Here is a 64,730-nt window from a genome sequence, read left to right on the forward strand (position 1 = left end):
AGTGAACTATCCTGATCTAAGCCCACGATCAAGTCCGGTAAAGATGTCCAATAATGGTATATTGCCCAACACTGTTTTTTTGGCCCAATAAATTGATCAACAATCCACAATACACTTTTGGCCCATAATCTGTTATACTTTTGCAGGTTATATAAATTTCCATTGTGAATACTTAACACTCTCTAGTGGCTTGTGGTTTTCATTTGTTCATTTGGACTTCCATTTGTTCGTTTGATAAGTTTTGCCTCTGGTTTTCACTGGACATGGCCAGCTACGATTGGTGGGCTTTTGTTTTCACTAAAAAGGGATATATGGGATTCGTGGGATGATTAAGGATAAGATCCCTCTAATTAGTCTTCTTTTCCATTTGTTCGTTTGGACTTCTATTTGTTCGTTTGATAAGTGTCGCATCTGATTTTCACTGGACAGGGCTAGCAACTATTAGTAGGCTTTTGTTTCTATCTGGGACTCGTGGGATGACTAAGGAGGTGATCCCTCTAACTAGTCTTTTTTTACTCATTGTGGTTTCCATATGTTCGTTTGGACTTCCATTTATTCGTCTGATAAGTATCGCCTCTGATTTTCATTGGACGGAGCTAGCAACGATTGGTAGGCTTTTGTTTTTACTAAACAGGGCTATCTGGGACTCGTGGGATGATTAAGGAGGTGATCCCTCTAACTAGTCTTCTTTTACTCATTGGACTTCCATTTGTTCGTTTGGACTTCCATTTGTTCGTTGATAAGTGTCGCATTTGGTTTTCACTGGACGGGGTTAGCAATGACTGGTGGGCATTTGTTTTCGCTAAACAGTGCTATCTGGGACTCGTGGGATGATTAAGGAGGCGATCCCTCTAACTAGTCTTCTTTTACTCATTGTGGTTTCCATTTGTTCGTTTGGACTTTTATTTGTTCGTTGATAAGTGTCGCCTTTGGTTTTCACTGGACGGGGCTAGCAATGACTGGTGGGCTTTTGTTTTCACTAAGCAGGGCTATCTGGGACTCATGGGATGATTAAGGATGTGATTCATATAACTAGTCTTCTTCTACTCATTGTGGTAATGAGTGTGAAAGATGAAATCCTATTTACCCCTTATTGCTTACGCGTCGTAACTTGCCTCTTTCATCTTACCCATTTTACCCCTCTCATAACGCATAGTCTTAGGATTGTAAACAAACTAAATATTCTACGAACTATTTGTGAAAAGGTTGTTGACACTTATTCAAAACACTGATATGCCGGTATTCACCGCATAAATAAGTGGGGAAGTCGTTGCGTGTGGACGGCGGCAAAACCCGCATAAACACAAAAAACGGCAAACCTTCACGCAGGTCAGTTATAGGTGAAGATTGGTCATCCCACTAAATGAAAGTAAGTCCTACCCGCACAATCATGATAGAGGAAACTGAACATTAACCTATTGACAACCGCGCGTCGACAGGTTTAACTTATTCAAAACACTGATATGCCGGTATTCACCGCATAAATAAGTGGGGAAGTCGTTGCGTGTGGACGGCGGCAAAACCCTCATAAACACAAAAAACGGCAAACCTTCACCCAAGTCAGTTATAGGTGAAGATTGGTCATCCCACTAAATGAAAGTAAGTCCTACCCGCACAATCATGATAGAGGAAACTGAACACTAACCTATTGACAACCGCGCGTCGAACGGTTAACTTATTCAAAACACTTGGAAAATTGCTAAGTTAAACTAAAGTATGCACGAGCGAATCATATATTGTTTATGCATCAAAACAAGTGCCAAATTAAGCTATAATATGCATGAGCAAGTCATATAACGTTTATAAAGCAAGTCATCCAGTGAAAGTGGCGGTCCTACCCGCACAAACATTTATATTTCATAAAAAATTCAAACATTACAAGAATGGCCGGGTATCTACCCGCCTACAGAAATATAAATCTATCCTAACGGTGGGAAGGGATCTCAAGGTTCAAACTTCAAGACCACTCCCTCCAAACCCACTTGTACCCGCACCATCAGTTGGCTGTGGCGGTTCAAGGAAGGTCTTGAGAATGGTTAGCCCATCATCAGCAGCAGCAACTTCGTTCACCTTCTCTACCACCGGATGCGGGAAGGCAGCATACTGGTTCACTGCTTGGTCATAGGCAGCTTCAGTGTCCACGTCATAAAGAGGGAAGTTGGAAGGCGGGATGCCCTTCTCAACAAACCCCAGACCAAGCAAGAAACCAGCCTTTTCCCCATCCTCATGAGAAGCGTTGAGGGCTGCGCTCATGGCATCGTCATAAGACGTGTCAGTGAAGATTCGATGCACAATCTACAACAAGAAAAAATATATCAAACTTTTCTAAGTATAAAGAAAAACGTAAAAACATTATGAAGCTACGCATACCTGCGACAACGCTTCTCGTAGAAGCCACTCCTTGGTGACCAGAGCCTCCTGGAGGGCAGCTTGAGCTTCATCACGGGCGCGTTCGGCTTCGTTCTTAGTGAGGTTGGCAAGCAACACATCTTTAGCTGCAGCCTCTTCAACGCCCTTTAGCTTACGCTCAGTGTGGTCAAGCATGCCCCTCTGGTCCAAGATCTCTTGGAGCTTCTTAGCGTCTTCCATGGCCAAGGCATCATGAGCCTGCTGGAGCATCTCTAGTTTGGCTTTAAGCTCCTCATTCTCGGTGCGTAGAGGCTCAGCAACAGCTTCAGCCTTGGTGGCCTTCTCAGTTGCGTTCCGTGCAGTTTCCTTTGCCAACCGAAGTTGTTCGTTAACAGCTTGGGTAGCCTTGGAACGGGCCTCAAGCCGGGCCTGAACTTCAACCTCGAGGGCCTTGAAGGCCTTCTCCTTTTCCGCAGCAACGGCGGCAAGCTTCTTATTCTCCTCCCGGATAGCCCGCGCCTGAGCCACTTCCAGGCTACGCGCCGTCTTTAACTTGTCGTTTTCACGACAAAGTAGCTCGACGCGCGGCTGCATCCGGGCAAGGTGGATTCGGAGCTCGTTGGACAGCCTACCCTCCTGGTAGCTGGCCATGGCTTCCCCCAGCGCACCACTTGGGGCGGCGTGACGGGCCCACTCGACGCAGTCCACAGCCGTCCGAAGGGTTGTTCCTCGGCGAATGTTCCACCGTGGAACATACACCTCATTGGAATCCGACACTGCAAAGACAAAAAGCGGTTAGGAAAAGATGATACAAAAAAAAAGGCCAAAATAACCCTACACACCTGTAGGGTCGACAACAGGCCGGTAGCCGCCAAACCCATCACCCGAACCTAAGGGATATCCATCCAAGAGGTCAGGCAGATGGGAAGGAGGCAGAGATTGGCTAGAAGCCCCAACCCTGAACATACCTGCTGAACCGGATGGGGACGAGATAGTCGCCGGTGCCGGAGGCACGGTTGAAGCCGCCGTGGTAGAGACCATCGGAGGTGAACTCACTGGAGGTAAACTCACAACCGTGGCCGCCGCTGCGGAGGAGCCCGCAGAAACAATCACCGCCGGCTCAGTGAAGGATGCAGTGAATATGGCACTGACAGCCGGCGGAGAAGACATTACAGTTGGAACAGTTGCCTCAACGGGATGAGCAACTGAACCAATGCTGCAAATAGGCGCAGCCGCCTGGGTCATCGCCTCGGGTAGATTGACCAAACCTACCGTCATGGGTCCAGAAACGCTCCTCCCCGCTCCACTCTGGAATGCGGTAGCATCCACGCCTGCATGAAGACAAGATATTAAAAACAATGGCGGAAATAATTGCGGGTAAGATTAATTTATACTTACGAGTTTTCTTGAGCTTGAAGGTTCTGACAAGCGGGGACGAACCCGATGGAGCCGGCCTCTTCACGCCGGTCACCGTCGTCGCACTGGGCTGCCCGGAGGTGACAGCTGTCTCAACCTCCGGAATAGTGGTCTCACCACCAACAGGGTTCCCCGCCGCCTCTTCACTCTCGGTCTCCGAGTCAGACCGGTTCCCCTGATCGGCGGTGGAGGCAACCTTCTCCTTGCCCTTCCCGCCAGCAGCCTTCTTCCTCGCGAAGAAAGGACCATCTGCGGATTCCTCATCAGAAGATGACAAAATTAGAGGAATTCCGTCAGAGGTTTGAGCATTGAGAGGGCGAGGGTTAAATAATCCCTTACCTGGCCGCGTGGCGCTCAGAATCTCGTGGCCCGGCGGGTAGACCTCCACAAACAGATCCGCCGTTTGCTCAAGTATGGGCAACTCGTTCTCATCAAGAGCACGAGTACCCAGCCGAGCGGTACCACCGCTCTCACGCGGTTGCAGAAGCGACTGCAAGTTGTTCCCCTCTGAAAATAAACAGAAACAATTAGAAGAAAAACCCTAAATCAGTAAAAAGATATGAAGCATACCGTAAGGGATAGAGTTCAAACCGTATTCGAGGACGATTGGAATCTGTGGCGCCTCTGCCCCAGCATCCTTCCACACCCGGCTCATCCCGAGCATCACCATCCCAGACTCCGCAAAGCGGTAAATCGGAGTCTGGATCCGGAAGCTCTTGGAAAACCATTCCGCCTCCTGGTAGTTGGAGGCGTGAAGGTTCGGGAGTGCTCTCCCGTTCTTGAATGTCATCGCTATAAGGACAACACGGGCAGAGATATAGAAGAACTCCCGCTTCCAAGACCGAAGACTGCGCTCGGTAGCACAGATCTTCAAACCCTTGATCCGGGTGACCAAGGTGTACCAGCCTTGGATGCACCTCCAGGAGTAGAAGGTCATCAGGCGGTCGACATGGGGCTCCACACCCAGAATGAGGCACACCCATTCAAAATGGCGGATCTTGGCGATCGCCATTGGGTGTACCTCCGTCAGGTGCACACCGTGTCTCTCCAAAACACGGTATACAAACTTCGTCAATGGGAACCTGAGATTCCCATAGATGAAGAATGCAGCATACACCCCTATCTTGCCCTTGGGGGCATCGTACACCGTCTGGTGAGGCTCAGGAAACTCAGGCTCGAAAGGCTCGAGCATGAACTTCCTGACGATGTACTGATACTGGTCGACGGGAAGAGCACACTGGCACTCGCCAGCAGTACTCTTATCGTCCTTGTCAGAAGTGGACATCGGATTCTCGGTGTATACCTCGGACTCCTCGGCAGTAGCCTCAGGATCACGAATGGAAGACATATTTTGGAGGTATGATAGAGAACGATTTCAGGAGAATGCTCGACGGAAAAGTTAGAATATTCGCTGGAAATCGCTTAGAAGAAGAAGTGAAACTGTGAGTTGAGATGCATCCTCTCCTCCCTTTATATACTCATCGCAATGAATGCGATGAATTTAATGCGGAAGAGAGAGGAAAACGCAGGTGCAATGAAACTATGACACGTGGAAAAAGCAAGCTGGCAACAGCTGTCGACAGGACGCGCACCGTAAACTTCGCGGCCACGCGCCCGAAAACTCGCGCCCACGCGCCTGAAAAAGCGTCTGGAATGACCATATACTGTCACGTCGCCATAACTTCCTGCACGTCCTGAAACTGTCAGAAGAAACCGTCGGACGACGCAACCGTCCCTTCAACAGTTTGGACTGTTCTTATCCTTTCACCAACTCTTAGAATTTCAAAAAGATTCAAAAAGATTCAAAAGTAAGCGGGACTATACCCCCTTACCTTGGTAACCAAGTAACTATAAGACAGGTGCGGGTACAGTGTCAAGGCAAAACCCTTCGCATACTTAGCACATGCAGGGAATTGAAGCCAAGAATACCTTGGAAGTAAAGTAACTATAAGACGAGTGCGGGTACGGTGTCAAGGCGAAACCCTTCACATACTTAGCACTCACAGGGAATTGAAACCAAGAAGGATCTTCTGGGCCATGCTTGCGGAAAGGGAAATAACATCCCCGCATAGCGGGAACGTTGAGAACTAGATTGTTGGAAACTCCAAGATGGAATTGTTTGTTTAACATAATTGATCACTATGTTTAAAACTACCAAAACCCCGTGGAGAATCTACACAAGTGAAACTCAACTCTCCCGACTTGCGAGGAGGTTACACACCTACCCGCATCATACCCAAAGATCAAGCTAAACAGTGGGAAATTCTGCACGTGACATTAGGAAACCCGCGGGAAGAATCCCCGCGGAGACCTTAAAACTAAACCCTTTTCAAAACCCCTTGCTTAAGTCCAAAAGTTCACCTCACTTATTATCAATTCATGAGAAGAACATTGGACTGGGGGACTTGAAGAGGTAGGTCCCAGCAGAGCCCAGTTGGACCCGCAAGACTCACCTCGAAGAGGGACGTTTGCGCAGTTGGACATGCAAGACTCACCTTAAAGAGGAACGTCTGCGCAAAGACCAACTGGATCTGCAGGACCCACCACGCTCAGAGAGATGACGTCCTTACGCGCAGTACGCAAGCAGTTCCCGCAGGAAAAGCCTCCCAATGGTGACGTACTCCGCCTGTTCCCGCAACTACGGATACTAACCATCAGGGAAGGCTACCCGCACAGCAAGGCTACACGCACAAGGCACTAACTCTCAAATAATTCAGTAATGTCACCTTAAGAAGAAATGAGCAAGCCGGGAATACTCCCGCCCAAAGCCGGGAATACTCCCGCCCAAATGAGCCAGTCCGTACGCTACTGGAGGATCTTTTGTACTATACCTGCCAAGGTATGGACAAAAGATCTGACCAAAGCTGCGACAGCTCACTGACAAACAGTACGACGAGCAGCACGCTCTAGTACTTAATGTCACTATCAGCCGCTGCCTACTCACCAACCCCTGTCGTGGCACGTACATAGCCTGCAGTTGGTGGAAAAGGAATAGTATACAGCCGGCCTGGTCACTATCAGCCGCTGCCTACCCACCAACCACCAGCATGGCACGTGCGTAGCCCACAGTTGGTAGAAAAGGAATATTATACAGCTGGCTGTACCTGCTTGGAAACCTACCTTCGGCTATAAATACTCCAACACCTTGGAACGATATCATTATCTTATATTTTCATATATTATCTGATATCTGCTCTAGTTATTTCTCTTAATATACACTTATATTCAAGAGCAATCTAGTCTGATTCTCACGCCGGAGGGTGGTCACAAGGAGGTACCCCCCCTTCTCAGTGACGAGCTCACGGTGTCTGTTTTGCAGGTTATCAGAAGAATAACCATCTTGCCGGACCTAACCCTCGTGGGAAATATCTATTTAACCCCCAGATTATCCGTAATCTGCCCGGGGTCAATTAGTGTTTCTTCATCATCCTATGCTCGGGCACATGCCCGATCACCTCAAACGTGTTATGTGACCTTCCGGCTCTAGAACTAATTGTTTCGGCTGCCACGGGTGTTAATCATATTGACATGGTCGAATGTGGCCGTCGTGGGATTATTGTTACGATGTGTATTCAGATGATGTAGCTGATGGCGCCGTAGCGCTGTTGATCGACGTCATGAGAAGAGTTACTAGTGGTGATAGGTTTGTTCGAGGTGGGTGTTGGCCCGCTCTCGGGGAGTATACTCTTGGTTCCAAGGTAAGAAACTATCATTTTTAAAACATGTAAATAACTGGAGTAATTATTATTACTTTACAGCTTAAAATAAATTACACTATAAAATAAAGTATGGTGATAATAAGCTATGCAATTAATGCGGTAAAAAATCGGATAATAGTCAGTGGACGCTATTTGAGATATAGGTTATCGCGGTGAGAAAGCAATAATTTTAATATCTAGAAATATTTATATTAATAGTAATATCAAAAGAAAAAACCACAAAAGTATCAATAACTGAAACACGATTCAATCATAAGCAATGAAATCTTCCTCCGAGTCCACATCAACCGAGGAATCTTTGGTAGACGAAAGAGTGAGAACGTGATTTTTCTAGGGTTTGGATAAAAAAGCCGGCTATAAACATATAATAGATCAAATTTGAAGTTTGGGCTATTATGGAATTTTCAAAATTTAGTCCAGATATACCAACGTTGAAAATCGATGCTATAACCGCTATCTAGAAACAAAAAGTCAGTAAAATAGTGACTAATAGCGCCGCTAATAGCGGTTCTGCTATTTTGGACCGCTATTGGCATCACTATTTTGCAAAGGTCCGCTATTGACTAATAGATAATAAAAAACTCTTATTCCAAAGCTATAAAATAATAATATTTACTTTAGTATTAACATAACTAGTTAGCATAATACTTTAATTATTTGTACGTTTTTTATACGCTACTAGTCGTTTGCATTTGTTTCATACAGTAGTACTAGTATATCTAAATAGTTAATGGATGATGATAAGTATTAAGTATATGATTATGATCTTTGATATGACAATTTCTCCTAAATCTAAAGCAACTCATAAAATACGCCATTGGACAGAAAACAAAATGACAAATCAATTCAATCGTTGTTTGTAATTAATGTAAACATATACAAGTAAAAAAGAATCTCTTTAAAATGATATACTTTGATTAGTTATTAATTAAAGAAATTAGTTTATTTTGTCACTGAAAATTAGTTATTACATCGCAACAGAAGGTAAGTGGAATCAACTCAATTGATACGAGCCATTAGTTTTGTCATGACATATACTTATCAACACACTCTCGTTCAGTGAAAATTAATAAGTGCAAACACTTAATGGGGTAAAGTCTTAGTTACCATTATCGTAGTCTTTAAAGATACGATTTTAAACATTTGGCATGCCGCATTCTCCCACCACAAAAACATCGGCGTCCTCTCATATTCATTAGTCCTAGCGTACAGCAACCATCATCTATTCATTAATCTTTTGATGTTACGGTTTTCAAGTTAGGAGGCAAACGAGTTGGAATCGTTGGGCTGGGAAACATTGGATCTAGAGTTGCCACAAGACTAGAGGCCATGGGTTGCATAGTCTCATACACTTCAAGGCGGAAAAAACCATCTAGCCCCTTCACGTTCTACACGAATATCCTCCAACTCGCTTTTGACTCTGATGCTCTTGTTCTCTGTTATGCATTGACCGACAACACACACCACATGATCAACAACAAAGTCATGATGGCCTTAGGAAGAAAGGGTATCATCGTGAACGTGGGCCGTGGGGCCATAATTGATGAGGTGAAGTTAGTGAAGTGTTTAGTGGAAGGTGAAATTGGTGGTGTTGGTTTGGATGCTTTTGAAAACGAACCAAATGTACCTAAAGAGTTGTTTGAGTTGGATAACATTGTTCTTTTGCCTCATAGCACGGCTTTTACAAAGGAATCGTTCTATGACACCGCTCATGTTTTAATAGGTAACTTGGAGGCGTTTTTCACGAATAAACCCTTGCTTAATGTTGTTTATAACAAAATCTAGTCAACTAAGTTCTGGTTTATGACTGAATTTCCCTATAGTTTATTATGTTAATAATATCCATTGTAATCTATTTTACTTATGCAAACTTTTGTTTTGTTTATAAATGTAATTCATCTCAATTCTTTTTCTAGAAAAAGTAGAAGTAACTTTGAAAAATATACTAAAGGCGTTCAATATATAACACGAATTTGCATAAAAATTATACATAACAAGTAACTTTTTTTTGGGGTTATATTTTTTGCAACCCAGTTTTTTGAATTCTTTAGAGTCTCCGAGTCTACTGAATATTGATGAACCCCTGTGTATGTTACTTCAAACTCAAGTAATAAAGCTTTGACTCCCGTATCCAAACCCTCGGGCCATGTTGAGTTCTTTTTAACGATTGATTAATGTTATAGATCTCATACGAGTTACATTAATTTTTAGAATGGCAACTCACATAATTTCCAGCTCTACTCCTAAGTCACATTTTTTGTTGTCATAAACGGGACGTGAACCCTCACTGCTTGGTGTAGGCAAAACCGTATCCAACACTTTGGTTACAACTTACAACAGGTCAAAGGCCCTTTGACCCGATCTTCTTGACTCCATCCTGATCCAACCCCACATACAATTCGAATATTGGCCCATATTTAATTTAAACATATCTCACTTAATAATGTTTCTTAGCCTTGTTCTTACTCCAAAAGTTTTTTCCACAATACATTTTTGGCCTATAATCTGCTACCAAGATTCTAATGTACAACTATAGGTGAACAAACAAACCACACTATAAACATAACAAGTGTTGCATCTCTGAAGCTTCCACGTGGGGAATTACGTGACTTTCAGAGCTATAGACGTCGGCTTAGCCTGTAGTCTAGAGAAATTATAAAATGAAAAATCATGCATATTTTAAGAAAAATTGGCCAACATTGTCTATATTATAATTTACCATTATTTTTTATTTTGGTGTTAGGCTATGTGTAGTGGATGGGCTAAAAAATAGGGCGTTTTGTGTCATATGGTGCCCAGTCAACAAAGGGTGGGGTCACCAAAAAGACAACATGAAATGCCTTGTTTTTTTCTTAGGTAGACGAACATGTGCTGCACGGTCTCCGCTTAAACCCCACATACCATACACATTATCGAATTGATACTGATATTCCTCCTATCAAGAGCCTCCAGTAACAGAAGTCTCTCGAATTCCGCTCGCCAAGACAAAAAACAAAACATCCAATTCCGCTCGCCTATAAAGAAAAGTTTTTAATACCGGGAAAAATCAGTTGCTTCTCCAGAAGTAAATAAGGCAATCCCTAAACATCTGCTGGGTTCCAGCCGACAAGGCAACCCCTAAACTTGTCTTTAGCCTTTTTTAGAATTTTGTCTTTATCTTTATCGTCCACGCATGTTATTATAGCATGCCTACAACATGAAGTTAATGTAATTGCCAAATGGACAAGACAAAAATGTTTAATAAATAATAATGATGTACAAACCCGGTGTTAAAAGAAGTTCCTCCATGATGAATACAGATTTGGGCGTATTTAAATTTATGAAAAACTCTCTCTATCCTCTTGTAGGCCTATGATATTCGATAGTCAATATTTTTCAAATAAAAACATATAAAATTTAAATAAAATAAAAATGAGAGTGCTTACATTCTCTGCTAGTGCGTCACTCGCACTATGGTAGTAATCCTGCAGAACCGGAACCGGAGAGGGTGTGAACACCTTTTCCAATTATACATAGGATTCGCCTTCAACAACTCCTTAATGCTTTTCCATCCTGTTAAAAATAATGGTAACCCCGGTCAATATATTCTATGTAAAAGTGGCTGATTATTTAAAATATAAAATAGTTGGCTTACCCACGAAAACTTTCAATATTAACGTGTGTCGTGTCAAGAATATGAGTTTTCTTTTTGATCAAAGTAAGAAGGAAAAATAACATAGACATTAGATATAAGTATGTATATAACATGACTTGATCAAATAAGAGGATTTAAAAGACGAAGCAAACCTTTTTGATCGATTTTAGCGATCTCATTTTAACTAGAGCGGATCTCGAATAATAACCATTTTTATGTATCAAATCCATTCTTTTAATTTTGCCAAAATAACGAAAATGCATTTTCATGTGAAGATTATAAAGCACAATTAAACTTTACTAAAAAAAACTAAAAACAAGACCTTATTTGTAAGAATAATTCATAAAACTTACAAATAAGGTTTCAACACATGGTATGGTAAATCTTTAACAATTACATACTTCTTCAACTACTTCTGCTGCAGCAGCAACAACATATAGAATTTCAGCAAAAGGTAACACTAAAAAGAGTTAAAACCACAAAACAACAGGATCATCATTTAGGATCCGCAGGCTGATGAGAACAAACCCATTTTCTCACAAAGCTGAACTAAAGGCTGACGAGAATCCCAGAAGTCATGCCATGTTTATTACTGGGATTTACATTCAATTCGTTCAGCCACTAAAGATACATGTCCAAGTCAAGAACGCACAAGGTCTAGATTGGGGAACCAGAGGCTACGCATGGGTCGTTAGCGACTTTTTCTGGCGTATCGTGATAGTGGAAAACGTCATATGTGATAGCGAGGATAATACAAATCCACTTAATGAAGCAGGATCATCTGTGGAGGTGTGTTTTTTTATTGATTTTTAATCAGCTTGTTAATTAATAAATTAAAAAAAATAAAATCATGAAGTTAGTATGAGTAACAAGTTCATGAGATTACTATTATAATGCTTAAGATAACATTTCATGGCATAATTTTATAGGCTTCCGGAGGAGGTTCTTCTAGAAGGTCACCAGCACGGTTTAAATTTACATAACCCAAATTCCAAACCGAACCGTGAAAACCCCAACATGTTCATGGTATAGCCAGCGTCTAAAAATGTATATTGTCAACAGATAAAAGTCTATCCAAATCCATTATCATAGAAATGAAACTTACATTTTAAAGCTTAAGAAAAACGTTATCATTGTAACTTTCCCTTAGATAGATCATGCTGAAGAGGAAGCCATTCGTAGTTAGCTAGTGAAATTATCTTAAACCTCATGCTTGTGATGAATCAATCTACAAAATAAACGTAAAGTAATTATGTGTTCATATTTTTAACCAACATCCTTTCATAAACATATCCGAAATCGTTATTAACCTTGTATAGAAAAATTAACTAAATCATGTATTCATGTCTCAACCTAAAAAAAATACAACCCATTCCAATCCCTTCTCCTATACATCATAAGCATATTATTTTTCAAAAAATGAAAAGGCTAACAGTATGTATAGAGATGAATAATATACAAGTAAATTAAAGCTTAAGAAAAACGTTAGTCGGATTGGGTTTGCTATCCAAAAGGGGGTTGCGGCGCAGCTTGTTGCCCGCTTACCTGCCACTTCATTGTAAATCGTTTGGATGTTTCTATAAAATATAAAAGGATTCATTAAAAAAAAAATTAAATAAAAAACATATTTAACTCTCAGTAAAGATATCAAGCTTTTTTCTTTATCTTTTAAGTCAAAACTTTTTTTTTAGCAGTGAGGCTACTCAAATATATGTTTTTACTTTTTAACAACAAAAAAACCAGTTAGTTACACTTAGAATCAAATATAAAAATCAAAGCCTTTTTAACTAGCCATACATTCCCTACCTACTTCACTTCTCAAATCTCAACATAACATGTGTTCAAAGTAGCCTAAATAGTTAACACAAATCTTGAAGTTAAAACCAAAGAGCTATAAAGATGAATAGTATACATTGTATATTAAATAAAAATCATATTTTTCTTTAATTATATTTTATTGAAGCTTTTGTGAATGTTCTTGTATCAATGTAAACTTGGTTTTAAGTCAGAGATTAGAAAGTAGTGAGGGCTACCTGTGGTATTCGGAGGTGTTGAGGTGATAGCCGGAGATGCTTTCGGTTTGCCGGAAAATATGAACTAGAGGACTTGAGTAAATAAAATGAGATAGAATGATTGGTAGGGGGGGGTGGTGGAGGGATTTATAAGTCTTTGTTTTATGGTTGAAAAGTTAAAAAGCTATTGAGCACTTATACTGTTTAGCCTATTCTAGTGGAGATGCCATAAGACTGAGGGGGTGTGGGGGCTTCAAAGAGGGCGCTAGAGCACCTCCGCTCGCGCCCCCAGGCGCTAACACCACACCACCAGAGGCGCTAGAGAGAGCCGTGAGCATGGTAGCGGGAGAAGAGAGAGAGGAGGGCACAATTTTTGAGGGTTTTTCACCCGTTGGGCCTTTTGACCGGCCGAAAAAAACAAAATAAAAATATTTTCTATATAAACTATACTCCATTTCACCCATTTTTATACCAAAACTTGAAACCTTTACCCAAAATCAATTCATCTTCTCAACTTTTTTTAAAAAAAATGGCTGGAAATTGGTTCCCAAACATTGATTCAGATTATCTTGACGACGATTCATTGAACACGTTTATGGGTTTCTCACCGCACCAACCGATGTTTTATTCGGAGCCGCAAGAATCATCCGGCTTTCAACCATCCAACACACAACCGTCTCCTAACTTTGTTGTTCCGGAGACACAAGAATCACAAGGTGAAGCTTCGGAACCAAAAAGACGCGTCCACCGGAAAAAACCAGTTGCAACGGACGGGTCGGAACCGGCTCCGACTCCGACGACGAAACGGAAAACCACTCCGTGGTCATTGGATGAGAAGGAAGCCTTGTGTCGTGCTTGGATAGTCATTTCTGAGGATCGGCATTGCGGTAATTGTTTTAACGTTTTTATTTTAGATTTTTAATAAAAAAGTTAAATGGAAATCTAATTTATTTATTCATTTTGCAGCCGACTACCAACACATAAAGATTTTTTGGACAAAGGTTAGGGAGACGTTCCACATGCTCGTTGGGAGTATAGAGCGGAACACCGATATGATTTCGGGTCGGTGGTCCGAAATCAGAAAATTTGTCGGCTTGTTTACTAATCTTTTCAACAGGAACAGCGGTCGTATGAGACCAAGTGGCAGTGATGATTTGGCGGTTTACAATTTCACGGTCAAAGAGTGGAAGCAGGAGTGTTTGCGGAGGTATGGGGTAGTGAAGACGTGGGACGATTTAAAGTTGTGGGACAGGTTGAAAAAGTGTTCCAAGTGGATTGAGCTGGTGGCGCCGGACTTTGATGCGGAAGTAGGGCCGAAACGGACTAAAACTAGTTCGTCTGGAGCGTATAGCACTTCAACCGGGTCGGATTGCCGCGTTAGATTCGACCTAAACATTGCGGAGGAGGAAACGTCTTCACCACCGAGGAGGCGGCCATTGGGAAGGGACGCCAAGGGGAAAAAACCGGCTGAGGGGGAAGCCGTAAACATCGCCAATCTTGTTGAATCCCTCAATAAATTCAACAAAACCATGGAGGTGGTCTCTTATGACAAAAAGGAAAAAACTCGAATGAGATATTTGGACTTTCTTACTAGAGACTTCAGTAACCTCCATCCGGTCGATCAAATGCTAATGGAAAAGCAAAAGGAACGTATCTGAAAGAGGTTGATCGAAGAAGTCCAAGCCGAAGAATAAGAAGAATGTTTCTTTTTAATACTTTAATTTTTATTTTATTTATAGATATTAATGTGTTTTTTTATTAATGTGTGTTTTTTTTAATAATTTATGTGTTTTTTTAATAATATGTTGTTTGAATATATTTATAAAAAAAATATAAAAAAAATCGCTGGAGCCCCTCCACACCAGGGGCTCCAACACCCCCCTTATCCAGTTTCTCTCTCTGCCACACGTCATAATATTATTTGTTCTTGGCTTTGCTGGAGCCCCCACTGGAGCCCTTACACCCCTTAGTCTAATATGAGTAAATTTGTGTTATGTCCAATCAGCTAATTGAGTTTTTATTTTATGAGTGTAGTGATGCTGTATCCAATATACACACATATATATATACATATATACATAGGGGAGGATATTTTGATAACCTTGAGGAGGAGTTGTAAGAACTTTAAGAACTTAATATGGACCACATATTTAATTAAATGAGTATGGAATATATGACTAAGAATAAATTAAATATGATTAAACAATGAATCAGGAGAGAGAATAAATATTTTTGATGATTACACAAGTTTAAATGTTACTTACACATATGTAATAAGTCGATTCGGTGTGTAAAAAAATACTGTAATTTTTTTTACGTTACTTACACTTACGTATTACATATATGTAAAAAAAATTGTTACGTTGAATTATTTCGAGTTCTTAAAACTCAAAGTGGTTCTCAAAAGAATATATATATACACTCACACAACACAATATAATAATAATGATAATGTTCTTCAAAAGATCCGACGACAACCCCCCCCCCCCCCCACCTGTGAGCAATGTTCAAACACAAAATCGCCTAATTTATGGAAATTGTCGTCTCACTACGGATACCCTTTATTGAACTAGTAAAAAAACACAAACTATAACACTTTTATGGTGTATTTCTACTCCTTTTATATGTAAAATTTGTTTATTTAAACGAATTTTTTTTAATCTATGACAATAACACATCGTTAAATATACTTATCATTGATAATTAATAAATTAACAGTCACGTGCATTGTTATTAGGCATTTTGAAACCTGAACTCAATAGGAAAAAACGCGAAACTTAAAATATTTGGGATGAGTTGGGATTGTTTTTGAAATTTTTCGCGCGTTTGTGATTTCTAATATGTTTAATTATCCGACCTAATTACCCAATAACATAACCCTTTTTACATACCCGAAAAATTACAATATTTTGTGATTTATTTTCCGTTTAGACCTACAATTTTTGTGTCTAAATTTTCTCCTGTGTGAATTACAATAACTTAATGATATAACTCTAAATCGAACAAGAAGAAAACCAAAACAATATTTTGTGACTTAAGTTTCTCTCAAGTCTGTGACTTAGACCCTGGTTATCGGTTGAAATTGGTTTGGTTTTGTCAGTTATGGTTAGATTAATAATTATGATGGCTAAGTTGCTCACCCCTATCTTATGCTGTAAATTTTAGACTTCAGGTTACAAGTTGATGCACTTGAGGGACCGGTATTAACAAGTAGATTATATATGGTTATGTTTTCAAATTGTATTGTAATTAAAACTGGTAATGTCATAGCTAACAAGTTATGGTTGATCTATATAATATTATAAACTGAGTTATGATTGGACACTATTAAAAATATTAGATGTGAAGCAACCGACTTAGGTATCAGGAGACATGAGAAACGAGTACTGTCTATTTTTTGAGTTATGTAACTTAACGGTATAAATGTGTTGAAATAGTGTCACAAGTAGTGATATTTCAAGTTTTATTGTGGCCAAAAGGAAGTAAGGTTAGAGGGGTGAGTTTACGTTATAAAGCCAATTTTACTATAATCGTAATAACAATAACTCAAGTAATTTATAGTAGTTTGTTATAAATCATACAGTTTAAATTCGAATTTGAATTTAACTGGGTTTTATAGTTGTACGTATTTGTTTCTTTTTCCTGGAACAAGAGATAATGTACCGATGTATGAAAGTTGTTAAAATATGTTTGACAAGGACAAAATCAATTATTTTTTATTCATATATTTTTTTGCTAAGCTTTGTAGCTATCCATCTAGCTTGTACTCCCTAAAACCAAAAAGGTGCTACACTTCAATGAACATTTATTTTACAATTTATTATTTTACAACGGTTTCATCTTTTGATTTTTTTCAGTATAATTTATTATTCGATTTATTAATGTTATCTTCTTAAAAAAAAACATGATTTTATGAATAACAAAGGCCAACTTGATAGTTGCATGTAGAGGTGGGCATACAAACCGGTTAACCAAACCGATCTGAAAATCGTATCAAAATCGAACCGATCATAAACTGGTTATGACTTTTGTTAACCAAACCCAGGGCCGGCTCTAGGATAGGGCGAGCCGGACAACCGGCCGAGGCACTTAATTTTTAGGGGGCTGAAACTTTTTATATATTTTTAATTTTTTTTTACAGTGGTAGAAGTTTTGTTGATGTGAGTTACAGATACAAAGAAATGAATAAGAAGAAGGTTGGTTAGAAAGAAAATTGTTATTTTATTATTAATCGAAAGTTGATTGGTTTCTGACAAAAGTTGTCAATAGTCACCTTTATACACATCACTTTTTTAAAGGTGTTAATATATTATTAGTTTGTTTTTCGTACTAAAGGTTTAATTTACTTTAGTTTATTTATTAATAAATGATTTAATATGACAAATGACTTTTTTTTTTCTAATTCTATCTGATCAATTTATTTTCTATATCAATCTACTAATTTTACAGGCTATAAATTTATATGACTTACTCTATATTTTAATAAACAAAACATATTTACTTTTTTAAAAATATTTTTCTAAAAGAATATATTTGTAATAAAAATCTTAAACAATACTCGAGTTTCATTCTATCATTTAAAAATACATGTGAAATCAATATATATATATAGAGAGAGAGAGAGAGAGCTAGAAAGTTTTAACTTTTTTGAAAAGTTAAATTATTGGTGATCCTATTTGACGTAAACCGGTTAATGATTATTTATCTAATAAAAGAGAGAAAGTAAAGAAGTAATACTTAATCATATGCCTTTGATATTAACATGTGGATGCAAAAAACAACAATTTGTGACACTCTAGTTAAAATGTTTTAGTTCTGTCACTAATCTAGATTTTAGCTCATTTAGTTTAAGTAATATTATGTGTATTTAGTTGGTCAATTATGCTCTAAAAAATTTTAACAGTGAACATCCCAAATTAATTATATATTCTTTCATAGCCCAAACCAAATTATTAACCATGTAAGAGCTGGGTTTTTTTTAGTTTTTTTATTTATTTATGTTCTTTGTTTGCCTTTTGTAATATTTTCGGCCTCTCAATTAAAATGTTCAAGTTGCGTGACTTTAGGTACGAATCTAGCATTTAAAAACATTTTTTTATCCATAGTCTGTTTAAATTATACGGACCTTTTTATTTCAGCTCGGCCGAGGTATTTAAATCCTCGGAGCCGGCCCTGACCAAACCGAACCGGTTTTAACCCAAACCGGTTTTGAGTTTTAAATCTATTTGTACACCTCTAGTCGCATGACTTTACTTATAAAAGATTGCCAATTTGAGTTTGATCTAGAGCAATTTGCTCTAGGTGAGCATGGGGATTACCATGTTGTCGATTTCTTCTTACATGATAAGTGCCAATTTGAGTTTGATATGATGCTTCACATAAAGTAAAACAAGATGCGTATTTTTAGGCTTTTGGCTAATACGAATTGTAACATCCTAAATTTTATGTATATCCATACTATGTGGTATTTGCAAACCTAAGTAAATGCAAGATACGAGACCACTTAATTCTATGAGGAGGTTGTTGAGACGTTAAACATAGGATATGATGAGAAATCAACTACCACCATAGTTTGATTTTAAAGATATTAAGAACGCACATAACTTTTATATAAATATTATTATTATTTTTTAAATAAGTGATTTTGTCTTTTAGACATTTTTAGAAGGTACCATTTTATTCATGTACAACTGTACACACCTTTTAATTTTCATATTTTTAACTAAACAGGCGAAATAATTTCTAAACCCATTGGGTTGTAAAATAAAATTCTTTAAAATACGGGTGAATTTTGCCTCATGTTGAGGCGACTCGGATTTAAATATAACTTATAACAAAATATAAATAAATATATATATTTTGAATATTACTTTGGAATCGGTAATGTGTTGTAATACCAAAACTGGAAATGAGTAAAAACACAAACTGATAATAACAGCTTTAGAATATTGGTTCAGTATTGGTTTTGCAAGAGTACCAAAATCAACTTGTGTCACCCTTATAACAATAAAAATAAATACCGGTATTAGAATCTTGTTCAGTCGTTATCGATACGATACCTATATTCAGTAAAAAAAATTTAAAAATACAAAATGTACCCTTCACTTGCCATGTCACTTGACCAAAGTCCAAACGTTCCCAACCAATTACCTTCGAGTTGGCTTTAAATACATATATTTTTTTGTTTACTTTAATTATACTATTATTTCAATTAAAAAAAAACTTACTCAACCATATAACTTTTATACATTGTTTCGAAAGTAACAAAATAATAATAATAATAATAAAGAACGAAATGATATAACGAAAATAATATTGAATAAATCTGAATATATTATAGAGAATATATAATTTTAAAACTACATATAACTTGTCTCTTTTAATAACCCTAACTCTATTGCTTCACATATGGTGTGTTCTATAAGATTCAATCGTAACTCGGTTTATATAAACTAATTAGCGTTAACTTACTTGCCCTCAACCCCTTAAAATATGAAATTAACAAATAATAATAATAATAATAAAAGAGAAACAATCCTCACATGCCTTTATAAGCTGGTTCCAGCCTTTACATTTACATTTATGCTTTGTAGTTTGTACAATGCACTCACTTTTAGTTTTATGTATTAATTCTCAACTCTTCATTAGGTTATGTGTAATGGGCGAGAAAAGAGGGCGAATTTGGGCGATTTTGGTGGAGCACACCGCCCCCCTGGGCGATATTGGGCGGGGGCGAGATGTATTTGTCGCTTGTTCTTCATTTCTTTTTATTATTATTATATTCTAATGTGTGTGGGTGATATATATACATATATATGTATATATTATTATTATATTACTATTGTAGCCCCTACACCATTACACCCCAAAAACAAATTCTCACCCCTTACTGACTGGGCTCCACACGACGCAAAACGCCCCAATTTGTAGCCCCTCCACTACACATAGCCTTATTTGTACATAGTTTTTTTTTGCCAGCTATAAGCTATGTGCCATCATCATCCAATCGTATACTATTTCTTTGTTTGATTTTATTTGATTTTACCTTTTACCTTTCTGCTATTTCTTTATCTAAAGAGTAAAGGCAGTCAAACACACAACATAGTGGAAAGATGAATCAATGGCTAACAATGGCATACACATGAAACTAAAAACTTACCAACAAGGATGAATCGATGCCTAGGTGGGTAACGAGTTCACAAAACCCTTTCTTTCTTAACTTTCTACTGCACAAAGCCATTATTGATGAACTTACGGGCAACGATGAAGTGAAGGTTGCATATGTGTTAGGTCGTTAAGGAATTAAGCTTGTACATTCGTTAATTTTGTAAATGGACACAAACAAGTATAATTGGACACTAACATACAAATATGAACATAAATAGAACCAAAAGAACATATATTAAATTGGATACCATATAATATCCAAATAAATAATAATAATAACATAGTAATTAATCATAAATATAATTATATCAATAATAACATAAATAACTAAATACAAAATGGTAAAAGCAAAAGGCTAATAAACGAAGGTAACCGGACGGAGGTCAATGATTGTAATGAGGCGAACGTTAACAAACAAACATAAACTAACACATTAGCGAACACTAACGAACACACTTGAATGAGTGCGGCCTTAGTTCGTGTTCGCTCGTTGAGCTTCAAAATTCTTTGTCCGTTTATTAAACGAACGAACTAACTACCAAACATTCGTTTCATTTCCTAACCAGACAAACTTGTTTGTATAAAGTTTTTACTTTTAAAAAATATGAAAACTAAAAAGTAAAAATAATCCAAATATAAATAAATAAGTAAATTTTTTGTTTTTGTTTTTATTAGAATGATAGTTTTGATCAGCTTTTGATCGACAAGTACTAATGGTGATAATTCACGATGTTCGATTCCTGTCTCTCTTGTACGTATAACTACCCTCCATCTCTCTTTCAAATAAACTTCCAACAACCTTTATCTTTTCCTGACCACCATTGTTGGACCACCATAGTTGATGGTAATAGTGACAGAACTAACTGAGGAGTCGCAATAAAAAAGGGTGTTGCTAAACATACCACCCCTTACACCATTTTTACTAAATATACACCCCCCTTAACTTATTAGATAAATTACTATTACCTTTTAACATTATTTATATACATATTAGTCCCTACAACATATTTTTCACTTAATAATCTTCACTACATATATCAAATTAAAAACTATCAAGTATTACTATTTTCACTTAATTTATTTTTTTAGTATTAATATTGTAAATATTTATAACATATATATTTTTATTTTAAATAGTATATATATTTATAATATCCTTATTTTACCTCTTTATCTTTTACAAAATAAACCCGAAACTCGAAAACCTAAAACCCTAAACCCGAACCCTAAACCCTAAACTCTAAACCCTAAACCCTAAACCCGAAACCCGAAAACCTAAACCGGAAACCAAAAACCTAAACCCTAAATGTGAAACCTAAACCCTAAACCCGAAACTCGAAATCATAAAAAAAACGCAACTTATAAAAAAAATATGAAATCCTTGTTTTTGTGCTAATTTGGTAATTATATAATTTCAAGGGGTAATATCAAAGTTGGTTTTTCTAAGAGGGTATAACAAGCAACCAGAGGGGGTATATTTAGCCTGACCCTTTTGAAACAAATAAAAAAAAACGTACCATGGTCCACCATTTATTGTTCTTGGTTGATCAAAGAGGTGATACATAAAATGCTACCAAGTGGGCTAGTAGCCTAGTACCAACCTGCCACTGCATACATGCTACATAGTCATGACCGAACCATAAATCTTAGGCTGAGGGGTGTGGGGGCTCTAACGGGGGCGCGAGTGGGGCTCCAGCCAATAATATTGTGACGTGTGGCAGAGAGAGAAACTGGATAAGATGGGTGTTGGAGCCCCCGCTGGAGCCCCTGGCCCTGGTGTGGAGGGGCTCCAGCAGGGGCTCCAGCGGATTTTTTTTTTATTTTTTTATAAATGTATTAAAAAAACGTATTATTAAAAAAACTCATAAATTATTTAAAAAAACACACATTTTTTTTAAAATTCAAATTACAAAAAAAAACATACTAAAAATTAAACAAACAATAATACTTAATAATAACACTAATCTAATACAAGATCATCGGGTCGCCCCGCCCACAAATGTTCAACCAACTCATGTCGAAGATCCCTGTGTATCTCACGGCTCTTGATATTTGCTATGTTATGAAGTTTTTGTTGATCACTGATTGTGGACGGTTGTGGCGGAATGTCACCTTGGTAGTTTTGGCAGATAGCTTTGCCCTCGTCTTCTAACGTCATGTTGTGTAGGATCAGACACGTGTAGACGACGTCCGTTATCCTCTCCCGAGTCCAATAACGTATCGGGTTCGCCAGAACATAATATTGTTTTTTTATAGCTCCAAAAGCTCTTTCAATATCTTTTCTAGCAGACTCTTGCTTCTTCGTAAAATACTTCCGTTTGTCGGCGATTGGATCTGTAAAAGCTTGAACTAACAAAGCCCATTCGTTGTAAATACCATCGACCAGATAGTACCCGTACTTGAAGAGTTCTCCATTTGCAACAAAAGATTGAGGTGGTTCAACCCCGTCGATAAGGTCGTTGATCAAATTTGACTGATCGATAACATTAAGGTCGTTATTTGACCCAGCAACACCAAAAAAAGCATGCCAAAACCAAAGATCCTGTGACACCGCCGCCTCAAGTATAAGGGTCGGCCCTTCATGATCACCACGGTGGAACTGACCTCGCCAGGCCGTTGGACACATAGCCCATCCAACATGCGTACAATCGATGCTACATAGCATCCCAGGAAAACCATGTTTTTCCGCGTGCATCTCATATATGCGTTGGATGTCATACATTGTAGGTTTACGCAGATATCTCCGAGCGTAAGTCGATATGACTCCTACGTATAATATATATTACAAAATGTAATAAATATTTAATAAAAAGTAAAATTAATGTTTTTTACCTTGGCAGAAAAAATGAAGGGATTCACGTGCAACCCTTTTCGACATCTGTAAATACTCATCCAAAGCGTCCGACGAGATGCCGTACGCTAATTGACGGATAGCAGCCGTGCATTTTTGAAGAGGGGTAAAACCGGGGAGACCCCTAGCATCCTCCCTTTGTTGAGAAAAGGGATACCGTGCCTCTAAATCACTTGCTATACGCATGAACAATTGTCTGCTCATTCGGAAACGAGTTCGAAAATCCGACTCCTCATATACCGGTTGAGGGCTAAAATAATGCCTAAACAAAGTATCGTTAGCACCCGATCGATCACGATCACGAGGTGGTGCTCTAACCCTCGGGAGTCGAGGTTGATGGGCTTGATTTTGCAAGAGATCGACCACGGTTGCGGTCAAAACTCCCCCTACATGAAGAAGCAAATCATCCTCTTCGGAGGAGTCGGAATCAGACAAGTACGACGACATTATTTTTTTAAAAAAAATTGGAAAGATGGGTTGATTTTGGGTTTTATTTTGAAGTTGTGGTGATTGATATGGGTGAAATGGGGTATTTTATAGATGAAATGGGGTATTATATAGGAGTTTGGGATATTATATAAGGGTTTTAAGGTTTTTTTTAAAAAAATTATTGAGCTCCAACGGCTCTTTCTCTCGAGCCCACCAGCTTTTCCTCTCTCTTCTCCCGCGACCACACTCACGCCTGCATGGATTTCCGCGCTCGCGCCCCGGCTCGCGCCCCGGTGGTGTGGGGTTAGCGCCCCGAGGCGCGAGCGGAGGGGCTCTCGCGTCCAGGATTGCGCCCCAAACCCCTCAGCCTAAAACTAATAAACCGAACCGTAACATGTGTTGGGTTGGGTCAGTATGGGTATTAGTCGGAATGAGTCATTTAAAAAATGATTAGGATGAGTTTAGGTGAAGATGAGTTACTTTAACTTTTTTTAAGTGACGGTTTAATATATATGTTATAGAAATGCATACCAACGCCCGGTTAACCATTTTTCAACTTATTTTTCACTCATTTTTCTCTGAAACTCATTTCAAATTTCTCCTTTTAATATGACTCATCATGACCATTTCAACTTTTTCTTTAAACCCAAAATGACCCTGAGGTTTTTATTATGACCCAATATAATCTAAATGGGTCACACTTGTCAAACATACACATGATACATCTAGCAAGAAGAGTAACTTAAAGCTAGCTCAAAGGCACAAGCTAGCAAGACAACACAGTTCAACAAGGTTAAGTCATAAGCGGGTGGTCATGTGATCGGTGCACCAATACGAACCCAAGGACCACCACCTGCTGCCAAGTGAAATAACGGAGCAATACATGAGGCTACCTCGCTCGGAGATTCCTAAAAAAAGTGGACCGGATAAAAACCGGCAGCGTTACTGGTTTTCTGGTTCGACAAGATTTATAAAATCAAATAAAGTTATAATTTTAAAATATGAAAAAACTTAATAGCTTTAACAAAATAGCATCTAAAAAGAAAATATTGGAGTAAAATTAATAGGTGAATTGAATTTTTAAAAATCCCAACTTAGTTTATGGCCACTAGTGGTCCCAAGTTTAAAAAAATTGGCTCTCAATGGTCCCCAAACTTAACGATGTTAAGTTTTTTCGAATTTCAAACTGATTTTTAAGGTTTTTTTTGTCGGAAGAAAAATAAGAGTCGATTGTCTTTAAGTTATTTTTATCCGAGAACCATTGAGAGATAGTTTTTTAAAATTTGAGACTATTAATGACAATAAACGAATTTAAAATTATTATTGGCTAATGACATTTAATTGAAATTATTAAAATCTAATTTGTCAACTTAATATAAACTATTTATTTAATGAATAAAACACAAAATCCAAAATTAAAGTCTCTCAAGCCTTTTGTCTCATTAATGGTCTTGGTAACTGTCATCTCTATAAAACATTTATGTGGAAGTTATAAGTAAATAGAGATGACAGCTCATCAGTACATTATAAGTTATAAGTTATAAACTTTTTATTTAATAAATAATTACTTTACATTTATTTTGCAGACTGTTTCATCACAAGCATTCAACATAATATGCTTAAAGAAAAGTTACAACGATAACGTTTTTCAAAACTTTAATATGTAAGCTATAAAGACATTATCTTTTTTCAATATGAAATTGTTTGCTTCTTTTGGTTAGTTACACTTATCAAAGCATCCAATAAGCATTTCATCAAATATACCTTATATGCACACTTAAAACAATTACTCCATTTCATCAAACATCTTAGAGCATTCATAGTCTATCATCCATCCTTATCCCTATAATTACACTACAAAACACTACATTTCTCTTTCCTGTTTAATTAAATAATAACTTTTATACATTTATTATTACAGTTTTTTTCTCCTCTACCCACAACCAATTCAACAAATATTAAAAAATAAATAGGGGCAAACAAGGGAAAATTCTGCACATAGTCCTTTTTAAGAGATAGAATTTGAAAATAGTCCAAAAAGTTTTGGATTCCCAAAATAGTCCTCCCAAATCTATTTCCCACGAGAGATTGGGATTCGTGACGTGAGTTTTGGTTGTCCTATCACACACTGACACGTGTCATTTCACAGATAAAGTTTCATAGAAATTTGACTTGCCCGATAGTTTTCAAGTCAAAATAGTTTTATGAAAAACCATTGTTTTGGAATGAAATTTGTCCGTCACGTGAGGTTTCAAAGTCATCGTTATCCGCGTTTTTTTGAAATGCATCTCCTCGGACGCATTCCAAATGAATTTCGTCTACTACGTGAAATTTCAAAAAAGATGGAAAAGAAATGATACTTTTTCAGTAAACTTAATTTTGTTGGATGATTTTCAAAAAAATGTAAAAAAACGATAATTTCCCAACGAATTTAATCTCCTTAGATGATTTTTATAAAAATTTTAAAAATATGGCAAGTGTTAAGAATGTGGTGGGTGGTGGTGGATGATGGCGGTGCGTGACGGTGGTGGATGATGGCGGTGGGTGGTGGTGGTTGATGATGGCGGTGGGTGGTGGTGTGATGGTGGTGGATGATGGCGGTGAGCAGTGGTGGTGGTGGGCGGTGGGCGGTGGTGGTGATGCTGGTGGATGATGGCGGTGGGCAGTGGTGGTTGATGATGGCGGTGGGTGGTGGTGGTGGATGGTGGCGGTGGTGGTTGATGATGGCGGGCGGTGGGTGGTGGTGGTTATGATGACGGTGGGTGGTGGTGGTTATGATGGCGGTGGGTGGTGAATGATGGCGGTGGATGGATAAATTTACTTTTTCTAATATATATTCTTTTTATGCAAAAACATATAAGTTTCATCAAAAAACCATCGAATTAAAATATTTTGTAACAAAATCTATCTTTTTTGACAACACGTCTTTTTTATGCAAAAATAGACGAAATTAATTTGAAATACGTCCGAGGAGATGCATTTCAAAAAAACGCGAAAATCATCTTTTTCGAAACCTCACGTGACGGACAACTTTTATTCCAAACCTATGGTTTTTCAGAAAACTATTTTGACTTGAAAACTATCGGCCAAGTCAAATTTCTATGAAACTTTATCTGTGAAATGATACGTGTCAGTGTGTGATAGGATACCCAAAACTCACGTCACGAATCCCAATCTCACGTGGGAGATAGATTTGGAAGGACTATTTTGGGAATCCAAAACTTTTTGGACTATTTTCAAAAACTCTCTCTTTAAAAGGGCTATGTACAGAATTTTCCCGGCAAACAATGTTCCCTAAATGTTTCCCCAAATTTACAAAAAATCACTACATTTCTCTCTCCACCATATAATTTATACTCACAACCATTCAAAACTCTACTTTATAATTTACCAATCCCCCTCACATAATTATGGAGGATGGGTTGGGAATGCTCTTATAAACACAGCCAAAATAGTGAAATTAACAACTGGGAAAATGTTTTTTTTTTGTGTGTGTGTGTGTGTGGGTGGGCGGGTGGGGTCTGATTGTTGATGTTTTCAACGTTATCAACCCTAAAATGTCCAAACTGTCCTTGACCTAATGGTACTAAATAGACGGTGTTATCGATTTGGACAACGTTGGCAACAATCGTGAAACCAGAAGAGTCAAATACAAAAAGAAAAAAATATATATACTTTTTATGCAAATAGAAATGAATTACATTTACTCAAGAAAATGATATCCATTTTAATCTGTTTTACTTATGCAGACTTTTGTTTTGTTTTTAAATGTAATTCATTTCTATTCTAGAAAAAGTAAAAGTAACTTTGAACAATATACTAAAGGCGATCAATATGCAACACGAATTTGCATAAAAAAATTATATATAAAAAATAACATTTTCTTGGTGTTATATTTTTGCAACCCATTTTTTTGAATTCTTTTAAAGTCTCCAAGTCTATTGAATATTGATGAACTCATGAACCCATGTGTATGTTACTTCGAACTCCATTAACTAGTAAAGCTTTGACTCCCATATCCGAACCCTCGGGCTATGTTAGAGTTCTTGTTAACGATTGATTATTGTTTTACAGATCATGTACGAGTCACATTAATTTTTAGAATGGCAACTCACATAATCTCTACCTCTACTTCAAAGTCACTTTTTTGTGCCAAAAACAGGGACGTAAACCCTTACCGTTTGGTGTAGGCAAAATCTTATCTAACACTTTGGTTACAAGAAGTCAAATACCCTTTGACACAGAGTTACATTTATTAGTGATCCTATTTTTCTTCTGTACTTTTTTTTTATTTTGGGAAACTTTATGTTAAATCACTTATAAATTTATAATCTGATCTCCTTGTTCATCCTGACCCAAGCCCACATCAATTCGGACAAGGGCCCAAATTTAATTTAAACATATCTCAATAATGTTTCCTGGCCCATTAATCTTTTACTAAGGTTGTAATTAGAGATACACAAACCGGTTAGAGTCAACGGGTCAAATAACCGGTTAGACCGATTAATCAGGTTGGATACTAACTGGTTTTTAGTCAGGAAACCCCTATCCGGTATAACCGGTGTTGGGTATAACCGAACCGGTTAACATGGTAAATAAGCGGAGAAAAATGGTTTCAAAAAATAATTAAAAATAACCCAAAAACTGGTTTCGGTTAACCTGTTTTGAAGCTCATTAATACAAACCGGTTAGTAACCGCCAGGTTGAATCGACTAGTAACTGGTTTTTTTGAAATCGGTTAGTAACCGGTTAGAAAATCAGGTTCAAACTTGTTAGCCCGTGTCCCTCTAGTTGTAATGAAACACACGCTTATTAAAAATAAATAAAATTGGCTAGCATTGTCTATATTATAATTTTTTATATCTTTCCAATCGTTTTTTTACTTTTGGTGTTTAGTGGATCCACCTTATCACCATTTTAAAAGTATGCTTATTTTATCTTAATGACTTAATGGATTCTTACTAATAATCAATACACTCTTATGAGTTATGACCAACTAATCTAAAGTTATTAACTTCTTTTATTTTATCATAATGAATCAACAAGGCCACAAACTCCGGCAAGTACTTGTCCTCCGTCCGCCACGCATATTCGTCATCCACGAACACTACTTCACGGACCGATTTCACATCCTCAAAGCCTACAACTCACCACTACCTATTCACGAGTTCTTGCACGCCCACGCACAGTCTGTGAATGTCATCCTATGCTCGGGCTTATGTCCGATCACAACCCAAGTGATAAATGACTTACCATCTCTCAAACTCGTCGTCTCTGAGGCCACTGGCGTTAATAACATCGATATGGATGAATGTCGCTATCGGGGAATTAATGTTACTAATGCTGGAGATGTGTATGCTGATGATGTGGCTGATGGCGCGGTAGGACTGTTGATTGATGTTATGAGGAGGATTACAAGCGGAGATAGGTTTGTTCGCGGTGGGCTTTGGCCGAATTTAAGCGTGTATCCTCTTGGTGCCAAGGTATGTGAATAATAAATGGGACGAGCTATTCTCACACCGTCTGATATGTGTTCCCACACAAGTCAACCGTCCAGTTTATATCGGACAGTTGTTTTGACTTTTCAAACGGTGTGGGATTAGATTCCTTCGGCGTGTGTATACTGAATAGTACCAATTAATATTGTATATTAATTGGTACATGATTTAATATGGTACATTAATTGGTACCAATTAATATTGTATATTAATTAATATTGTATAGTACCAATTAATATTGTATATTAATTGGTACATAATTTATAAAAGATAGTTTTTCAAAGAACTACAAATTTCCCTAAAATAGGTTATGATTTATTCTCACATTTCAAGTAACATAATTTATGCTCAATGTTCTATAATAATTGTTAAGTTGTTTTAGTTGTTTATGTTGAACATGAAGGTTTATAACTAGACATGATTTGAAAACTAAACCAATATTTAAACTAACGGTTTACTGGTTTAAAATAAGCTCAATCCGGTTTTAAACACAACTTATAATATAACTAAAATACTGCTTTCTTTCTTGGTACATTCCAGATCTCGTATAAGTTATAATGGAAAAGTATAAATGTCATTAAGTTGGCACGGCGTATATCTGATATCATCATTTTTTATTTCGAGTTCAAACTTTTTCTAGCGAAATATAATTGCTCCAAAAACGCAATACTTTTTCTAGCAAAGTCCAGACATCTATTTACTAATTTTAGACTCAATTTCATATATCTTCATCTAAACTTGATAAAATACAAGTATCTTCATATACAAGTATATTATGCAATGAAACTTGCACTTTTTTTTGGGGGGGGGGGGGGGTGTTGCAATTCTACAAGTTTAGAGGGAGATATATGAAATGTTATAAAGAAATAATTTAATAAAATGATGAAATTAATAGGAAATAATCGATGATCTATCATATTCATTTTTGCTAACATATCCAATAGATATGAACTAGATATTAAAACTCTTAGTGGCATAGTGATTAATCGTTTTGATGATATCGATATGATTTTCTAGGTAGGAGGCAAAAGAGTCGGAATTGTTGGACTTGGAAACGTTGGATTTAGAGTTGCCACTAGACTTGAGGCCATGGGTTGCATAGTCTCATACACTTCAAGGCGGAAAAAACCATCTATCCCCTTCACGTTCCACCCAAATATCCTCCAACTCGCTTTAGACTCCGATGCCCTGGTCCTCTGTTGTGCATTGACCAACGACACACGTCACATGATCAACAAAAAAGTCATGATGGCCTTAAGAAAAAAAGGTGTCATCGTGAATGTGGCCCGTGGTGCCCTTGTTGATGAGGTGGAGCTGGTGAAGTGTCTGGTGGAGCGTGAAATTGGTGGTGCTGGTTTAGATGTTTTTGAAGATGAACCAAACGTACCTACAAAGTTGTATGAATTGGATAACGTCGTTCTTTTGCCTCATACAACGGCCTTGACAAAGGAATCGTTTTATGACGTCACGCAGATTTTGATAGGTAACTTGGAGGCATTTTTCATGAATAAACCCTTGCTTACTCTTGTTGACAACAAATTCTAATCATGGCATGTGTGCTTTATAACTAAATTTATACATGTCATAATGTTTAATGTTTCTTTTTATTGTATTGTGTTACAATCGTAAATGATTTTGGTACCAACAAGCTATTTTGAGGAATCAGAATTTACTTATAAATCTGATACAAGTTTGGAGATGTTTATTGTTCCTTTTTATCGTATTATGCTGTGGTTATTGGTGATTTTAATACAAAGGAATCTCTAAGGTCACCAGGGACAAAGTCCACGGACCATTAGGGGTTCGGGGGCGTCACCCTGGATTGCAGGTGCCAAACCAATTTATTTAAAAGCATTGCGTTGAACACACATTAAATTTGTATGAATGATGAAAAGTTTACAACTTAACATAAGAACATATAAGAGCTAGAGATTTGGGCTTATGTAATCATGGACTTGATAATAGTGGCCCGGGCCTCTTGCTAAATTACGCATGTATATAATTTACAAAACCTACTTATATATTTATAGGGGACGGGCTAAAAATATTCTAAGAGAATTTCATATTTTCATATATGCCTCTAGTTACTTTTTAATGAAAAGCAGTTTAATAAAAAGTAGTGTTTACGTCTATATAAAAATAAGCATTGAATAGTAATCTAAAGAAATATGATATGTTACAAACTTTGAGAATGTTTGTCCCTTACATTAAACTAATGTTATGATACCAACCTCAATGTGGCAAGATGCATGCATGAGTTATAACTTTGTAATTTAGTTACTTTTTAATTAGTTTTTGAATAATATTCTATCCATATTATATGGTGTGGCTTTAGCATAAATGCAAACACAACTTCACTACACTTCATTATTCTAATATGGACTCAAAACATCACCAATGTCTTTCATCACAATCACCACATCAAGTACTAGTCATCAAGCCGCCACCCGTGTTCGTGGTCCACGAACAATACATCTTGAACAAGTTCCAAATCCTCAAAGCATACGACTCACCTTTACCTACACACGATTTTCTACGAGCCAATGCACAATCCGTAAAAGTTGTTCTATGCTCGGCTTCTAGTCCAATCACAGCCGAGGTGTTAGGGACCTTCCGGCTCTAGAACTAGTTGTCACTACTACTACTACTGGGGTCAACCATATAGATATGGTTGAGTGTCGCAAGCGCGGGATTAGGGTTACTAACGTGAGAGATGTGTTTTCTGATGATGTAGCAGATGTGGGTGTAGGACTTTTGATTGAAGTCATGAGAAGAATTAGGCATGATAGGTTTGTTCGTTGTGGTCGTTGGCCTGTTACAAAGCAGCATCTTCTAGGTTCAATGGTTAGTCACATTTTTATATAAATATATATAACATGTTGTGCAAACAAATACTATATGTTAGTAAAGTTATATAAATTAATTAATGGTATTAAAATTAGAACGTTACACATGCTTATTATTCTAACCAATTATTGCATTTATAATATTTTTAACATTTAAAATAAACATAATTTCTAAACCATTATTGTACTTAACATAAATAATAATAATAATAATAATAATAAAGAATAATATATATGATTTTACCCGAGCCCACCTAACCCGCATGTTCAAACCCTTAACCAATTAGGGCGGCGAGCACGCGTGCAACCCTTTTCCAAGGGCGTGTCCACATCGGGTAATGACGGATTTTATGAGCATCCACTGTAGATAGTTTTAGACAGTTAGACTAGGTTAAACAAATTAAACTTACGTTGGTTTTATAGTTTTATTGCATTTCTATTTTTAAAAATTATGTAATGCTATTGGTTTTCTTTCACTAATAAATATTAAAAGAAAAACGTATCAGAGTCGTGACGCTCATGTATTTTAATTTAAAAAGCAAAATACAAAATCATTTTTATAAGAATTGACATTTTTGTTATTTTAAGTAAAAACGATAAAGAGTTACATTTCACATATCCATCATTGAAATTGACCTAACGTGTTACATTTTAACAAACCCTTCAAACCAAACCGCAAGCTTTATAACAAAAGTCACAACCCTAAAAACATTCATAACGATCGATTATCTACTATTTTAACACTTTCAATTTCAGTTAGGAGGAAAGAGGATTGGGATTGTTGGTCTTGGAAACATTGGTTAAAGTTGCTACAAGACTACAAGCCATGGGCTGCATAGTCTCATACACCTCAAGGCAAAAGAAACACACCACACCTTTGACTTACTACCCAAATGTCCTCGAACTCGCTTCCAATTCCGACGCCCTCATTCTTTGTTGCGCATTAACTAAAGACACGCGTCACATGATCAATAACAAAGTCATGACCACATTAGGAAAAAACGGAGTCATTGTAAATGTGGCTTGTGGGGCTGTCATTGATGAGGTGGAATTAGTCAAGTGTTTGGTCGAAGGTGAAATCGGTGGTGCAGGATTGGATGTTTATGAAAATGAACCAAACGTGCCTAAAGAGTTGTTTGGATTGGACAATGTTGTTGTTTTGCCACATAGTAGCGCGTGTACAAAGGAGTGTTTTCAAGACGTTGCTCAGATTGTCGTCAGTAAGCTAGAAGCTTTTTTCGCTAACAAATCATTAATTACTCCTGTTAGTAAAGATTTTTAATCACACAAACATAAATTGTACCTTTATTGTTCATTATTATTGTAATTCAATAAAAACACACTTATTATAAAGTTGACTTTTTGTCGGTAGAAGTCCAAATAAAAGCCTTGACATCATTATATAAGACTTGTGCTTTTTGTTGATCAAAGATCTCAACACCATGGTACCCTTCATCAAATTTGTTTATCACATGCACTCCATGTGCTTCTAACATCTTAGCAAACTCCACTAGGGGTGGCAACCTTGACCCAAACCATTCCAAATGGGTCAATTTGGGTTGTTTTAAAATTCAAATGGGTTGAATTGGCTCATAGGTTTTAATTAAATGGGTCAAAATGGGTCACTTGAAATTCCACATTCTTATTTTTGGGTCAAAATTGGTTGACAAATTTAACTACATGGGTCGATGTGGGTTAGTGTATTAAGGAAAAGTGACATGTTTTGGTTGAAATGGGTTTTAGATTGAAACGATATCGGTTTAGGTTTCGGCTTGGATCAGCTTTCGTGCCGACACGAGTTTTAGCACTGGACGGGTTGGGTTTCGGTTTCTTTCGAGTTTTCGCACTAGACGGGTCGAATAAGGTTTTTGATTCGTTTTCGTTGACATTTCGGTTTCGGTTAATTTGTCGGGTTTTTTTTTTTTTTTTTTTGATGAACGAGGTTAACGGTGAAAATATTTTGGTTTTTTTACTTTTTTCGTTATTTGTTTATATTTTGAGTTATGATTTTTTATTTGTTTTTTTTGAATTTTTTTTGAGGGATTTTGATCTTAATAGAAATCATCAAAAAATATTAAAAAAAATTAATAAAAAAATCATAACTCAAAAAATAAAACAAAAACAAAAAATGTAAAAAAACTAAAACGTTTCGTCCGTTATCCTTGTTAAAAAAAAATCGACAAATTAACCGAAACTGAAATGTTGACAACAACGAAACAAAAACATGCTGAAACAAGCTGTTAAGTGATGAAAGGAACTGAAAAATCGCTAAAGCAAGCTGTTAAGTGCTGAAACGAGCTGAAAAATCGCTTAAACGAGCTATTTGATGCTAAAACGAACTGAAAAATCGCTTAAACGAGCTGTTACGTGCTGAAATTAACAGAAAAATCGCTTAATCAAGCTGTTACGTGCTGAAACGAACTGAAAAATCGCATAAACGAGCTGTTACGCGATGAAACAAACTGAAAAATCGCTTAAACGAGCTGTTACATGAGGAAACGAACTGAAAAATCGCTTAAACGAGCTGTTACGCAATGAAACGAAATGAAAAATCGCTTAAATGAGCTGTTACGCAATGAAACGAACTGAAAAATCGCTTAAACAAGCTGTTACGCGCTGAAAAGAACTGAAAAATCACTTAAACGAGCTGTGACGCGATGAAACGAACTAAAAAATCGCTAAAACGAGCTGTTACGCGCTGAAACGAACTGAAAATCGCTTAAACGAGCTGTTACGCGATGAAACAAACTGAAAAATCGCTTAAACGAGCTGTTACGCGATGAAACGAACTAAAAAATCGCTAAAACGAGCTGTAACGCGCTGAAACGAACTGAAAAATCGCTTAAACGACCTGTTACACGCGGAAACGAACTGAAAAATCGCTTAAACGAGCTGTTACACGCTGAAACGAACTTTAAAATCGCTTAAACGAGCTGTTACGCGCTGAAACGAACTGAAAAATCGCTTAAACGAACTGAAAAATCGCTTAAACGAGCTGTTACGCGCTGAAACAAACTGAAAAATCGCTTAAACGAGCTGTTACGCGCGGAAACGAACTGAAAAATCGCTTAAATGAGCTGTTACACGCTGAAACGAACTTTATAATCGCTTAAACGAGCTGTTACGCGCTGAAACGAACTGGAAAATCGCTTAAACGAACTGAAAAATCGCTTAAACGAGCTGTTACGCGCTGAAACGAACTGAAAAATCTCTTAAACGAGCTGTTACACGATGAAACGAACTGAAAAATCGCTTAAACGAGCTGTTAAGCGCTGAAACAAACTGAAAAATCGTTTAAACGAGCTGTTACGCGCTGAAACGAACCGAAAAATCACTTAAACGAGCTATTACTCGCTGAAACGAACTGAAAAATCGCTTAAACGAGCTGTTACGCGCTGAAACAAACTGAAAAATCGCTTAAGCGAGCTGTTATGTGCTGAAAGGAACTGAAAAATCGCTTAAACGAGCTGTTACGCGCTGGAACGAACTAAAAAATCGCTTAAAAGAGTTTTGACCCAAACCCATTTTGACCCGTTCCAACCTTGACCCGTTATAACCCGAACCTGTTGACCCTAACCCGTTCCGAGCCGAACCAAAACAACCCTGTTTTTAAGTGACCCATTTTGACCATAACTCGTTTCGACCCTAACCCGTTTCAACCCTAACCCGTTCCGACCCATGACCCGTTTTGACCCAACCCAACCCATTTGCCACCTCTACTATCCGCCATTGGATCGCCAGCGTAACCCCTGACCAGACATTTTGGTAAACGTCTGATTTTCTCAATACGAGATTCATTCAGATCTCGTAAGGGGTTACAGTACTCATGATCTCTGTCACTCCCTTCAGGCAGTGACAGAGTCCACATTAGATCGTTCACTTTTAAAGGAACGATACGATCGTTCACTAGTCGAAGCTCTGACTCAGTACGCTCGACCCCACTGAAAAAAGGTTTGTTTAATATGATCCCTACGATCTTGATCGGGTTGAGATCAAGATCTAGCGTGCGTAGACACGCGTTGTAGGCAATATTAGCTCCAGAGCTACTTCCCATTAAGTAGACTTTTGAAAAGTCTACCAACTCAGTCAACCACTCATCAGCGTCAGTGGTCCCCAGTGCCTGATCACGCACCCATAACACCGCCTCCATGGCGTCATCATAGGCAGCAGGGAGGCGGTGTTCTGGGGCAAGACGGTACTCAACTGTGATCACCAGCGCTGGTGATTGAGCTTATATGACTGAGCATGCATGGTGGAAAGGGTATGATGTGGCGCTGAAGAGGATGAAACCGCCACCGTGGAAGTGGATGATGACTGGGAGTTTCCCGGTGGCGGTTTTAGGTGGTGACACGGGGCAAAAGAGGCGGACAAAGACGGTTTTGAGTTGTATGTCTTTGGAGAGAGCGAGTTGGGACTCGGTTGTGAGTTCGGGTGTTGCGGGTACCAATGGAAGTGGGCGGTGTCGGGTCAATGACCCGTCCGGGTTTTGGGTGATTTTGAGGAAGTCGTAAGGATCCAAATCGGGATTCGGGTCGGACATGATTGTGGTGAAAACATAGAGATGGTAGTGGTGTATATAAGGATGGACACATGATCTGTCTTGAAAATAATAATGAGTAGTTGTAACTAATTCATTTAATGCTTGATGATATAAAAGATTTTTCTTGAAAGAAAAAATTTATTTTATATCGAAAAAGAAAAAAAATTCTCTAAAAGATAACTTTAAATTAGTAAATTAGGTCACGTGTTGTGTTTAGCCCACAAAAATGCATCAAAATGCCTCGGAACACCTCTATCGGGACGTTTTGGGATGGTTTTGGGTTAGGGGCGTTCCCTACAAAACGCCTCTCTCATTATTCATCCAATCAATCCGATTTTTCTCCCACAAATTCCAATTAAATATTTTATTTTTATTAAAAATAGATAAAAAAAAAAACATTAACTTGTAATGATTAAAGAAGCTTCATCCACTACACTCTTTTGTTGTAAAAAACCGAAACTAATTTTTCGGTTTTTGGTTCAGTTTTAGCCCAAAACCGACCCAAACCGAATCGTATACACCTCTAATTGAAAATGTATAAAGTTTGTCTATGTGCATAATTAAGGATATCATTAAGTGTGATGTATCTTTTACAATTCAAATAAAGAAAATTCTGATGTGTAAAATGTCATAATAAACAGATCATCAACATAAGTTGATTGTAGCTCAATGGTAGAGTACTCACTTTGTAAGTGAGAGGTAGGGGGATCAAACCTCACTACCACCAACTTATATGGGAGATATGATGGATGACCATGGCTTGCCAGGGTTCGAGTCCTGATCTCACCCGGTTTTACCGGCTCCTCGCTGTCGTGCCGTTTGGCGGGCGTGGGGGTCAGGTTTTATCCGGTAAATCCCTCAACAGGTGGACCGTTAGGGGCTCCGTCCGTCCGGACTAGTGGCCGGCTCAGGCTACCTTTAGCCAATAAGGCCATGTACAGAGTACCCGGCGCGTTACTTAGTTGGCCGTTCAAAAAAAAAAAAGATCATTAATATATTAAGGTTGCTTTAACGCTTTGAATTAAGGTTGAGATGCCTTTAATATATTTCACTATTTCAACAACATTTGCATGCAAAGTAATCATGCATTTAAGGCTGCTACTTTTCTGACAAGGCTACTTCTGTATTTTTTTTTGAATGGTGACTTTCAGAGTTAAGTTATCTTACTTTGCGAACACGTCACGCCCCACCACTCCACTCAGGCCAACTATGTTGACATGATCGGGATCCACGCTGGCATTTGAGTTTGACTTGGCGTTCCCGGTAAAACTCAGTTGGCTCACCTCGCCCGAAGGCACGACAGGTTTTAACGCTCTGGTAAAATCCGGTCGAAATCAGGATTCGAACCCAGGATATCCGGGTCATCGAGGCTACTTCTGTATTTAATTTTGTTTTATGTTTTTAATCTATATTTTAATTGATAAATGAATAATTAGTCCCATTTGGTTTTCTTGGCCCAACCAACGACCCTGTGGCCCATGCATTACAGTCTGTGCGCCAATCCTAGGCCCATTATTTCCTTAAGTGTGCCCCAACTCCAAATTCCTAATTCATTTTTCTAACTAATTAGTAACTTTTCAAGCTATAATCAATATAATATACTAAATGTTGATCAGTCTTGTAATATTGATAATAGAGAACAAGAAATATTAAATCATGTCTACTTATTAATCCTGAGAACGCGATGATGGAAGATGACATGATTCTGATATGATCGAGTTCCAGTTTATGATGTATGATTATGATGGCTAAGGTGTGCTGGTGGGGACCAGGGGGGGGGGATTTGTTATTGGTGATTAACTCGTTCTCTCTAGTAAGCTCTATATATACCCAAAGAGAAACCTACTTAATTATAAAAGTAAGGGTAATTACGTCCATCGATGATTACTAATTAATCAATAGAAGATTTTACGTCAATGATCATCAAAATTAAATAAATAATCCTGAAGTTCATATCAATAAATATTAATCTTACATATACATATAACTAAATCGGAATACTGAATACGTTCTTTTCAGAACCAAAAAATATTAAGAACCGCGAAAAACACATAAAACATGTGCAGGTAGAACTGTGTAAACTACTTGATTACTATCATGCATGCTTGTTGTATATTTATACGGGGTAGTTATATGCATATCAACATGTTTCCGTTGGTAGAGTTTTATGCACTATAATATATTAACTTCTGTTAACAATATGTATTCATATGCCTTTGATATAAGTTTTGTGTTATAACATAGAAATTTTAATACTATATTTAAACTTTAAAGGCTGTTAGCTGCATCACACAAACATGTTTATATATATTTGTATGGAAGAAGTTTTATTGTCTTGTGAAAAAAGGTTAAATAATACCTCTCTAGAATAATGACAATTTCTTTTTGTGGTTCATAAAATAGTAATGAAAGCTTTTGTCCTTTTCACATGGTTCCATTCCAAAACAATCTTTGTATGTATTTGAAAATAATTTTGAAATACTAGTACTAGCACTGATGTGATATAACACATATAAGCTCCTTTATTCTTTCTATTATTGAATTTTACTTTTGTTATTCATAAGTAAACCCATCTCTAATTTTTTTTTTCTTTTTTTTACATGTTTATAATTAGTTATATTTGTAGGCACAAGGAAATGAGGATAAACATGCAGCTGCATAATATGAAGACAAAACTTATGGTTCTAGGAATTATTTATTGCCTTGATTCTGATTATTGTTTTTTTAACATGAAAAATGGCCATAACATTTTTCTCTAGACGAAGGTTGCAATGCGTTTGACCTGAAACCATGCGTCTACCTGAAAATAATCAATAATAATAAAAGCAAGACAAATGACTGGTTTTTATTCCAGGTCATCGGATACACTGACTTACAATTTTGTTACGGCAATGTAGAACGATTTTACTTCGCTACACAATTATAATTCATGTCAGCACAATCATAAATTAAGCGTATATGAAGTAGATCGACTAGATTTTGGTACGACGCCCTTTTATACAGGGTAGAGGTGTGCAAGAAACCGTAAAAACCATTTCAAAACCGAAAAAACGAACCGATCGAAACAAAAAAAACTGTTTGGTTTTCCATGTAATAAAAACCGGAAAAAACCGAATTCCTAAGTTTTAATGTTTTTTTTTATTATTTTAAGTAATTTATAAGAATTTAATAAATATGTAACTCATATATTTTTGGTCAAATATATAATAGTCTATTAGTTAACAATGAACAAAATTATTTATACTTAAAATTCATTATTTTTTGCTAAGTTTTTGTTCGGCCTCAAATTTTTAAGCTCAAATGGCAAAACCGAAAAAACTGAACCAAAGTGAAAACCAAAAAACCGAAACCGAACGATTTCAAAAAATCCAAAAACCAAAGATTTGGTTTTCGGTTTGGTTTTAACTAAACCGCACCAAAACGCACCACGCACACCCCTAATACGTGGCAACAAAATGGGCTGTGTTGAACTTTTGACACATCACAAGATAACTTACGGAAAAAAAAAACTCGGTTACATAAATATGGTAACTTTTAAATAGGAGTTGGCTAAATGTAAATTTATAAACATATGTCAAATCTCTATTTTTTTTTTGTCTAATTAAACATTTGGATAAATAATATTCAAAACTGCTATACTATACGTATTCGACCATTGGCAAATATACAAAGTTTTGAGCTACTAATGATTCGTAAAAGATTATTAATATTTGTAAATGAACTTAAGGCGAACTCGAGGGTTGTGGACCGTGAAGGGTATGAGGGGTCGGGTGTATACATATAGACAAAATAAGGATCGTCTCTTCATATCATCTTAAATCTCGGCACACTGGCGCCAGAAACATCAAGGTCCAAAAAACGTTAATTATTATTACGTTGTGAAAATGTTGTTTTGTTTTCGCGTAAGTTGTTATTTTCTTCATCATCATTCGCCATAAGGAATTGTGAAGCCTGTATTAAAGTGGGTCCATAGGAAGTAACATATTGAGGCTGTGTAGTTGCAAGGTCTCATGTCCCCACTAATGCATCAAGTGGAGAAAGATCACCAAGTAGAATGAGCCACCAATTGGGTTGAAAATTAATTATGGACCACTTGTGGTTCATGGTGGCTAGGTTGGGTTAGGGTGAAAACATATGGGTAAATGGTATAAAAATCAAAACATATTAATTTGTCATAATAATAAATTAAAATAAACACCGATTAAAATATAATAGTAGAAAATATAATAGTAGAAAACTGTAAAAACAAGTCATTTTTAGGGTGTGATATATCTGTATAGTCATGTGATAATCATCGTATAGTCAGTGGCGAAGCTTGGACTAAGGTGCTGTTTGTTTTTCCTCAAAAGCTCTTCCTGACCACTTTTGTCTGCACTGAGAAGAGGGCGCGCAGACGTTGGGCTCTGCAGTGCGTTTGTTTTTCCGAAGACGTTTCATTAAAAAACGTCTGCGCGCCCTCTTCTCCCAGAAGTCTTGTACATGTGATTTCTCACCTCTTCTCCACTTCTTCTTCTTTGTTCCTTCATCATCAGACACTTCACTCGTAATACATGAGGGGGAAATTGTGTAACTTATTCCATCGACAATACAAATAAGGAACCATGGACGCCCAATTGAAACCCTAGTCACCGAGAAGCAGATATCGGGATGGCCGTCTTCAATGTGGTACAGAAGCGGCGGAGAGCCGCCATCGCCGACCGTAAGCGAGCGGCGCACGGTGACCCTCTTACCGGAAAGCTGAAACATAAGCCCCAAAACACCACTATTTCCGGCAAGCGTAAGCGTAAGCTCATGAAGAAATGGCGCCGGGTATTATTCTTTCATTCACTATTTATGTATTATTAATTCATTATTACCATGTTTAAATTAGCTTGTTGAACTGAATAATCTACTGAACAGGACCAGAAGGAAGCTATGGAAAAGGGGCTTATAACCATGGAAGATATCGAGATGGCTGTTGCTGATGGTATCAATCAATCTCTCACTTTTTATATATCATTGATTTTAAATATGTTCATTGCAGACACATATTTGGTTCATGAACACAAGCTTCTAGTTGTAGTAGTAGTAGTAGAAAACAGACCAGGCAATTTAATCCCAGAATCAACTTAAGTAGGCCTGTATATGAACCGAACATTTGATGAAACTTTTGTTAGGATATTCGTTTATTTAACAAATGAACAAAAAATTGCTCATTTAGTTAAAAAACAAACAGTCTTCTTCTTACAGTCTGCAGATGTTTGGTCCACCTCTTCTGCTGCAGATGCCTGCAGATATGGTCCGCAGACTGCAGATGTTTTACCTCTGAAAAAACAAACAGCACCTAAGACACCAGAGGGCAGACTCAAAATGTATACAAAATTTCACAAACGAAGGGGGCGGGGCACAAATTTTCGGCCGAAAACAGTTAAATTTACATTACTTCATTACGTATAAAAAAATTCGGCCGAAATGGCTAAATCTTACATTACGTATAAAAAAATTCGACCGAAAATGACTAAATCTTACACTACGTATAAGAAATTTCGGCGGAAAACAGCTAAATTTTACACTACATATAAAAAATTTCGCCTGAAAACAGCTAAAGTTTACACTACGTATAAAAAATTTCGGCCGAAAACGATTAAATTTAACTACCTATAAAAAATTTCGGACAAAAATATGTAATTTTACACTACTACGTAAGAAACAGGGGGAGCGGGGCTACCCCAATTAAACCCTAAGCAACCTTCGCCATTGGCTAGCGATGGTATACATCAGGTATATGCTTAATTTTCCTTGTGTATTATATGTTTATATCCTATTATAGTGCTCTCGAACTCTCTATACATTCTATATGGTTTGTTGTACGTCGGGTTACGTGTATTACCTTTCAACTGTGTCTTTAATTAGAATCCCATTAAAAATAACGTATGTGCAACTTCTAAAGGAACCAATATTTTTTATTGGCATAAAAAGAAAAACTTACTAATTAAACAATTACGTACAATACAAACGTACTAGTATACTACTATGTAGGATAAGGTTTTATTATGTCTTCGACAAATGCAACAACACCTATAACATGTTTCTTGGTACTAACAATTAGTCAAAACATTTGGGTAGAATCACTCAAACACTATGACTCCCATGCGTATATAGTAATGTTGTAGCATACAAATATTAGTATTAATTAATAACTCACAACCTTAAAATAATTACAACCCGCAAATCACTACACGACTCCTCATCTTGTAGTACACAATGGAGTTGCTTTATTCACTAATAAAGTCTTTTACACTTCTCTCCAACGTACCATCATCATCAAATGGATCTTAGATGAGTTGTGTTTTCGGGATTATGGAAGATGAAACCGTCATACCCTTATTGAGTGTAGTAGGTGGCGTATGCCTCTAGCGTAGTCTTCTCGAAACAAACATCCTCTGACATCACAGTATCTGAAAAGGTAGTCGTTATCTTCCTCTTGAATAAACTGAACGGGTAATTTGTTTGAGATATTAATTTGCAAAATTCTACTTTTGTCTTTTGAAAGGATTGAACCCACAATCTCATATTTGTAAAGAAGGACACCGTATCACTAGACCAATAGGTTATAGGTAAAAACAATATATCTTCTAATTAAACAAATTACAAAAGACCGATTTTATGCACTTTATTGGTCAATTGTGCTATATTTTATGCACAACAAACATCATACAAAAACTAAACACATAAATACTATATAACAAAGAAAAAAGAAAAGATACCACCAAGGATCACTCATAGTTATTTGCCATCTTATAAGTTAATTTAAATATATAATTAGTTTTCGGTTCTTTTATTAAAATATAATGCAATCCAATATGATCTACTATAAAAAATTTATGACACATACTTCCATCTTATTTCAAGTAATAATCTCTTTAGTAAGATATCATACTGTGCACATTATTATTATTATTATTATTATTTTGGACAATACAATAGAATGCCACTAGCTACGTACCAAAGAATAAAACAATTACAAGAACAAGAGTGGGGTTTTCAACCATTTTTACTCCTAGTTTATCTTAACTAGATCATGTTATCCCGTCTAAGTTTCATGGCATGTGTCGAGTCAGATAAGAATTGGGGGTCATTTAAGGTGTTATCCTTTTCTTTCATACATCAGGTACTTATTTTTAATGACCTTGCCTAACAGTTAAGTATTTAGAGTTTCATATAAGAGTGGCGTGTTTACTTAATGTTGCTAAATTTTTTTCTAAATACATCAAACATGATGAGAAAGTGACTATAAATAGTTGTCACTTGAGGCTCAATTGCGTTAACAAGCAACTTTAGTAGTTCTCAAATTAAATAGCAAAACTTTACTATGACAATGATTTTCCAGTACACCCATATAAATTTTGAAACACATTGCAAATGAGTTTTAACCCACATTTTTAAAAAATATATAAAAATTATACAACCCAAAAAAATAATTAATAATTTAACTTATAAAAGTTGAATATCTTTTCAATGGCCAGGAACATGATGGATGACCCGGATGTCCCGAGTTCGAGTCCTGATTTCGATCGGATTTTCCAGAGCAAAAAAACATGTCGTGCCTTCAGGTGGGGTGAGCCAATTGGGTTTTACCGGGATCGGCCAAGCCAAACTCGTATTCCAGCGTGAATCCTGATTATGACAACATAGTATGGCCCGAGTGAGGTGGCGGGGCTCCTCTTGTTGGACCGAGGCGTGTGATATTGATATATTTTAACTACGAAATTCACCGTTCAAAAAATAATAATAACTTGAATATCCTGGCCCTAGGCCACATGCACATGGACCCACAAAAATCCTCATGAAAGAAAGTTAACCAATCAGAAATCAGAGTCTAGGATCACCCAAAATAACTCAACGAATCAGCAACTTGATGAGACCAATACATGGGTCCACAAACCCTAATCTCCAAATTTCTCTCTTATCAATGAACCCCACCACACTAACACACGACCACTTGAGCCACGCAATCACAATCGTGACTTTTGGGGACCAACAAGCAATCAGTGTTTATAAATACGCACTATTTTCGTATATATATGCAATTCAACAAGTCCTCGCACTACACTAGCTTTTGACATTTTAGCTTAGTATAATTAAGCTAGTTTTATTCTTACCACTTTCTTTCTTTCCTTACTAGCTTTCTTCCATTTTTATTTCTTTTGTTTAGTTGTTGAAAGATAAATAAATCCTCATGATTGTAGCAAAGAAAACCGCGAATGCGGTTGGAGGCAAAACAGCTAGGGCTTGTGACAGCTGTGTGCGCAAGCGGGCACGATGGTATTGCCCTGCTGATGACGCTTTCCTTTGCCAAAGTTGTGATGCCTCGGTGCACTCAGCTAACCAGTTAGCTGGTCGGCATGAGAGGGTGCTTCTAGAGACAGCACCCTCTAAGCTCTTTGGTTCAGGTGAACCATCGCATGAACCAACCTGGCACCAAGGGTTCACCCGTCGTGCACGCACCCCACGACAACGAACTAAGTGTTCTCACAAGTTAGATGTGAGGAACGATGTAGTGAGCTCGGGGGCGGCTTTAGTTCCTGAAATAGGCATTTTAGAAACATCATTGCTTGATGATGACGAAGAAGAAGAACTTTTGTATCGAGTTCCGGTCTATGATCTTTTTGAAAGTGAATTGTGTAATGATTCTAGTGAAAAAGATAAGAGCTTGAATTCTATAGGGGAAAGCAAGAAAGAAGATGATGCATGTGATTTGGATGATCTTCAAGGGTTTGATCTTCCGAATGATGATTTGGAGCTTATGGATTTTGCTGCCGATGTTGAAAGCTTATTAGGGAAGGGTTTTGATGATACATCGTGTCGAATTGAAGATTTGGGGCTGACAAATAACTATAAAGATGATGAAGATAATTCTAACTACATAGGAGTTTGCTTTGATGAAAATAGAGTGAAAGCTGAAGATAAAGAAGTAGAAGAACTTATAGGTTTTGATTTGGAAGCAACAAGAGAAACATTAGATAATTGGGACTTTGATTATGATACCTCCATGATGATTAAAGAGGAGGAGAAGAAAGTGGTGGCCAACATCGCGGGGGAGCATATGACGATGGTGTCAAGCGATCAACGCGATAACCCGAGGCCAAGAACATCAAGCATAACTTTGAGGCTTAATTACGAAGATGTGATTAATAGTTGGGCTGATCAAGGTTCTCCTTGGACAAATGGAACCCGACCCAAACTCAATTCTGATGGTTCATGGCCTGATTTCATGGTTCTCATCTCTCACTATTTACTCTTTAAAAATATCTGTATGTCCGTCTGTCTGTCTATCTATCTGTCTATCTATGTGACTGTTTGTCTGTATTATCTATATGTATGTCTATCTATCTGTCCGTGTATCGATCTATTTCTCTTATTGATTTTTTTGTTAACTAAGTACGTATTCGCTTATCAAGAATTAATGTATTAGGGGTTACACTGGACGGGGAATGGTAATTCACCATACGGAGGTGTAGGAGGAAGCGATGGTGGACGAGAAGCTAGAGTGTCAAGGTATAGAGAAAAAAGAAGAACAAGATTGTTCTCAAAGAAGATACGATACGAAGTGCGAAAACTAAATGCCGAGAAAAGGCCAAGAATGAAAGGGAGATTTGTGAAAAGAAACCTTTGATCAAGAACCTCTTGCAACTTCTAGTTTTTCAACTAATGTCATCAAGATTCAAGAACTAGATCCAAGAACAAATAGGCTTTGTTCATTAGTCTCTTGTTTTGCTACTCCATACCTTCCAAATTTTCTTGTTTCTTGGCAAGACCAGGAAGGGTAATTAGTTCCTTTAATTTTCTAGTAATATGTGGTATATATGTGGTTTTTTTTCATCTTAATCCAACCAGAAGACAATGATGCGGAAAGACGGTTAGACCTTATGCTAACCGAAGAGCGCAGAGACTTAGCCGCCGTGCGTGAAGAAAACTACAAACGACAAATGCAAAAATACTACAACACGCGGGTAAAACTCTGCAACTTCAACGAAGGAGACTACATACTGCGAAACAACGAGGCTTCGAACCAACAACGCCCAGGAAAGTTGGCCCCGATTTGGGAAGGGCCATACATTATCAAAGAAGTTCTGGGAAAGGGCGCGTACCGGCTCGAAAGGCTCGATGGCACTCCCATCCCTAGAACATGGAATGGAGCTCAATTACGCAAATGTTATATGTAGATCAATTCCAACTTGTAAAGAAAAGGCCTAGAGCCACTTCTAATGGAAATGATTCTCCTTTCATGATGTATTGATAGCTTGTAACCTATGAAACTTCCCTTACGGGAAGAAGTAGTTGCGTGTGGAAGGCGGCAATACCCGCATAAACACAACGCCAAAATTTTGAAAAAAAAAAAAAAAAAAAAAAAGTTCTAAGGAAAACCTACACGCAGGTCAGATGTAGGTAAAGTTTAGCCATCCTTGTAAGTGCAAACGACGGTCTTACCCGCACAATCACATACAAGGAAGCCAAACTTAACTTACCATCTACCACGTTAAAAGGTTAACTTATGAACACTTAAAAAAGGATAAGAAAAACCTACACGCAGGTCAGATATAGGTCTAAAGTTAAAGCCATCCTACTAAGTGCAAGTGACGGTTACACCCGCACAATCACGAAAGAGGAAGCGAAAACTTTAGTCCATTATCAACCACGTTCAAAGGTTTAACTTAATGCCTTAGAAATTTCGAAAAGGAAAACCTACACGCAGGTCAGATAGAGGGTAAAGATTAGCCATCCTACCAAGTGCAAGTGACGGTTTTACCCGCACAATCACGAAGGAGAAGGCAAAACTTTAACCCATCATCAACCACGTTCAAAGGTTCCTATTCTAAACACTTGGAAAATTGCTAATTCAAACTAAGTATGCAAGTCATAAGTTTATAAAGCAAAGAATCCAGTGAAAGGAATAACAATCGTATATTTCAATGATATATTACAACAGTGGCCGGGTAACTACCCGCCTAAAAGAAATCTATACAAAGCTAAGTCTATCCTAGCAGTGGGAAGGGATCTTCAGGATCAGGCTTCAGGGCCACCTCCGCTTGGACCAGCACCGTCAGAGCGCGGCTGCCCAAGGAAAGCCTTAAGGATGTTTAGCCCATCATCAGCAGCAGCAACTTCATTCACCTTCTCCACCACTGGATGCGGGAAGGCAGCGTACTGGTTCACAGCATGGTCATAAGCAGCTTCAGTATTAACATTGAATAAAGGGAAGTTGGAGGGCGGAAAGCCTCTCTCAGCGAACCCTAGACCAAGCAGGAAGCCAGTCTTCTGCCCATCCTCATGAGAAGCGTTGAGGGCTGCGCTCATCGCATCGTCATAAGAGGTCTCTGAGAGGACCTGACGCACAACCTACAAAAGAATACAAGTTAGAACATTTTCTAATTACGAACGAAAAGCGTAAAGAAAAAGATAAAGATACCTGAGGCAACGCTTCTCGAAGCAACCATTGGAGGGTAGCTTGACTTTCTTTACAAGCACGTTCGGCTCCGCTTTTATCAAGGTTGGCAAGTTGAACTTCCTTGGCGGCAGCTTCTTCGACGCTTTTGAGTTTCCTTTCAGTACGGTCAAGCACCCCCCTCTGGTCAAGGATCTCCTGCAGCTTCTTGGCATCTTCCATTGCCAAGGCGTCATGAGCATGCTGAAGAGCCTTTAATTTGCATTTAAGCTGCTCATTCTCTTCGCGAAGTGGCTCAGCAACAGCTTCAGCCTTGGCAGCCCTCTCAGTTGAGTTTCGCGCAGTCTCCTTGGCCAGCCGAAGCTGTTCATTCACAGCTTGAGCAGCCTTGGAGCGGGCCTCAAGTCGCGCCTGGACTTCAACCTCGAGGGCCTTGAATGCCTTCTCCTTCTCGGCTGCGGCAGCGGCCAACTGCCGGTTCTCCTCCCGAAGAGCCCGCGCTTCAGATATATCTTTGGCGCGAGTTGCTTTTAACTTGTCGTTTTCACGACAAAGCAGCTCGACGCGGGGCTGCGTTCGGGCTTGGAGAACCCGAAGCTCATTGGTTAGCCTACCCTCTTGGTAGCTAGCCATGGCTTCCCCCAACGCACCATGAGGAGCGGCGTGGCGAGCCCAGTCCACGCACTCCACAGGGGTGCGAAGGGTTGTTCCTCGGCGTATGTTCCATCTTGGAACATACACTTCATTGGAATCCGACACTGCAAAAGAAACAAAGGCAGTTAGGAAAAGATGATAAAAATATGTAAAGGAAAAAGAACCCTACGTACCTGTAGGGTCAATAACAGGCCGATAGCCGCCAAACCCATCACCTGAACCTGAACCTAAAGGAAATCCATCCAACAGGTCAGGCAGACGGGAAGGTGGCATAGATCGGCGGGAAGCCTGGCGCATACCTGATGGTCCGACCGTCGGTGCCGGTGGCGCAGGTATAGTCGCAGCCGCTGTGGTAGCCATGGTTGGCGCCACCTCCTCAGTAACAGTAACCGCCGGCTCCGTGAAAGATGCTGTAAAAATTGCACTCACGGCCGGCGGAGACACCTTCTCAGCTGGAACAGCCTCAGGAAGGCTGGAACCAGCGGAAGCAGGCGTAGACGCCTGAGTCGATGCCTCGGGAAGGCTGACCGAGCCTACCGTCATTGGCGGGGGAATACTTGCTCCAACTCCACCCTGGAATGCGTCAACATCCACACCTGCACAAGCAAAAGTGTTAGAAAAATTTATTTGAAACAAATCTAGACAAGAATTATGGGGGTACTCACGGGGTTTCTTGAGTTTGAACGCACGGACGAGCGGGGGCGAACCCGATGGAGCCGGCCTCTTGACACCGGTAACCGTCGTCGTCGCTGCCTCCCCGGAGGTAACACCTGCAGCCTCCGGAGCGGTGGTCTCCTCACCACCGGGCTTCCCCGCCACCTCTGCATTATCTGACTCCGAGTCAGATAAGACTACCGGGTCGGCCGTAGAGGCCACCTTCTCCTTGCCCTTCCCGACGGCAGCCTTTTTCTTCCGCACCAGTGGAGGACCTTCTGCGGATTCCTCAGAAGAAGAAATGTCATGAACTCCAGCAGCAGGCACAGCATTGAGAGGTTCAGGGTAGAAGATAGGCTTACCTGGCCGTCGGTGGCTCAGGATCTCTTGGCCTGGCGGGTAAACCTCCACGAACCGACCCGCGGTCTGCTCTAAGATGGGCAACTCGTTCTCGTCCAGAGCACGAGTACCCATCCGCGCGGGACCATCTTCCTCCCGCGGGTTCAGGAGCGACTGAAGATCGTTCCCCTCTGAAATCAACAAGCAAGTTAGTAAAAATCGAAGTCAGCAAAATGAAACAAGACGTACCATAAGGGACAGAGTTCGAACCATATTCAAGGACGATCGGAACCTTATCCGCATTCGCCGCCTTCCACACCCGGCTCATCCCCAGCATCACCATCGCCGACTCCGGAAAACGGAAAACCGGGGACTGGACCCGGGATATCTTCGAAAACCATTCCGCCTCCTCGTAGTTGAGGGCGGGAAGGTTCGGAAGCGCCTGGCCATTCTTGAACTTCATGGCGATGGGGACGGCGCGAGCGGATATGAAGAAGAACTCTCTTCTCCATGAGCGAAGACTCCGCTCGGTGGTACAAATCTTTAAACCCTTGATACGGGTTGTAAGAGTATACCACCCCTGGATGCACCTCCAAGTGTAGAAGGTCATCAGACGGTCAACGAGGGGCTCAAGGCCCAGTATCCGGCACACCCACTCAAAGTGCCGGACCTTGGCAATGGCCATGGGGTGCACCTCTGTCAGGTGCACACCGTGCCTCTCCAGGACACGGTACACAAACTTTGTCAACGGAAACCTAAGGTTTCCGTAGACAAAGAATGCAGCATAAACCCCGATCTTGCCACTAGGGGCATCGTACACAGTATGGTGGGGTTCAGGAAACTCAGGCTCGAGAGACTCGAGCATGAACTTCCTGACGATATACTGGTACAGATCGACAGGAAGAGAACACTGGCATTCGCCAGCAGTCTTCTGATCATCAGTATCATGAGAAGACATGGTGGAAAAAAGAAAAATATTTCAGAGTAATGCTTTACTGAACAGAAAAATTCGCCGGAAATTACGTGAGAAGAAGAAGAAAGGTGAAAGTGTGAATTACAAATAACTCTCTCCCCCTTTATATAGTAATCGCAATTAATGCGGTGAATTTAATGCGGAGGAGAGAGAAATCAAAGGTGCAATGAAACTATGACACGTGGCAAAAAGCAGGCTGGCAACAGCTGTTGAAAGGACGTGTGCCAGTAATTTCGCGGCCACGCGCCCGAAAAATCACGCCCACGCGCCTGAAAAAGCGACTGGAATGACCATGTTCTGTCACGTCACCATAACTTCCTGCACGTCCTGACACAGTCAGAAGAAACCGTCGCACGACGTTTCAGAGGTTTGGACTGTTCTTATCTTTCCAACTCTTCGAATTTCAAAATTCAAAATTTAAAAAATATTAAAAAGTAAGCGGGAAAATACCCCTTACCCCTTGGCAAACAAGTAACCGTTAGACGGATGCGGGTACAGTGTAAAGGCAAAACCCTTCACATACCTAGCACCCGCAGGGAATTGAAGCCAAGTAAACCTTGGTAAACAAGTAACCGTTAGACGGATGCGGGTACAGTGTAAAGGCAAAACCCTTCACATACCTAGCACCCGCAGGGAATTGAAGCCAAGTAAACCTTGGTAAACAAGTAACCGTTAGACGGATGCGGGTACAGTGTAAAGGCAAAACCCTTCACGTACCTAGCACCCGTAGGGAATTGAAGCCAAATATTCCTCGGCAACCAAGTAACTATAAGACAGGCGCGGATACAGTGTAAAGGCAAAACCCTTCACGTACCTAGCACCTACAGGGAATTGACGCTAGGAATACCTTGGAAGTAAAGTAACCGTAAGACGAGCGCTGGTACAGTGTTAAGGCAAAACCCTTCACATACTTAGCGCTCCGCTGGGAATTGAAACCAGGAAGGATCTTCTGGGCAATGCTTGCGGAAACGGAAATAACATCCCCGCATAGCGGGAACGTTGAGAACTACGTTGTTTGAAGCGCCAGGATGGAATTGGTGGTTTTAACATAATTGATCACTATGTTCAAAACTACCAAAACCTCATGGAGAATCCACACAACTGGGACTCAATGCTCCTGACTTGCGAGGAGGTTACAGACCTACCCGCATCATACCCAAAGACCAAGCAGGAAACTCGGGCATTTCTGCAAGTGACAAGGACTTCCCATGGAAAACCTTACAAAACCCTTTTCAAAACCCTTTGCTTAAGTCCAAAAGTTCACCTCACTTTATTAAACACGCATGAGAAGAACATTGGACTGGGGGGACTTGAAGAGGTAGGTCCCAGCAGAGACCAGTTGGTCCCGCAAGACTCACCTTGAACATGGACGTCTGCGCAAAGGCCATCTGCTCCCGCAGGACCCACCATGCTCATAGAATCTTACGCGCAGTACGCAACCTGTACACGCAGGGAAAGCCTCCCAATGGTGAAGTACCCCGCCTGTTCCCGCAGTTGCGGATACAAGCCATCAGGGAAGGCTACCCGCAGACAGCAGGGCTACACGTACAAGACACTAGCTACTTCAGCAGTCACGTGAAGGCATGAGCAAGGCGGGAACAATCCCGCCCAAATGAGCCAGTCTGATTCTGAAAGATCTTTTGTACCATACCTACCAAGGTATGGATACGACAGACGATCCGACCAGAACAGCCCATGAGCCAATCACAGGGTGACAGCTCACCGACAACAGTGCGAGGAGGAGCACCCTCTAGTACTGTTTGTCACTATTAGCCGCTGCCTACTCACCAACCCTCACTGTGGAGCATGCGCAGCCTACAGTTGGTGGAATAGTATTACTGTTGGCCGTAACCTATTCACCAACCAGCATGGCCTGCGTACAATCCACAGTCAGTGGGACGTGCATAGTCTACAGTTGGTGGAATAGTGCAGCCGACTTTATTACTGTTGGCTGTAACCTACCCACCAACCAGTATGGCCTGTGCGTAATCCACTGTTGGTTGAACAGGAATACTATTCAGCCGGCTGTACCTTCTAGAAAACCTACCTTCGGCTATAAATACTCCAATATCTTGGAATGGTAAGATCATCTACTATCTCGTATAACTTACTTGATAACTGCTCTAATAGTATTCATATACTTTTATATTCAAAGAGCAATATAGACTGATTCTCACGCCGGAGGGTGGTCACAAGGAGGAACCCCCCCCTTCTCAGTGACGAGCTTACGGTGTCTGTTTTGCAGGTTCCCTGAAGTACAACTTACTCTGCTGGACCTACCTTCGTGGGAAACATTACCTAGCCCCCAGATTACCCATAATCTGCCCGGGGTCACTTAGTGTTTCTTCAATATGATTATAATGAAGCATATATATAGTTGCAACTTGAGTTCAAAACAAAAGGAACACAATTAGGCTCGATCGATGTTTATTTTGTATACGATTAAGAGTGATTATACGAGTTAATTATATATGATGGTTGGTATTGCCAGAAATATATAGCATTTTGCTAGGGGAAACTTTAACACATTCATGTGACAACACAAAGGCCAAACCACCAAGGATATGTGAAGTGGTGTTTGTCTAATATGGCACTAACGTTATCCTACTTTGTTGGTAGTAAACATCACAAGAAGAAATCAAAACATGACAAACTAAAGATAAAAGCAAAGACACCCAATATAATATCCTTAGCTGTTTTTGAATTAAATGGACACTTTCTTTTTCACAATGATATATTAAGTTTCACAATTGGAAATGCATTAGATCGACATGGACGCCTGAAAGTTGCATGAAAAACAATCTTGCAAAAGTTACAAAGTTCCTACTGAATGATAGCTGTAAAGAAATTATAATAAACATCGAATCGTCAACTAACCGAAATGTTGCAATGGTTCACCCCTATATAAAAGGTTCATCTGGACTAATTTAATATCAAATACAACGAATTAAAGTTTCACATAAAAAGTTCTTTTATTTTATTCGGTTATTGATTTCGTGCATCCATAGAATATTTTAATCTGAAAGTGATAATATACACAATAAAGAAAGCTATCAAAGTCTTTTTCTTTAGCGGCGACACAATAGCGGCTAGCGGCGTGGAATTAGCGTTGACCTTTTAGCATAACATGTCGCCGCAATACCTTTAGCGACGACTTTACAAGCTATTATCAAAGAAACTTTGTGTCTTCATCCTCCAGCTCCTTTTCTGATACCACATCAAGCAATACGCTATGTTGAAGTCCAAAAATGCACACGCTTTATGCAATGTTTGGGCAATGGACCGAGATCCAAATATTTGGTCAGACCCAGAAAAGTTCATGCCTGAGAGGTTTTGGGACGTTGAGATCGACTATAAAGACCAAGATTTCGAGTTTATTTCATTTGGTGCCGACAAGAGGATATGTCCAGGATTGAATTTTGCTCATAGAATGTTGCATATAGTGTTGGGATCTTTGATTCGGAAGTTTGAATGGCTTGAGGGAAATATGAGACCAAAAGCTTTGAATATGGAGAAGTTTGGCATCACTTATTATAACTAAATGTACCACTCATGGCCATTCCAATCAAACCGTGAACATTTGTAGATAAAAATGTTATTTGATCAACTATATAAATCTTTATTAATCTTAAAAAAAGCTACTGCAATTGTAATGAAAATATTTAAAATTTGAAAAAGGTTAGGAATTTGTTAAATAAATAATTGTATTTTGACAAATATGTGCAATCACATGTATATACCTCAAGTCAAAATCAACACCCAAAACTAGTTGTTGTTCTATTAAATTAAGAAGCACGTTGTAATCTTTAAAGACGCAAATATGATAGAGGAAAGATCTTCATGTCACAAGTCACAACCTATAAAATAAAAATTTGTAATTTAAACCAACCAAAAAAAATTGATTAATTTAACGTACTGTATATATGATTGGCAAATTGGATTTTTAAAATTTTCAACTTTTGTACTGTTAGCCATTAATGATATTCCAACTAAGAATATCGTGTCGCTGGTGGTTCTATCTTTTAAAAAAAATTCTTACCGGACATCTGTTAAAATGTTTTACCGCCGTTAAGTTATATTCGAATTTCAAATTATTGATTTAGGGTTTTTTGTCTGAAGTAGAATACAAGGTGATTAATGTAAAACTTATATTGAAATTACAATTATAAACGAACACAATCTATTGAATATAAATGACTTGATTTTTGTTGGAAGTTCAAACACCTAAATTGAAGCACCGTTTCGTCGTTAGAATTATCGTTTTGATGTAACTTTTACATCAATCAACTCGTATCTTCCTTCTAATCAAAAGCTAAAAAACAGTTTAAAATTCTGATAAAACTTAACGTTGTTAAGTTCTTTTTAATGAGGGTTAAATTAGTAAAATTTTAAAATGTGAGATCTTTGACAGGGATATTCTCATTTGAGATTATTAATTACTAACTACGAAAAGATAAGATTACTAAAATTCAATTTGCCTGTATAATTTGGTCTCAATCGAACAAAATTGCAATTTTTTACATTTATTATTCTTTTTGTTTTTGTATTTAAATATAATTTACCAGTTTTAATTTCAGTACTTATTTCTTATTTTTATCTTTAACTAGTTTTTATCCCCCGTATTACGGGGGCTGTTTTACATTATTCATTCATTCATTTTTAATATTTATATACTTTTTTGGAGTTCAATTTTATTTATTGTAAGAAAATTTATATTAGAGTTTGATAATAAATGAGTTTCACAAAAAACTAAGATTTTATAACCCGTTTTAAAAGTTATTTGGGTTTGGTGAGACCTAAGACCCGCTTATTTTTTTTACTATAAAATTGCTTCTTAATTATAAATAATATCTTTTTTTTTAAATCATATAATAATTTTTAGTATATCCTATTTTATAGGATTTTCTTATCAATAATTTGGTGGGAATAATTTTTAATTTAATGAGATGTTATAACTCGTTTAAGAAAAATTTGGGTTTTGTAAGACCCATACCCGTGAATTCGGATCAAATGCATGAGAAGCCTTCATTTAAAAATCAAGCAAATATGGTGACTCCAAAAAAAAGGGGAGCGACCATATCGTGACACGTAGGATTTTTATGTTTTCGTTTATATATATTATAGATTGACTTTTAAACTTATACTTTTTTACTTTATATTATTTTAACTGCGCTGAGCCGCTGACTTAAAGAAGGATTTGTTTATGTACATTGATCTAGTTGACCATTATTGAATTGAATTAAGTCAATTAACATAAATTAATAGAATCAAATCAACCCTTGATTAAGATTGCCTAGGAATATTAACAAGCATACTAACTATTATATCAAAATCAAATATAGAAAAAATTGTATAAATTTAGATTAGTTATTTGACATTAACTCACTATAAATAGATTCATCTTCAAGACATCAATCCCACACAATATAACAAGTAACCTATGGATTATCTTAGCTTTTCTCTTATACTTTCTTTCCTTTTAACATTCGTCTATGTTATCACAATCCCCTTCCGTCGCAACTCGCGGCTTCCACCAGGACCTTTCGCGTTTCCAATCATCGGAAACCTTTACAACTCAGCGACAAACCCCACCACTCTCTTGCTAGACTCTCTAGGCGTTACGGTCCTTTAATGTGTTGGACTTAATTTCCGTCCTCGAGTCAATGAGGCGGGTTGGGCCAACTCATCGAGCCTATGATGAGTTCGTGTCTTGTTTATCAAGTTGAGCACATGACTTGGTTTACATAGAATAAATTACTTGGTGGACAAGTCGAGCAAAATGACTTGGACAACAAGGAATTTATTTATTAATTATTGTTTAAATATGTTTTTACTAATTAGTGTTTGAGTTTGATAAAGAGTTTGTAGACTAGTCTAATTAGGTTTTCATGTTTAAACTAATATATATACCCGAGCTTGTGGGTTATATCATTAAGAGAGTTTAAGGATTGTAATTTTCGAGCTAATGAGAATTACAAAGATTGAGCTTATGATCTAAAACTTCGTTATTGTGTTTATCGATCTTGGTCACCAAACTTCATAATGTCACTTAAGCTTGGAAGAATGACAACCATAATTGTCTCATCACCGGATATTGCCAAAGAGATCTTTCAAACACATGACCATTCGTTCTCTGGCCGATCAGTACCTGAAACAGCCAGAGCGGTGAACCACTATAAGTACTCCATAGTGTGGTGGCCAGCCGGAGATCATTGGCGAAGACTTAGAACAATAAGTAAACAATATTTGTTCTCCATGCAACGTTTAAATGCTAGTGAGCTCCTACGCGAGGAGAAGGTACGTATGGTTTTACTAATAATAGTGCTGTCATAACATCTCGGACACGACACGATGATCATTTTGAAAAAGAAAATTGATAAAATAGTCTTGACTTTAAAAAATATTAACTAAATAGAGCGCGGTAAAAACCTTTTCTCATAGTGGATTTCAATTTGTTACACCAGGATTGAGGCTTTCAATCTGGTGCAACAAATTGGATTCTTTGACGCAAGCAATTCAAAATGGCTCAACAGATTTTATTATTTTGGCGGTAAATTTATTCCCGCGCAACAGATCAATGCATGGTTCATCATATATATTGAAGCTGTTGTGCCTGATCAATGCATTGTTTCATTATATATATATATATATATATATATATATATATATATATATATATATGTAAATACATATAAACAGGGCCGGACCTCACGTACCCCGGCCGAGTTGGAAAAAATAAGCTCTTAATTTAAGCCTTATCGAACTAAATAATGTAAATGATTTTTTTTAAACGACGATTAAAGTTTTAGTAATAAACATAACAATTAACAAAATCATGATATTAGAAGAATGAGTTTATGACCCAAAGACACTATAGTGTTTGGTATAGTAAATAGTGGGCTAATGAAAAAATCAGGTATTCTAAATATATATATAATGTCAGAAGTTTTTAAACTATTCGTGCCCCTGAAAATCATGTGCCCGCGCTCACATTGCACACCCTCAAGGCCTCCCCGACATATAAAATTGATAAATGACATAAACCATACGTAAACAATATGCAAAGGTTCTATAAAATAACAACTTGTTATTCGTGGAATTTAATTACATTGGATTATGTTAGCTAATGAAAATGTTTGATTATATTTGTAGGTAAAAGAGCTTCTTGATCATGTTAGTAGTTGTTGTATAAGTGACAAGGCCGTAAACATAAGTGGAATTGCATTTACGACATCACTTGATGTTCTCTCAAACATAATGTTCTCTATGGATATCGATCAATATGATTCCGTGTCATCACAAGAATTCAAGGATACCGTATGGGCGGTTACTGAAGTTGCAGGGAAGCCGAACGTAGCTGACTTTTTTCCTATTCTTAAATCGTTTGATCCTCAAGGATTAGCGCGACGTGCAGATGTTTATGGTAAGAAGATATTATCAATCATTGATAGGATCATTGATCAACGGTTGCAAACAAGATCATATTCGTCATTACATCATGGTGATGCATTAAAAAGTGACGACGTGCTAGACTCGCTGCTTGACCTCAACCAAAAGGATGAATCCAAGTTCAGTCGAGATGACGTGAGACATTTTTTCTTCGTAAGTAAAGCATTTTTAAGTATGTTAATATATTGGTTAAAGTAATTGTTTTGAAATATGAAAAAATATATTGTTTTGAAATCTTAACCATTGTAATTAATCATTTATTAAATTTTTGTAGGCTTTATTTATCGCGGCAACTGATACAACATCGGGCACGTTAGAATGGGCCATGGCTGAGCTTATTCACAACTCGGAGAAACTGAAAACAGCAAAGTTAGAGATCACCAAACTCATGGAAAACAACAAGAATACAATACGAGAATCAGATATCTCACAACTCCCTTACCTACAAGCTGTTATAAAAGAAACTCTTCGATTACATCCTCCAGTCCCGTTTCTTGTTCCTCACCAAGCTATACATGACGTAGAAATCCAAGGCTTCACGGTGCCTAAAAATGCACAAATCTTGTGTAATGTGTGGGCAATGGGGCGAGACCCAAAAGTTTGGTCAGATCCAGAAACGTTCATGCCAGAGAGGTTTTTGGAAGTCAATATTGACTATAAAGGTCAAGATTTCGAGCTCATTCCGTTTGGTTCTGAATGGAGGATGTGTCCAGGGTTGAATATTGCGCATAGAATGTTACATATAATGTTAGGTTCTTTGATTCAAAAGTTTGATTGGAAGCTTGATGAAAACATGAGGATTGAAGATATGGATATGGGTGACAAGTTTGGGCTTACTTTGCAAATGAATGCGCCACTCAAGGTCATACCACTAAGATGTTAATGGCTTATAAATTAATATAATTGTATTTTTGTTTTAACTAGATATATATAATAGGTATTGTTAATATAATGCACCTCTTTGGTTTCATATTCCACTTCTTCTTTCATTCTTAGTTGCTTTGTATATACCCCAATGTAATATGTTAATGTCAATGGTAAATATTCATATCATCATGTATCATTCTTTACTTTTGCACTCAACCAAGAATAACCCTAAACACAACCAAGAGCTAGTTCAGTAGAAGCACCAACAAAATAACATGTTTCAAATATCACTAATGTCAACTAAATCATGAAAACTATCTAATTAGTTGGAACTTGGAAGCATTAGCTAGAATCAACTGTTGTAAAAATAATGGGATTACAATAACACATACTCAAAAATGCATGCCATGTATCAAGAATAGTGCCATAGTGGCAACAATTTGACGGTAACCCCCTTACCCGTTGCAATCACCGCAACTAAGGCTTCCTCTAGGAGTCTAGGGGGTTACGCGTTTCCGATCAATAGAAACCTCTTAAAACTTCGTGACAAGCCCATCGCTCTCTAAGCGTTACAGTCCTATAATGTCAACTGTCGTGCTTGCTAAGTCACGTCTACCACCCATAAAAAAATCCACCACGCTATTAATCAGTATAAAAGAATATTAGAAAGCTTCCAATATTTTTTTTTGACATATAAAAATCTCTTCATATATTAAATAATAAATGGAAGGATCCAATATTCAAGTCATACCAAAGTTAAAAATCTTTAATCTTTACACCTAACTTTAAAATCTCTCATTAATTACCAAACACAGTGAAGAAAACAAAGATACATGTTTTTTTTAACAGTAAATTTCATTAGCACAACTAATAAGAAGCTAGAAACCGAACAAAAGAAAACAAGATTACAACATAAAATTACACAAATCTTTTCACAACAAATTTTTGAAAGACGAACGATCTTTTATCCAAAGAAATCCTAACGATTTAATGTCCTCCGCAGTTTTGGCAAAACAAGCCGTCTTATTTGAGAAGATGACATCGTTTCTAGTCTTCCAAATGCACCAACACGCTGTCAGAATGATCCCGTATAAAACCTTGTTTTTTTAGTCCCCAAATTAGTAGTTTCATAATAATGAAGCAAGTCGCACATCGAAAAAGCATAGATGGGAGGAATGTGGCACTAGTGGCTAGCAAATTGCCAAACTAATGTGGCAAAATAACAAGAAGTGAGGAGATGATCACTCGTTTCTTCGTATTCTCCACATAATCTACATGTCACCGAACCCACCTCAATGTTCCTTTTGGATAAAGCCACGAGGGTCGATAGTCTCTCCATTTCCGCCTTCCAAACATGAATGTTTACTTTTTTAGGCACCCAATTATTCCACTTAAAAATAAACGAAGCACCAAAATTTGAGTTATTGAACAAAATCTTTTTCATGGAGGAAACCGAGAAAATTCCGGAAGGTTCGCTATGCCAAATCCAACGGTCCGGGTTGTTGCTTAAAGAGAGTTGTTGCAACAAATTTAAATAACTCGAGAGTTCACTCGATTCACATCGGTTCAAGTTTTTTCTCTTCCACCGCCATTTCCAAATTGTAAAAAGTAAAAGCAGATCATTAATTAATATCTAATAACACAGACAGTAATAACTTTTATTATAACTAATATGATTTTTAATTACTTAATAGCTTTTAGAAAATGTTGACAATCATTTCGATGCCTATTTCAATTCCGTTCACCTAGTATATTACAAGTAAATATCCAAAGACGTGTCATCACCACTATGGTGGAGTACCTTTCAAGAATTTGTTATTATAAATGCAAAGACGTACACAGATATTTAATGTTAAGTAGGTGGCAACTTGTCGCGTTGCAACGACGGACACATATTCGATTGTGATCAGTTAGGTTTATACTGGTACAGACATTAAACACAAATTATAAATTAGTAAACACTCATAATATTAGTGACTCGTATAACATATAATACAAAAAATAACAATAAAAAATGTATTTAAATCAAAGTTTATACGGTCAACAAAACATGATCGTTGTAGCGACGAGTCGATGTGAATTTAGTTAGTATCGGCTATATTTGCTATTGTTCATAACTAAACCAAAAAAATAAAGTTTCGTCAAGTTAACATATTTGACACAAAAACTCGGTCATTACAATGGCCAATCGTTACAAATTCTATTGATATCTATTAGGTTCATTTTACACATAAAAGAACCAAACCTACAGTTGTTGTTATTATTATTATTATTATTATTTGATCCGCCAGACCTAAACATCAAATAAAGCCAACCTTTGACAAATAAAATATTGAATGTCATTTACGTGAAGTTTAACCTAAAAGACGTGACTATATTACACACACTAACTAAAGTTTCAAGATTTGTTTCAAACAATTATTTTAGACTTTTAGTGTATGCAACAAATGGCATCGGTTACCTGGTTGCCAATAGAGTCTTCACTTTGTTTGATAATAATATTTTAAAGATTCATATTTATGCCAAAGAACTTTAGCTCAATTGGCATAGGAAGGAGAGTGAATTTAAGTTTGAAGCCGATCCCAGACGGGGTTTATCACAGTGGACATTCAGGCGGTGAGTTTGAGCCATCAAGTGTTGTCTGCGATCATAGACGTATGAGTTCGCCTTTGACCATAATTGGATTATCCCATATAGCCGATCGAGCTTTATTCGTTGGTCGTTCAATTTTAATTTTTTTAAAGATTTTTATATTTTGATGAGTATTTATTACTATTTAATGAGAGTCCAATAACACACCCAACACAACTCCAATAAATTGAGTGTACTCAATAATCAGAAGCCACACCCTACACAATTAAAAAACAAACATAGATGGATTACGATTATCTAACTCTCACTTTCCTATTTTCTTTCCTAGTAACATACTATGCTATCACCATTATCATCTCTGGCGGTCGGCTCAACTCGCGCCTTCCGCCAGGGCCTTACCCTTTACCACTCATCGGAAACCTTCTACACCTTGGCAACAAACCACACCACTCCCTAGCAAAACTCTCTAGGTGTTACGGTCCTTTAATGTCACTAAAGTTAGGAACTAGAACAACTATAGTTGTTTCATCACCGGATATAGCCAAAGAATTCTTTCAAACACATGACCACTCGTTCTCTAGCCGATCAGTACCCGATGTCACAAGAATAGTGGACCATGATAAGTACTCCATAGTGTTTTTACCGGCCGGAGATCAATGGCGAAGACTAAGAAGATTAAGCGAAGAGTATATTTTTTTCCTTGCAACGTCTAGATGCCAGTGAACCCCTACGCCAGAAGAAGGTATCGAATATTATTATACATGGATTTGTATCTTCCTAGTTCATAAAATTATAAAAAAAAACACGAAAGGTATTTGATTTGCGTGTTCAGCGGGAATTTTATTGGTATCAGTTCGGCTTGTGGTACCGACACTCCATGTAGCAACCGATAGAGAAAGCACATAATATATTAAGCCATAATATGTCTAAGGGTCTATTTGGTTCATTTAGATCTGAATAAGTCAGATCTGAATGAGCATCTGTTTCATTCAGCAACAACAGTAAGTCTGAATAATTCAGACATAATTTTAACCATTCAGATGTTTTTCTGTTTTGAACCAAATAGTCTGAAGTCTGAATGAATTAGATGTTCACATCTGACTGGTTCCATTCAAATATAAACAAATAGCCCCTAAGGCTAAGAGCATATCAAAACATGTTTGGTTTATTATTTTCTTTATTATTTTTTAGTTTAGCTAGTTAAAATATTTGGAAAAAAAAAAGAAAAACAAAACTAATTAAACAAAACACAAAATTAAAAAATATATGACAAATCATTATCATCATCGTGCTGAGTAAATTTTTCTAATAGCAAAGCTATAGTAGGGTCTGAGAAGGGTAAGATGTAGACAACCTTACCTCTACCCCGTAGGAATAGAGAGGTTGTTTCCAATGAGAACCCGGCCCGATAGTAGTTTTGCTTCAAGCCTTGAACATAAAGCACATAACTCTCAACCATTGGGACACACGTTGATCGGTGTACGTACTTTTTTCTTTCGGCCATTAACGCCACCACATGATGCATGATCGGCACTTTTACCGTTATTTTCACGAAATTAATAAAATAATGTCAAAGATAGTGTCATTTCTCTTTTGCCCACCCGAGTGCCCACACATGTACACATTATATGCGGTATCACAACCTGGACGACAAAAATATATGACACAAAAAATGCAATATTAATATAAAAAATTATATATTATATACAGACGTATAAAAATATATATATACATAAAGTCAACTTATTTGTTTTGTACGTTAATAGTAGTTGATAAATTAATAACAAGGTTCAGTTCAAGTAAGAAAATAATATATATATATATATATATATATATATATATATATATATATATATATATATAGGATCAGGATAATGAGAGAACCCTTTTAAAATTGAAAACTATGAGAACCATTTTGGACCACAAAAAACTCAAAAATAAAAAAAATCATAAAATAAAAAAAACACAAAAATCAAAAAAGTATAAAAACCAAAATTTTGGAAGACTTATTCCTGTTGATGAAGAAATGAGGTTACAAATGGCCAAATGAGATAACAGCTAAATATATTTTAGTCGGTAAAAATTTAATGACTAATTCCACGTCTCATTTTACTTTCAGGTAAAAGAACTTATCGATCATGTTAATCGGTGTTGTGCAAGTGGAAAGGCCGTGAACATTGGAGGACTAGCGTTCACAACATCTCTTAATGTTCTCTCGAACTTCAAGTTTTCAATGGATTGTGCACAATATGATTCCTTGTCATCACAAGAATTCAAAGATAATGTATGGGCTTTACTAGAAATTGCAGGGAAACCAAATATAGCCGACTTTTATCCTATTCTTAAATCGTTTGATCCCCAAGGATTAGTTCGGCATGGAAATGTTAATGGTAAAAAGCTAATGACTATCTTTGATAGGATTATTGATCAACGATTGCAAACAAGATTAACTTCATCGACAAACAACGATGTTTTGGACTTGCTCCTCAACCAAATGGATGAATCTCCATTCAATCGAAATGATATAAGACATTTGTTTTATGTAAGTCTTTTTTAAATATGTCAACAAGTTGCCCCAAATAATGGCTAAATGAGACATCATAAAATTATGGTAGGTATATATTGGCCCTTAGAATTTATTATTTTTAACTTTATTGTAGGCTTTATTTATTGCGGGAACTGACACAACATCAAGTACATTGGAATGGGCCATGACTGAGCTTATTCACAACCCTAACAAATTAGAAACGGCTCGAGCAGAGATCATCAAACTTATGAAACACAAGAAAAATACACTACAAGAATCTGACCTCACCCAACTCCCTTACTTGCAAGCTGTAATAAAAGAAACATTTCGTTTACATCCTCTAGTACCTTTTCTCATTCCTCACCAAGCCATACGTGACGTAGAAATCCAAGGCTTCACGGTGCCTAAAAATGCACAAATCCTTTGTAATGTATGGGCGATGGGGCGGGACCCAAAAGTATGGTCACAACCCGAAACCTTCTTGCCAGAGAGGTTTCTAGAAGTCAATATTGACTATAAAGGTCAAGACTTTAAGCTCATTCCGTTTGGTGCTGGGAGGAGGATGTGTCCGAGGTTGAATATGGCACATAGAATGTTACATATAACGTTAGGTTCTTTGATTCAGAAGTTTGATTGGAAGCTCGAAGAAAACATTAAAGCAAAAGATATGGAGATGGCCGAAAAGTTTGGGCTCACATTGCAAAAGATTGTGCCACTCAAAGCCATTCCACTCAAACTTTAATAGTTAAGAATATATGTACTTGTATTTTTTTTTTTAAATAAAAAGCA

At 37.8% G+C, this 64,730-nt stretch overlaps 1 protein-coding gene and 6 pseudogenes across 3 annotated transcripts in view; 6 read left to right on the plus strand and 1 right to left on the minus strand.

Moving 5' to 3' along the window:
- Positions 1–9,269, plus strand: part of LOC143621224 (glyoxylate/hydroxypyruvate reductase HPR3 pseudogene) — a 14,971-nt pseudogene extending 5,702 nt beyond the window's left edge.
- An 18,852-nt stretch (positions 9,270–28,121) lies between these two features.
- On the plus strand, positions 28,122–30,747 carry LOC143621055 (glyoxylate/hydroxypyruvate reductase HPR3-like; annotated as a pseudogene).
- Positions 30,748–31,379: 632 nt separating this feature from the next.
- On the plus strand, positions 31,380–33,203 carry LOC143621151 (glyoxylate/hydroxypyruvate reductase HPR3-like; annotated as a pseudogene).
- Positions 32,837–36,510, minus strand: LOC143621152 (putative carboxylesterase 8; annotated as a pseudogene). The gene is made up of 2 exons (XR_013151463.1): positions 35,636–36,510; positions 32,837–33,431 (listed from the first exon to the last, which is right to left on the minus strand). The product of XR_013151463.1 is annotated as a putative carboxylesterase 8 (transcript).
- An 8,051-nt stretch (positions 36,511–44,561) lies between these two features.
- LOC143621153 (zinc finger protein CONSTANS-LIKE 16-like) lies at positions 44,562–46,320 on the plus strand. Its single transcript, XM_077092665.1, has 2 exons — positions 44,562–45,717; positions 45,916–46,320. Exons 1-2 carry the CDS (start codon positions 44,680–44,682, stop codon positions 46,114–46,116), a joined length of 1,239 nt encoding a protein of 412 aa, XP_076948780.1. The 5' UTR covers positions 44,562–44,679; the 3' UTR covers positions 46,117–46,320.
- A 10,228-nt stretch (positions 46,321–56,548) lies between these two features.
- LOC143621225 (cytochrome P450 76T24 pseudogene) lies at positions 56,549–58,838 on the plus strand (annotated as a pseudogene).
- Positions 58,839–61,696: 2,858 nt separating this feature from the next.
- The window catches only part of LOC143621155 (cytochrome P450 76T24-like), a 3,075-nt pseudogene continuing 41 nt past the window's right edge, over positions 61,697–64,730 (plus strand). The window contains exons 1-3 of the transcript XR_013151464.1: positions 61,697–62,156; positions 63,534–63,956; positions 64,075–64,730. The exon at positions 64,075–64,730 is cut by the window's right edge and continues 41 nt beyond it. The product of XR_013151464.1 is annotated as a cytochrome P450 76T24-like (transcript). The remainder of the gene's footprint in view (positions 62,157–63,533; positions 63,957–64,074) is intronic.

Source organism: Bidens hawaiensis, unplaced genomic scaffold, assembly GCF_021521415.1.
Source record: "Bidens hawaiensis isolate Kalapana, Puna unplaced genomic scaffold, B.hawaiensis_p1.1 tig00002772_1, whole genome shotgun sequence".
Lineage (NCBI taxonomy): Eukaryota > Viridiplantae > Streptophyta > Magnoliopsida > Asterales > Asteraceae > Bidens > Bidens hawaiensis.

Excerpts from the sequence above, each read along its gene's own strand:
- LOC143621153 (XM_077092665.1), top strand. The coding sequence starts at position 44,680 with ATGATTGTAGCAAAGAAAACCGCGAATGCGGTTGGAGGCAAAACAGCT. Across the intron at positions 45,718-45,915 it reads GTTCATGGCCTGATTTCATG|GGGTTACACTGGACGGGGAA; the intron begins GTTCTCATCTCT and ends TTAATGTATTAG.